The sequence below is a fragment of the Mauremys mutica genome, chromosome 1 (assembly GCF_020497125.1).
Source record: "Mauremys mutica isolate MM-2020 ecotype Southern chromosome 1, ASM2049712v1, whole genome shotgun sequence".
NCBI lineage: Eukaryota > Metazoa > Chordata > Testudines > Geoemydidae > Mauremys > Mauremys mutica.
Genome location: NC_059072.1, coordinates 369,381,060 through 369,453,148, shown reverse-complemented (window position 1 = coordinate 369,453,148; position 72,089 = coordinate 369,381,060). Strand labels below are relative to the sequence as shown.

Sequence of the window (72,089 nt, the reverse complement as noted above, 5' to 3'; positions counted from 1 at the left end):
ATCTCTAAAACCAATGTGTTCTCACATCTTATGGCAAGTCACTTAAGGACACTGGTTAGTGTTAATATTTTAATATTTATTCTTACTTTGTTACTAACTCTGTGGAGAGATTTCAGAGTAGCAGCCGTGTTAGTCTGTATCCGCAAAAAGAACAGGAGTACTTGTGGCACCTTAAAGACTAGCAAATTTATTTTAGCATGAGCTTTCGTGAGCTACATGTATAAATATCTGTATGTATAAATATCTCCTGTCTGTGTCTTCCATTCTATGCATCCGAAGAAGTGAGCTGTAGCTCACGAAAGCTCATGCTAAAATAAATTTGTTAGTCTTTAAGGTGCCACAAGTACTCCTGTTCTTTCTGTGGAGAGAGAGGCACTATCAGCTCTGAGAGGGGGGTGGGTTACAGCAGGAGGCAGATACATCTGGAGTCTAAAGAAGACGATCAGAATGGCCATACTGGGTAGAAGCCTCAGTCTTTAACGAGGCTAATGAGGAGCTTAGGGATAATGGTCGGATGACAAATGGGAATGAGGATATGGAGGTAGATATTACCACATCTGAGGTAGAAGCCAAACTTGAACAGCTTAATGGGACTAAATTGGGGGGCCCAGATAATCTTCATCCAAGAATATTAAAGGAACTGGCAAATGAAATTGCAAGCCCATTAGCAAGAATGTCTTCTGAGGGTGCCCAGTGCCAGGTGCTTCAGAAGGAAAGAACACAACATGGCAATCAGCATGTGGTGCATCTTGGCAGAAGCCCTGAATCCAGCCTGCTTAGCTTCAGCTAGCAGGAGTTCAAGCCTCCAACCCAGTAGGAGCTGCTGGGGAAGGGAAGACCCAAAGGTGAAATGGGAGAAGAAGCCCTGAGCTCAGGCTGCCCTGAGAACAAGCTGCAGGGGGAGAGAAGCCCTACTCACTTTTGTCCTCTCCATCTTCCATACTGTTCCCACCCAGGGTTTTTCTCATTTCCCCTGTTCTTGGACGAATCTCAGGGGGTCATTTTTTTGGTCTCCCCTTCCTGACCGTTTAGGGGCTGCTCTCCTCCCTTCAGCTCTCTTTCCCTTTCTGGAGCTAGAGACAGGCTGTGCATCACCATCAGTACAGACGAAGCACCGTGGGCTACAGGGTCGTAACGGGGCCCCAGTCTGAGGATTATTATAGTTCAACAACAACATCCTCCACTGTGCTGCAGGATGAGCTTCACCATTTTATGGTGGACACTTGCAATTTCAAGGGTAAGGTGAAGCTCCCGCTCCAGCACTGGGGAGACTTCCAGCAATTCTTCGGGGCCACAAGTGCTGTTTCAGAGGAGGGATAGCTCAGTGGTTTGAACATTGGTCTGCTAAATCTAGAGTTGTGAGTTCAATCCTTGAGAGGGCCACTTAGAGATCTGGAGCAAAATCAGTACTTGGCCCTGCTAGTGAAGGCAGGGGCTGGACTCAATGACTTTTCAGAGTCCCTTTCAGTTCTATGAGATAGGTATATCTCCATATATTACATTAATCTGGAGACAGAACATCCTGGTCTGCCAGTGGACATGTAACCTCTGTCACAAGCCCTTCAGGTTGGTCAGCGATTGTTGCAAGGCCAGCTGGGGATCCTCCTCAGCCTGCAGAATGAAGCTAACCATCTTTTCAACATTGAACATCAGAGGCTGTTGGGTGGGTCTCCACAGTTGCCAGGTGCTCTCCTTCCTTTATGATGTAGGGTACTCTGTGGTTTGCCTGCAGGAAACTCACAAGGATCCATCCACTAGTTGTCGACTGGAGTGGTATATTTTAGATACCTCAGCACTCATTTGGCTGGGGTGGCAACCCTGTTCTCCCCAACCTACAGCCTGAGATGCTGGGAGTTGCTGAGATCATCCCAGGTCACCTGCTGCACCTCCAGGCCTGTGTGGACGGGTTGACATTGCATCTGTTCAATGTCTACCCCACCCCCCTGGAATGCAGTTCAATTAAAAAAGTTCTAGCCTTCCAATTGGCTCTTTTGGTCAGGTGCCAACTCACTTCCTTTTCGATTTGCATCGCAGTGAGATTTTTTACCATTTACAGGTAAAGCAAGTATAGAACAGCTACTAAGAGGGGTATTATAGCCAACTGGCTGGCAGGGTCCATAAAAGGGAGCTTCCCCGCTTCAGTTATAATGAATATAATGCAAAGCAGTGAATATAATAAAGGCAAGCTAGCCCACTGGTCTACAATCTGGGGTCCAGGGCAGCCCGGGGGGGGTGCAAGTGAGGCAATTGGCCCAGGCTCCGGGCCCCATGGGAGCCCCACTAGCCCTGGGCTGGCAGCGGTCCAGGTCTTCGGCAACATTTTGGCGGCGGGGGGCCCTTCAATTGCTTCGGGTCTTCGGCAGCATTTCGGCGGCGGGGGGCCCTTCAGTGCTGCCAAAGATGGGGAGTGACCCAGGGCCGCCCAGAGGGGGGGGCAAGTGGGGCAGGGCCCCCCACAAGAGCTTTACGGGGGCCCTGGAGATATCTCGCCTGATGCATCCCAAGACTGCATTAGCTTTTTTCATGGCCATATCACATTGGCAGCTCATAGTCATCCTGTGATCAACCAATGCTCTGAGGTCCTTCTCCTCCTCTGTTACTTCCAACTGAAGCATCTCCAGTGTATAACAATAATTATTGTTTTTAATCCCTAAATGCATGACCTTGCACTTTTCACTATTAAATTTCATCCTATTACTATTACTTCAGTTTACAAGTTCATCTAGATTTCCCAGTCCTTCTCTGTACTGGCAATACCTCCCAGCTTTGTGTCATCCGCAAATTTTATTAGCACATGCCCACTTTTTGTGCCAAGATCAGGAATAAAAAGATTAAATAAGATTGGTCCCAATACTGATCCCCGAGGAACTCCACTAATAACCTCCCTCCAGCCTGACAGTTCACCTTTCAGTATGACTCGTTGTAGTCTCCCCTTTAACCAGTTCCTTATCCACCTTTCAATGTTCATATTGATCCCCATCTTTTCCAATTTAGCTAATAATTCCCCATGTGGAACCGAATCGAATGCCAAAGTAAATTAGACCCACTGCATTTCCTTTGTGTAAAAAATGTTACCTTCTCAAAGAAGGAGATCAGGTTGGTTTGGCATGAACTACCTTTTATAAAACCATGTTGTAATTTGTCCCAATGACCATTGACCTCAATGTCCTTAACTACTTTCACCTTCAAATTGTTTTCCAAGACCTTGCATACTACAAATGTCAAACTAATAGGCCTGTAGTTGCCTGGATGTTCAAGTTTGTCTTCTACCTCGTATGTGGTAATATCTACCTCCATATCCTCATTCCCATTCGTCATCCTGCCATTATCCCTAAGCTCCTCATTAGCCTCGTTAAAGACTGAGGCAAAGTATTTGTTTAGATATTGGGCCATGCCTAGATTATCCTTAACCTCCACTCCATCCTCAGTGTTTAGTGGTCCCACTTCTTCTTTCTTCGTTTTCTTGTTATTTACTATTGGTTTTAATTCCCTTTTCAAGGTCCAACTCCACATGGCTTTTGGCCTTTCTCACTTTATCCTACATGTTCTGACTTCAATAAAGTAGATTTCCTTGCTAATCCCTCCCATCTCCCATTCCTTGTAGGCTTTCTGCTTGTCTTAATCACCTCTATGAGATGCTTGCTCATCCAGCTTGGTCTACAACTCCTGCCTATGATTTTTTCCCCCTTTCTTGGGATTCAGGCTTCTGATAGTTTCTGCAACTTTGACTTGAAGTAATTTCAGGCCTTCTCCATCTTTAGATCCCCAAGTTCTTCAATCCAATCCAGTTCCCTAATTTCCTTATTTTTTTAAAGTTAGCCCTTTTGAAATCAAAACCCCTAGTCCCAGATTTATTTCTGTTTATCCTTCCATTTAGTTTAAATTGAATTAGTTCATGATTGCTCAAAACAAGGTTGTCCCCTACAACCATTTCTTCTATGAGGTCCTCACTACTCACCAAATCCAAATCTAAAATGTCATCCCCTCTTGTTGGTTCAGCAACTGCTTGGTGAAGGAATCCATCAGCTATTGCATCTAGGAAAATCTGAACTGACATAGACACAGGGAGGTAGGGTTAACCTCGCCCCCCCCCACCTTGAATTGAAGGAGTTGAGCAGGTATAAAATCTGCTCAAATGTTGAACAGCACTGCTCCCAGTACAGAACCCTGGGGGACACCACTGTTTACCTCTTTAAATTTTCAGCACAGAGCATCACAGAGCTCATCATATATGACACTCAAGCTGTGTTCCAGGTAACAGCTCCATCTGGGTCTAGGGCCTGCGCTGTGAACAGGACTCAGGCTCCTGACCTCCATAAATGGTGCCTCTTTCCAGCTGCTCAGGAGCTGGGAGGGAAGCGATTGCTGTCTGACAAGGAGAATGCCTGCAGGTACAAGGTGGCCACAGGTCTGTTTGCTTTAACCATTATGTGCGCGGAAAGAGAGAAACTGGAAACAGAGTGGGCCCAAGGGGGAGCTCTCGGAAGGGTGTGCTGAAAGAATTGGAGAGTCTGGGGGATCCAGGCCAAAATTAGTCTCGGGGACTTGGAGCTTGGTGCACAGTCTCTGCTCCCAGATGGAGGTGCTAAAATGGAAGCTGCATCCCGAGAGTGGGCCTCGAAACGCAAAACCAGAGAGAGCCTGAATATTGCTCCAAATCAAAAACACATGGGTCCAGTGAGTGGGACCCAAACACAGCCACTTGGCAGGAGTCCAGCCACAAGAGCTGGAGCGGGGCTGTGACAGCAAACGTGGAGCTGCTTCACAGATGCTAGTGGACTGTGAGTGGAAGGGGAGTGGATCTGGGCAGGGAGACGTCCACAAGACACTGTCTTCAACCAAATATGGCTCCTCTGCCCTCAGTGTTTTCCCAACTGCTCTGGTTCCAGGACTTATCCAGCTGGGCTCCCCTGAAGGAAATTTTTCCTGAACCAGGCAGTGCTGGTTTCGGGTCAGGGAGAGGATTTCTCTTCTCCCTTGGAAAGTGCTCCCTCGAATGGAAGAGGCAGGAAGTCCCTATTTTTGTGGGTTTCATCCCATCTCTCTCCATTCACTGAGGTCCATCTCTCCCTTTCCTTTGTAATTCAACCCCTCGCCTCGCCAGATGCCTCTCACTCTCTGCCAATTCTTTTCTACATCCCACGCTAGGTGCCAGTTACAAACACTCTAGCGGCTGGTATTCCATTGACTTCAGTGGCCATTTCAGGTGCAGCACTTGGAATCATTGCATCTGAGAGCTGATCTGGCTAAGCAAGAAGCCGGGCACATTAGTCTGGTTATTCATCCAGGTAAAACGAAGTCCCTGGTCATTACCATCAAGCAGCCTATAACTTGAAACTGTAGCCTGATTGGTATTAACCTGTCAGGAGAGATTTCTGAGCACGTGGAAGGCTGCTTGAGATGTGGCGCTTGGAGAGCAACAGCTGTTTCCCTGTTCCCTTCTGCAGCCTTTGTGGGGATGTCGTGGCATCAGGCTTGCTGTTAAGCTGCAAGTCTGTAGAGCTGAGGAAGGCTGAGCACTCGGGCCTGACATTTTCAATACTCCTGGTCTCCAGCAGCTGCTCCGAATCAAGGGACAAGATTAGGAGTGAGGATACATTGAACCCACAACTGCCCCCATCAGCTGTGTCAGTTTTGGCAGCTTTCTTGCTGGGGACACATTACCAGATTACATGATCAGCAAATTCTGAAGTGGACCTACCAAGGAATGCAGTTAAATGGCCAGCAATCACGTGGGAGCCAAAGGCTTTGGTAGCACAACAAGACAGACCCTGCGTGACTAGGCAACCAGACCCCCTTAAGCAACTTCCCAGTGGTCGATCGGGGCAGCACTCAATTTTCAAGGAGGCTACATTCCTTTGGGATTTCCCATGAAGATGATGATGACTGAGAGGACGAATGGCTCTCCATATACTCTGGGAAAAGGTCTGTTAATCCAGTAATGTGTGTGAGTCTGAGGTCTAACAAACAGAAAGTGCAGGTGACTGTCACTGAACAAGAATTATAAGGGACATTTTTAAGGGATCACCTATTACATGTGAGATGAGTAACGGGGAAAAAACTCTTTCATTTTCCTTTGCTCTGTACCTCTGATTTTTTTTTCTCCTTTATTACATACCAGAATGTAGTCTTTTTCAAGACATTGATGAATATCTTTGTAGCCTATAGGACTAACCTGCTTGCATATATATAGATACCTTTTTTATTTGATGTATTGTATTAGATTTATAGATTTGTATTAAAGTAAGTTTGGCTGTAATGCAAGAGACCTACAGGCCATATCCTGTATGTTAAGCTAAAGCAAAGTTAGCATATCTAGATTAAGACCTTTTATTGAGAAAGCAAAGCGGACCTATATCTTGTTACCTAAATAGATGAGTACCCACGCCTATGTCTATGACCTTTTATTTAGACCAATAGACAATGACAAATGGCATAGGGGGGTTTCCCACAGACTTAACAAGTACACCACAAAGACTGATGTGCGTACATACCTGTCATCAATACGCACATACGTACTAGCCTATGGGGTAAGTGTACCCTAACATTTCTGTGGTGAGGAATGAAATTTGGGCATAAGAGGAAGGAGGTCCGGCATTTGCCCTATAAAAGAGGCAACCACCTCAATAGAGGATCTCCATTTATCTCCATTTTCTTACTAGCTTTAGATCTCCATTTTTCTCTCTATCTCCATTTCTCACTTACTTCTTCCACTCTATCTAGCTATGATGACTGCTACTATTTGTAGACTAAACTTGTTCTTCTTAAACTTTAAGTTTCAAGGGAACTAGGCTAAGCTTGGTTTCCCTAATTTTTATTCTTTGTTTATTAGGTTTTGATTTAAGTTTAACATAGTCAAGTAAACCCTAGTCAGCTTTAAACAGCTCTTAGCATTTTCTAAGCACTGCATCCCTCACTCAAGAATTGAGAAACCCGAACCGCAAGGCTGGTCCTGTGTCTCTTACCACCAGGTTGTCAAGGAAGGGTGTGAGTATATTAACCAAAGCTTTGTTGCATATAATACTATATTCTCATATGTATCTTTTGAATAGCAGTAATGCAATTGTAACTTTGTAACTCTTCAGTATTTTACCGTTTACTTACTATTATTGATTTTAATAAAAAGTCTTTAAGGCTCTATCTGTCTCAGTGTGAGCTTCCTGTCATACCCCCGAGGGTCCTTTATAAGTTCTGTGGAGCCTGATTCAGGACAAGAACTTTTATCTTCTGATCAAACAGATTGGCGAGCCTAAACCCATATTAATTATTATTATTATTATGAACATCAAATAAAATTACATTAATAAACTAAATTCCCATATTATCTAAATTAATATTATCAGTACACCCTAAATCAGAATCTTATATAAAAATAGAAAATTGTATCTCAGAGAGATCCAGTTCAATAGACATATTGCTGTGACACTCTGTACCCAAAGCAAGACCCTGGCACCCCCATATTCCTCACTGTTATATTATTTCAATAAATCTTTTACAAAATATGTCACGTGAGGTGTCTATGGAAAAGTTGTGGTTGGCTGAACATGATTGTCTTATTTGTATGCATGTCTCATTTTTATACCTGAAATTATGAATATTGACTCAGTATCTGTATTTCAAATGTGTTTGCTCCTGTGGTAGCTCCCAAATGGTAGTTTACATCCAGTCTGCCTAGCACATTGTCAATGCACTATTCACGTTTGTGACCCATCAATGTACACAATGGATGATAGAAGAAGCTTGTCCCCACCTGATGGACTTTTCTGGGGTGATGCTTGCCAAGATATGGCTACTGGCTCCTTCTATTACCCATCAAAACATGCAAGGGCATGTGATTAGCTCCTGTGACGCTGGACTCCATCTTGTGTCTGTACTTTTCCACTCACTGTGCTTTGGGCTTCATTTGGAGGAATGAAGTTCCCTCCCCATGGCAGAAGCTGTTAAAAGGGGAAGTGACATCACCACTTCGTCTTACTCCTTACAACTCAACACCTGAAAACAGGGTTAGAGAAAGAAAACTTCGACGAAGGAGATGGTCCCAGGATGTAAAGTAGAATTAGCCATCTCTGTGTGGAAGATTGGTGAACAGTTTGTACCATCAGGTTGAGACACTGTTTGATTCGAATCCTGTCTAGTATATAGAACTCAGTTTATGATTTTGTTTTATTTCTTGGGTAATATGCTTTGTTATATACAGGTCTGTCGCATCTTACGCGCATTTAACATGCGCGATTTCAGCTTTACACGGTCGGCAAAAACAACAAAAAAAGAGAAAAATAACAATTTAAATACTGTTTCTGTAGTGCGGGTGATTCCGCCCACCATTCAACTCAATGTAATTTTGACTATACGCGGTTTTCACTTTACGCGCTAACCGCGGAACGGAACCCCCGCGTAAGATGAGACTCACCTGTACACTTATTGCTAATAATAACTTAAAATCTATATTTCTGAACTTAATACATCTGTTTTATATTTTTTTGCCTAAAACAATGTGTTTTTTAAAGTGTAAAGGGAAATCTGCTCAGGAACAGGGGCTGGTGCACAGCTCGTTGTTCTGAGTGAGACTTGCAGTTCATACGCTGGTATAGAGATTTTAATGAAACTTGAATGTAGAGGCTGGAGTGCCAGTTTGTTATTTTCTGTTTGCTTATTTCAGGAAAGGGAAGGAAGTACAGAAAAGCAGCACGATCAGTGAAAATAGGGAAACAATGGTGAAATTGGAGCTATTCAGATTGCAGGCAGTAGAAAAAGAAAAAGAACATAGGGGAATTTTGGAGCTGACACAGGCAGAGGCTGCCAGAGAGGAGGCTGAACACAGGAGGGCTATTGAACTAAAACAACAAGAAATTGAGAAGAAAGAGGGAGAGTCGAAACACCAATTGAATTTGCTGAAAAAGCAGAACCAGAATCTCTTTACTCCACTGATTTTCACCTCTCCAAAAATCCGCAAATGGGAACAGCTGTATCCTGCATACAATGAGGCAGGTGATATAGCTGAATACTTCAGCACCTTTGAGAGGCTTTGTGTGATTCATAAGATTCCTGATGACCAGAAGATGCCCACTTTAGTTGCAAAGTTAACTGGTAAAGCTGTGGCTATATTCAATAAAATGCCAATTGAGGATTCTTTAGATTATTGTAAATCCAGAAGAATGGTTTGGAAACAATTTCAGATTACCCCTGAAACGTATAGAGGGAAATGTAGGCATTTAGCGGAGACGGGGGGTCCTCACATGGAGCCAGAGGGGGAGATACACTCTGTGAACCCTAGTGGGTAGAGCCAGGACATGCTGACCCCTCCCACTGGAAGTCAGAGGGTGGGACAGGAATTATAAAGGGCAGGTCTGGGGGCTCTGTTAGGCTGAAGCCACTGAACGAGACAGACGCCTCCTGCCCTCTCCTGAGTGTGGATCCCCACTGAGCTGGCTACAGGACTGGCCAGAGCTGTGGAGCCACCCCCTGACCAAGGCTCCACTGGGACTGGCTCTGGCCTGCTACTCAGATGAACCAGAGAAACCCCTAGAGACCAAGGTACCAACCGACGGGAAAGTAGCAAGTGGCCTGGGGCAGCAAACTCTGTGGCCAGAGATCCAGTCAGCGAGTTTCGGGTGGATTCCCAGCCGACCCAGTGGGAATTCTACACCACTGTTAGAGCAAGGACGCATCCCCATACCCCTGCCACTACACACCTGGGGTAGCAGTCCCCCCTCTGCATGCTACTGAGCCTGCAATTGTCAACCATCCGATGGAGCTAGGATTCCCAACCGTCTTTCTGCTCAGCCCTGTATTTGTACAAACAGCAAAGAATCCTGTGGCACCTCATAGACTAACAGAAATTTTGCAGCATGAGCTTTCGTGGGTGAATACCCACTTCTTCGGATGCAAGCCTTGCATCCGAAGAATTGGGTATTCATCCACGAAAGCTCATGCTGCAAAACTTCTGTTAGTCTATAAGGTGCCACAGGATTCTTTGCTGCTTCTACAGAACCAGACTAACACGGCTACCCCTCTGATATTTGTACAAAGTGGAACAGCTCCAGAGGGAGAGCTTGTGAGCCCCAAGCAAAATAACCATTTTCCTGCTGCTCAGGGCACTCACGTGGGATTTGGGAAACCTGTTGTCAGGCTTCCTTCCCCATTCTGAACTCTGGGGTACAGCTGTGGGGACCCACATGAAAGCCCCCTAAGCTTATTTCTACCCGCTTAGGTTAAAACCTGGTACACTACCACCACCAAGTGATTTAACAAGGAACAGGGAAAGGACCACTTGGAGTTCCTCTTCCCCCAAAATATCCCCCCAAGCCCTTACACCCCCTTTCCTGCGGAGGCTAGAGAGTAATATCCTAACCAATTGGTTACAAAGTGATCAAAGACCCAAACCCCTGGGTCTTGGGACAACGGGAAAATCAGTCTGGTTCTTAAAAGAAGGATTTTATTAAAAAGAAAAAAAATCATCTCTGTAAAATCAGGATAGAAAGTAACTTTACAGGGGAATCAGATTCAAAGAGCACAAAGGAACCCCCTCTAGCCTTAGGCTCAAAGTTACAACAGAACAGGGACAAACCTCCCTCTAGCAAAGGGAAAATTCACAAGTTGAGAAAACAAAGATAAACTAACACTCCTTGCCTGGCTGTTACTTACAAGTTTGAAATATGAGAGACTTGTTCAGAAAGTTTTGGAGAACATGGATTGATGGCTGGTCCCTCTTAGTCCCAAGAGCGAACAACCCCCAAAACAAAGAGCACAAACACAAGCCTTCCCCCCACCAAGATTTGAAAGTAACTTGTCCCCTTATTGGTCCTTTGGGTCAGGTGTCAGCCAGGTTACCTGAGCTTCTTAACCCTTTACAGGTAAAAGGATTTTGGTGCCTCTGGCCAGGAGGGATTTTATAGTGTTGTACACAGGAGGGCTGTTCCCTTCCCTTTATAGTTATGACAAGGCCTGAACCATAGACTTTTTGCTGCCTACCCTGACTGAGGACTTGGGGAGCCATAGACCCCTTACTACCCGCCCTGACTGAGGGCCAGGGGCTCAGAACTGACTGTTTGCTGCTCAGCCCTGACTACAGGCCCAAGCCGTAGACTCTTTGCTGCCCTGCCCTGATGAAGGGTTTGGGCTCATAACTTTTTGCTCCTTTGCCCTGATTGCTGGCTAGAAACCCTGCCCGGCCTGCTGTCCAGAGACACGGGCTCTAGGTTGCCTGGGAAATTCCCTAACTGTGGGTGACACCAAGCGGTGTAATGAGGCAGAGTGGCCTTCCACTGCAAAGCTACTACAAGGAATCTTCTGAGGGGGGCCGGGATGAGTAATGTGGAACAAGTAAACAAACTGTAAGATCTGATGGGAAACTGTGTAAGGAGCAAAGGTGTTACCAGTTTGAAGGAATGTTTGACCATGTTGCTCAGGAGTGTTTCTTAAACGTATGTACAGATGCTGTAAAACAGTGTCTATGGGACAAAAAAGGTGAAAACCATGGATGAGATGGCTTCTCCAGAAGTTGATTCCGAGCAGACACGAGCATCTATTGTGAATAAACCACAGTTTAATTTTGTTGGAAAGCAGGGTTCTCTTTTACCCCATTCCTCTAATCCTCAACTCAAATCTCCTGTAAAATCAGAAGGGTCCAGCAGGTTCTACCATTGTAATTCCACTGACCACATGAGGAATAAATGCCCTGTGCTGGAAGGAAGCAGGCAGCATGGAAGCCATGTGAATGCTGCGACCCTGAGCACAGAAACTCCTCAGTCACGTGTCACTTATCATTCTGGGTTTGTAAAATTATCCTGTACACAAGTTTTGAGAGGGGACTGTGTCACTGGCCTCCTGGAGGGGATCAGTCACACAACTGACCTCTTGGCGATAGAGGGAGGGGTGACAGAGGGTACCCCAATCCAGCTCTATGTCGTGCTTGTGAAAATGAACTGTCTCTTTAGAATCACAGAAAATTCAAAGTGACCTCAGGAGGTATCTAGTCGACGTCAATACTTTGAACAGGACCAACACCAACTAAATCATCCCAGCCAGGGCTTTGCCAATCCAGGCCTTAAAAACATCCAAGAATGGTGATTACACCATCTCCCTAGGTAACCCATTCCAGTGCTTCACCGCCCACCTTGTGAAACAGTGTTTCCTAATATCCAACCTAAACCTTCCCCACCACAACTTGAGACCATTACTCCTTGTTCTGTCATCTGCCACCACTGAAAACAGCCAAGCTCCATCCTCTGTGGAACCCGCCTCCAAGTAATTGAAGGATGTTATCAAATCTCCCCTAACTCTTTTCTTCTGCAGACTAAACAAGCCAAGTTGTCTCAGCCTCTCCTCATAAGTCATGTGCCCCAACTCGCTGATCATTTTTGTTGCCCTCCGCTGGACTCTCTCCTATTTGTTCACACCTTTCTGTAGTGTGGAGGCTGAAAACTAGACACAATACTCCAGACGTTGCCTCACTAGTGACAACTGGCGAGGTATAGCTCAGTGGTTTGAGCATTAGCCTGCAAACCCAGGGTAAAAATCTGTCTGGGGGTTAATTGTCCTCTGAGCAGAGGGTTGGACTTGATGACCTCCTGAGGTCCCTTCCAACCCTGATATTCTATATTTAGAGGGGAATAATCACTTCCCGTGCTCTGCTGGCAATGCTCCAATTAATGCAGCCCAATATGCTGGTAGCCTTCTCAGTAACAAGGACACACTGCTGACTCCTATCCAGCTTCTCATATCTTGCAATCCCCAGACCCTTCTCTGCAGAAATACTGCTTAGCCACTCTGTCCCCAGCCTCGAGCAGTGCATGGGAATCTTCTATTCTAATTTCAGGATTCTGCACTTATCCTTGTTGAACCTCATCAGATTTCTTCTGGCCCAATCTTCCAATTAGTCTAGATCACTCTGGACTCTATCTCTACCCTTCCAGAATATTTACCTCTCCCCCCAGCTTTAAGAGAGGATGTAGATCTGACTGAATAAATTGTTGTCTGTGAAAATGCTAATGACCCACCTGACAGAGGGGAGGAGGAAATTCTCTGGGCTGGGAAGACACAGAAAGAGGCCATGAAAGAGCTGCTGGTAGAAGGCACAATACTTTGCCCAGAGAGCACAGATCACCATCACAACCCTCTAGGAAAAGTGTTTGGAGTGGGGATCACAGGGAAATCCCAAGAGTGGGGAGTGGACTTTTTCCATGGGCATAACCCTGGGGTGGGAAGCAGCTGCAGTGAGGGCTGGACAACATGCAAAGTGCTCTTACATCCTTAAATGATCAGAGCCTTGAATACCAAGTACTCATTGATGACCTTGAACTGAGATTCCTGAGATACTTGGTATCTAAGGTTCTGATGAGGTAAGGATGTAAGGGCACTTTGCATGTTGTCCCGCCCTCACTGAAGCTGCTTCCCAACCCAGGGTTATGCCCGGGGAAAAAGTCCACTATATATACAGTGATTTATATATCCGTTTAATATGTTATAGGTCATTGAGGCAGAAAAAGAAACAACACCAGCTGGACTGATATAAAATTGTGTAAGAATTGAAGGAAATGGCACCCCTTGGCCCCTGGATCGTGTCTTTGCAATTGTGTGGGTAGAAGTCCTAGGAAACAAAGGCAAAGAGCTGATGATGCGACGGAATGGACTATAAATGGTTGCCTATGATTTCCACAAACTCTCCTTCAGTGAACTAAGGGGGGAGGTGTGATATTCTGTCCCCAAACAACCCCCTGGCAGCCCCATATTTACCATGGGGATATGATTATGGTGTGATTTTTATAAAGTATATAAAATATGTGATGTATTTGTGTACGTGTATCATTTTTGTACCTGATGTTCTGAAAGCAGGAAGGGCATGTGACCAGCTCCTGTATTCTGGACTCCATCTTGCGGCTGTTCTTTTCCAGTAACTGTCCTGGGGGCTTTTGCTTGGGAAAATGAAGCTCCCTCTACATGGCAGAAACTATAAAATGTGGAAGTGACATCATCAATGGGCCTCACTCCCCAAACAACTAAACACGAAAGACCTTAGAACCTGGGACTGAACTGGGGCTGTGGTCCCAGGCTGAAGGGATTTCTAGCCTGTGCATGGAAGATTGGTGGATTGTTTGTACCATCAGGGTGAGACAGTGTTTGATTCAAAGTCTAAACGTAAAAGGGAAATCTGCTCAGGCTGATGTATTGTCCTCTCCACGTTCAGGGAGGGGCAGACTGGGAAATAAACATATAGCTATGTAAACACAAGACGTGAGAGGATTTCAGCTTGTCTCAGACTCACAGTGTGAGTGGGGGCCCAGATTGGTTTGCCCCAGGGAATTCCTTTCCCCTTCAGCCCAGTGAACAGGCCCTCCAAAACCGTAAGTCCATTTTCCTGTTGTCATGTGGTCACTTACTGACAGAGAGACCCTGGTTGTGGAAGGGAAGTCAGGACACTTGGGTTCTGTCAGTCCGTGTCAGAGTGGCCATGGACAGGTCATGTGTCCCCGTGCCTCAGTTTACCTATCAATGAAATGTGGATGGTTTATGGTGTCTTTTCTTTGCTAGGTGTTTTGAAGATCCATCAATGAAAGGTGCTGCACAGTATGATGATAGTTACTGATGAGAAGTATTGATCTCTGATCCCTTAGCAACAGCCCCATGTGTTTCCTGTAAGTGCTTGTGTCTCCTCTTAGTCAAGTTTCTCCAGATCTCTGTCTACTATCTACCCATCTATCCTGAGAATTAGGCATTATCCCTAATTTTCTTTATCATTAACTATAATTTTTAAATATATACACACAAACATACAGGGCAGCCAATTCCTCTCTGACTCAGCACAGAGCCCAGGAGTTTTCCACCACGATTTCAACAGCTTCCACCCCTCCATCAACCTCAGCCTGGAACAATCTACACGGGAGGTCCACTTCCTAGACACCACGGTGCAAATAAGTGATGGTCACATTAACACCACCCTATACCGAAAACCTACCGACCGCTATGCCTACCTTCATGCCTCCAGCTTCCATCCCGGACACACCACAAGATCCATTGTCTACAGCCAAGCACTGAGGTATAACCGTATCTGCTCTAACCCCACAGACAGAGACCAACACCTAGAAAATCTCCACCAAGCATTCTCAAGACTACAGTACCCACACGAGGAAATAAGGAAACAGGTCAACAGAGTCAGACGTGTACCCAGAAGCCGCCTACTGGAAGACAAACACAAGAAAGAAACCAACAGGAATCCACTGGCCATCACATACAGTCCCCAGCTAAAACCCCTACAACGCATCATCAGGGATCTACAACCCATCCTGGACAATGATCCCACACTTTCACAGGCCTTGGGTGGCAGACCAGTCCTCGCCCACAGACAACGTGCCAACCTGAAGCATATTCTCACCAGCAACTGCACACCGCACCATAGTAACTCTAGCTCAGGAACCAATCCATGCAACAAACCTCGATGCCAACTCTGCCCACATATCTACACCAGCAACACCATCACAGGACCTAACCAGATCAGCCACACCATCACCGGTTCATTCACCTGCACGTCCACCAATGTAATATATGCCATCATATGCCAGCAATGCCCCTCTGCTATGTACATCGGCCAAACTGGACAGTCTCTAAGGAAAAGGATAAATGGACACAAATCAGACATTAGGAATGGCAATATACAAAAACCTGTAGGAGAACACTTCAACCTCCCTGGCCACACAATAGCAGATCTTAAGGTGGCCATCCTTCAGCAAAAAAACTTTAGGACCAGACTTCAAAGAGAAACTGCTGAGCTCCAGTTCATCTGCAAATTTGACACCATCAGCTCAGGACTAAACAAAGACTGTGAATGGCTTGCCAATTACAGAACCAGTTTCTCCTCCCTTGGTTTTCACACTTCAACTGCTAGAACAGGGCCTCATCCTCCCTGATTCATCTAACCTCATTATCTCTAGCTTGCTTCTTGCTTGCTTATATATACCTGCCCCAGGAAATTTCCACTACTTGCATCCGAAGAAGTGGGTATTCACCCACGAAAGCTCATGCTGCAAAACGTCTGTTAGTCTATAAGGTGCCACAGGATTCTTTGCTGCTTTTACAGAACCAGACTAACACGGCTACCCCTCTGATACATCTCCCTTTGGGAAGGTTCCTTAATTGCTGTTTACTCCTAAAGCTGGATAATTAGCACAGAAGTGGAGACAGGCTTGTCTATAGCCTGTTTACACTCAGATCCTCCTTTCTCCTCTAGAGGCTGAGAGAACTCCATTGGGATTACACAGAGATATATTAATAACTGTGCACATTGTTTGTCGGCTGTCGGCATGGGATGCTGCTGTTGGGTTCAGAGAGGTGTGGGTCACGGATACCTGAGGTGGATTCCTAAGGAGGACACTTCGATCTCAGAATTCACAGGTACCCATCTCTTGCTGAGAACCTCACCTGATTGACAAACCCTGTTCAACATTGGTGTGGTGGGATAGAGAGTAAGTCTGTGGTGCTCTCTGCTCTGCATAACCATGACACATCCCGGGGCCCTTGCCATAAGTGATGAGTTTGATAAAGAACCACTGGCCAAAATGTCACTGATTTCTGGGCACCCCTGCTCATCCTGCCTGATGGACTCCAGCTCCATGGTGGTGCATTTCAGTGGCACAGTGAATCCTTCAGGCTGAAAGATGTTAATAGATGTTCAATACAAGGCCAAATTCTGAGACCATGGCACTTACTTTGCTCAGAACCCAGTGAGGCAAAACTCCCCTTGGAGCAAGAACTGAGTACAGACGTCAGGAGCCAACCCTGTGTTAATGCATAGACACTGTTGATTGCTCCTCTTGCATTTCAGGGCTCTGTCTATTTATGGGGCAGAGGGACAGGGGGTGTTACCTGACTTTTATCTGCTGCAAAGCTTGGAGTTGCTAGGGCTCCTCACTAGAACAATGAGAATTTTTCAACATGGATAACATATACTTTCTATTAGCTTCATTCAAGAAGTCAACTAACCTGTTATGTCTGAAACATTCAAAAAAAAATCTGCTCAAAGCAGACACCCAGAATGGGAAATTTCAGTGTAAACACGTGAAATTTGGCAAATTTATAAGCAACTGGAAATGAGGTCTTCTAATGGAAGATGTCAGAGAAACTTAGCTAAAGGTGATGCTACCAGCACCACATACAATGGACAATCCATTTGTGATTCCCATTCGTCTATGCTCTTCGCTCCAATAATGTCAGTAGCAAGGAGTTCTACAGGGCAAATATGAATTATTTTAGCAATTACCTTTTCTCAATTTTATATGTTCAGACTTTCAATTTAACTAAATGTTCTCTTGTTCATGTTATGAGACACATTAAATATAAATGCCTGATCTACTTTCTTTATCAATAGATCCATAGGGTTTAAGGTCAGAAGGGACCATTTGAGAATTCAGTCTTACCTGCTGTAAAACACAGGCCCTAGCTGTCCTTTGTGTTCACAGGTTTGTTTTGTCCTAGTCATCTAAGACTGGTGGCTATTCACATGTCTTTGGAAAACCTCCACAGAAGGAGCTCCCATGACTTCCCTGGGAGTCTGTTCCATTGGCCTCTTGTACTTAAAGTTAGGAAGATTTTCCTGAAATTTAATTTAAATCTGCTATGCTGGAATTTCAACCCATTGCCTCTTGTCCTGCTCTTTTGTGGTAAAACAGAAAAACTTTCCTCCACCTTTTTATGGCATGTTTGAATACCACTATCCTGTCCCCCTGTAATCTCCTCTTTTCCAAGTAAATATACTGGTTTCTTAGGTTTTCTCATAGAGTTTGCATTCCATCCCTTGCAAAACATTTGTTACTTGTCTATGGATCCTTTCTAGATTCTCTACATCCTTTCTATACCTTGGTGAGCAAAATTTGACACATTTCTCCAACTAACACCTAGCCCACACCTAGTAGAGGAATACTGTCTCGGACCATGACTTGCATGTTATAATTCTGCTAGTATAGCAAAACATAGTATTTGCCTTTTTTGAAATATTTTTCCTAATGTCCAACCTAAACCACTCTTGCTGGAGTTTAAGTCCATTGCTCCTTGTCTTCTCTTCAGAGCTTAAGGAGAACAGTTTTTGTCCAACCTTTTCGGTATTTGAAAATTATCATGTCCCCCCTCAGTCTTCGTTTATTCAGACTAAACAAACCTAGCTCTTTCAGTCTTCCCTCATAGGTCATGTTTTCAAAAACCCTAATCATCCCTTTCTCCAGTTTTTCCAGATCATTTTGAATGTTTATCCGATTCTGAAAAAGCTTGCAACCCCTCCCAACTTAGTATCATCTGCAAACTTAATAAGTGTATTCTCTATGCCATGTTCTAAATCGTTGATGAAGACATTAATATTTTTTCTGTCTAAATTACCCCCCACCCCTCCAATCAGTTCTGCTAACAATTTTCCTCAGCTTTGGGGAATTAGTCCCCTTGGAGCACTAAGTGTCTATCGATAGTACTGGTTGGGAACTGTCCATTTGAATGTCAATCAGTTTCATTTTTTATTTTCCTCTCCTATATCATATGTCCTCATCTTTGTCTCGTGTGTAAAGTAAAACATCCCATATCTTAGGGATCTGAACATTGTTGTGTTTTGTCCACTGCTGGGAATGAGCAGGTGTTTCTCTTGAGCTGTTATCAATGGTGTCCAGGTCTTTTCTCTGAGGTATGTTCTAGTTGGGATGTTTCTCTCAGCACATGCCTTCGAAAAAGGTTTTTGTTGCTTTTTGCCCTCTCTGATTTTGAGCAGCTGGATGAATGGGGAACTCCCATCAGTATGGACTCCCTATCCTGGCTCTCATTGCTTTAAGGAACAATGATGGATAACCAGTATCCACACTTGTGTTTCCCGATGGTGCCTCTTAAGGTTCCCCCACCACAAAGTGTAGGAATTATTAATGCTGGGAGCACAATACAAATAGGGAATTGGATTTAGTAGGGTCATTGTTCAAAGTTATTTTCTCTGAATAATGAAAATGTCATTTTTCAGTGTGTGAAGAGCACTCAATCTGCTTCTTCCATGAGAACAGCCTCCACTACTGTATGCAGTGTCTCATATTAACATTGTCCCTCCATGCAGGCATTTCTACTGCAACCATTACCGGAGATCCTGGGAACACACAGAAAGTCAGGGGAGCATATGGTAAATCCAGGAGACACCCTTATGCCTCAGAGTTGGAAATTTTCTCCCATACACTATGTCAGATACTAACACAACCGACTTCACCAACCCCTCCACCTTCATCCTACTGGGCATTCCTGGCCTAGAGGCAGCCCATATCTGGATCTCCATTCCCTTCTGTGCTATGTACGCCATAGCCGTGTTGGGGAACTTCACCATCCTGTTCATTGTGAAGAGGGAGCCGAGCCTCCATCGGCCTATGTTCTATTTCCTCTGCATGCTGGCTGTCACTGACCTGGTCATGTCCACCTCCACCCTACCGAAAATGCTGAGCATCTTCTGGTTCAATTCCACGGAGATCAGTTTCAGTGCCTGCCTCACCCAGATGTACTTCATTCACTCCTTCTCAAAGATGGAGTCTGGAATCCTCGTGGCCATGGCTTTTGATCGCTATGCGGCCATCTGCAATCCTCTGAGATATTCCATGATCCTGAAAAACTCTGTTGTGGCCAAGATAGGCCTGGTCGTGGTACTGCGTAGTGGAATAATCACATTACCCTATCCCTTTCTGGTGAGGCAGTGGCCATATTGCAGAACTAACATCATCCCCCACTTCTATTGTGGGTATATAGCTGTGCTGAAGCTGGCCTGCGCTGACATCCGCATCAATAGTTACTATGGGTTGTTTAATCTTATCTCGGTGAGTGGAATGGACATGTTTTTTATCGCCGTGTCCTATATTCTGATCCTCCGGGCCATCTTCCGCCTCCCCACAAAAGATGCCCGGCTCAAAACTTTTCGTACCTGCATCTCTCATCTTTGTGCCATCTCAGCTTTGTACATCCCAGATTTAGTCTCCTCTCTCATTCAACGGTTTGGCCAGAATATGCCACTTCATTTCCTCATTCTTATTACCAGTGTGTACCAGCTGGTGCCCCCCATGCTGCACCCCATCATTTACGGGATGAGGACCAAACAGATCCGGGGCAGGCTGATCCAGCTCTTTACTCATAAAGAGACCTAAATGTTTTCTCCTTGTGCTCTGGCTCTCAAATTTAGCTCCGTGCAGAGCTGGTTGGTGCATGGTGATGGGGCCTCTTCCCTGAATCACTTCCTGGACAGACAGAGACATTAAACCCTTCCCTGTCCTTACTGTGCTGTGTCAATGTGATGAACTGAGGTATCAGTCTATATACAGTACATTGGGTTGTAAACTTTCTGATTGATCTTAGCCGGGTACCTGAAATTGCAATCTTGCCTCATCTCTTCTGTCAAGCCTCAACGCTGCTGTGTGTCTTCTCCCCAGTGTGCTGCCCCTGTCACTTACTTCTGTCTTCCCATCCCCTTGTCAGCTGTGACCCAGTCATCTCTAAAATCAATGTGTTCTCACATCTTATGGCAAGTCACTTAACGGGCACGGATTCATGTTAAAATGTAAACGTTTATTCTTAATTTGTTACTAACCATGTGGAGAAAGAGCCAGTCAGGGTCATAACAGGGGCCCAGCCAGAGGATAATCATAAGTCCATGACACCGTCTGCCACTTTGCTGCTGGATGATCCTCATCATTTCTGTTGGACACCTGTGATTTCACGGGTAAGGTGAAGCTCCCTCTCCAGCATTGGGGAGATTTCTAGCTTGTCCTCTGGGCCACGAGAGCTGTTTTGGAGGAGTGGAGGGGAACAGGGAGGGAGGGCATCCTGGTCTACCAGTGGGCCCACAATTTCTGTGACAAGCCTTTCAGGTTGGCCAGTGATTGTTTTAAGGCTGGCTGGGGATTCTCCTGCCCATGAGGATCCTCCTCAGCCCTCAGAATGAAGCCAACCATCTTTAAACATTGAACACCAGAGGCTCTAGGGTGGTTCTCCATGTTGCCAGGTCCTCTCCTTTCTTTCTGATGTAGGGTACTATCAGGGTTCCCTCCCCACTCTGAACTCTGGGGTACAGATGTCGGGACCCACATAAAAGACCCCCTGAGCTTATAACTACCAGCTTAGGTTAAACACTTCTCCAAGGCGCAAATTCCTTTCACTGTCCTTGGATGGTATTGTTGCCACCACCAAGTGATTTAAACAAACATTCAGGGAGGGGCCACTTGGTGCCCTACCCACCCCAAAATATCCCTCCAAGCGCCTTCATCCCCTTTCCTGGGAAGGGTTGAGAATAATATTCCCCTCTAGGCTCAACTTTAAAGTTACAAAAGCAGGAATATACCCCCCTCGTAGAATAAGGAAAATTCGCAAGATAAACGAAAAGATAATCTAATGTATTTCCTTGCTATTACTTACCATTTCTGCAATTTTATATGTGTCATTTCAGTAGAAGCTGGGTTATGTGCTTGGTCTCTCTCTTTGTCCTGAGAGGGGACAAAACAAAGAGAACAAAGAACAACCCCCCCCTCCCACCGCCCGATTTGAAAGTACCGGTAAAGGAGGGATTTTATGCTACTCTTAGCTGTATGTTTATGACAGGTACTCTGTGGTTTGCCTGCAGAAAACCCACATGGATCTAGCTGCCATGATTAGTTGGTGGCTGGAGTGGGAAGACCAGGTATATTGTAGCCACCTCAGCATTAATTCAGCTGGGGTGGCCACCCTGTTCTCCCCCTACCTACAGCCTGAGATGTTGGGAGTTCCCAAGGCCGTCCCAGGTCACCCGCTGCACCTCCAGGCCAGTGTGGAGGGGCTGACATTGAATCTGTCCAATGTCTACCCACCGAATGCAGACCCAGAGTGGGTGTGTTTCTATCAACAGGTGTCTGCCATCCTTGGCACCTTGAATCCCCACTAGTGCCTGGTCCTCGGTGGGGATTTTAATACCATCTCTGGGGACCAGAATACTTAAGGATAGTGAGCAGCCAGGCTGCTGCAGGCATCCTCAGAGAGATCGTCGATCATCACTTCCTGGTGGACATCTGCAAGACCAACACACACATGACAATTCCTCCTTTACCTATGTAGAGTGTGCCCTTGTTGCTGAGAAGGCTAATAGCATTTTGGGCTGCATAAGAAGGAACATTGCCAGTAGATAGAGGGACGTGTCATTCCCCTCTATTTGACATTGGTGAGGCCTCATCTGGAGTACTGTGTCATGTTTTCGGCTCCACACTACAAGAAGGATGTGGAAAAACTGGAAAGAGTCCAGCGGAGGGCAACAAAAATGATTAGGGGGCTGGAGCACATGCCTCATGAGAAAAGGCTGAGGGAACTGGGGTTGTTTAGTCTGCAGAAGAAAAGAATGAGGAGGGATTTGATAGCTGCTTTCATCTACCTGAAAGGGGGTTCCAAAGAGGATGGATCTAGACTGTTCTCAGTGGTAGAAGATGACAGAACATGGAGTAATGGTCTCAAGTTGCAGTGTGGGAGGTTTAGGTTGGGTATTAGGAAAAACTTTATCACTAGGAGGGTGGTGAAACACTGGAATCGGCTACCTAGAGAGATGGTGGAATCTCCTTCGTTAGAGGTTTCTAAGGTCAGGCTTGACAAAGCCCGGCTGGGATGATTTAGTTGGGAATTAGTCCTGCTTTGAGCAGGGGGTTGGACTAGATGACCTCCTGAGGTCCCTTCCAACCCTGATATTCTTTGATTCTCTGTCCAGTTGGAGGTTGATTGGTTGAGCAACTTGTGGTTGACTGCATGTATATATTTTTTTCTGTCTTGCCTGGGCCCACTCCTCCAGCATTCAACCGGCACAGTTGTCAGCCCATCATTTAGTGACTATGATGGCCTCTTTCATCTTGGAGCTCACCTAGGGCTCTTCATCCTTCAGATCGCTCCACACATACTCCAGTAGGTGTGGGTCACCTTACTGCCTACTGCTCAGGTTTTCCATGAGCGGTCCTACAAGAGGGTGATTCCACACCCACACCCTCACTGCAGGACCTCTGGAATTCTTGATTGGGCTCCTGTCCTCCGGCCCCCCTCACTATCACAACCCAAGCCAGCTGAACAACCTGCATCCATTTCATTTCTGAATTCCAGCAAGGACACAACTTTACATGCTCATGCTCCACACGCTTCACTTCATCTGTTACCCTGATACCAAGTGGAGAAACCTAGTCCCATCTGCAGAGGGTGAGGAATCCGGTGTTCCAGAAAGTACTCCATCCTGGTCCCACAGACCACTGGGGATATTGGTTGGTGGCTCCTTCATGGAGCCATGAGCACAGGCATGTACGTGGCACAGTTCACCCCCATTCCAGATGCCTGCCCATTTTGTGGCATGAGGCAAACCCTGGCGCATGCCTGTCTAGAATGTGCAAGGTTGCAGCCCCTATTCCAACTCCTCCACAACTTCAACAGGAGGTTCTGGCTGCACTTTCCCCCAAACCTTTTCATATCTGCTCACTGCTTTAGCTCAACATACAGGATATGGCCTGCAGGTTGCTTTTGTTACAGGTGAAATATACTATAATATTAATCTGTAAACTTATTAATAAAACAAATAATCAAACCCATTAGAAATGGCCAGGGACTTGGGAATTAGAAGTGACAGAGAGAGGGAGGCATGTGTGTGTGTGGGGGGCGGGGGGGGGTGAGTTACAAAGGAAGGAGAGACCTGGACCTAAATATACCACAAGAAAGAAGAAAGAGAGAGAGAGAGAGAGAGAGAGAAAGAAAGAGAGAGAGAGAGAGATGTTACAAAACCCACTGGAACAGGGACTCCTTGTCTCTGCCGTTCTGGGGAGCACTTTCCAAGGTACACAAAAACTCTCTCCGTGACCCCAGACAGGCACCGTGTGTTCCAGAGCCCAGCTCAATCAGCACTTGGGGAAACACAGATGTCAGAGGAGTCACATATGGGTGAAGAAAATATCTTGTGGACACCTCCCTGGCCAGGGCCACTCCCCATCCACATCTGTGTAGCAGCTCCAGGTTTTGTGTCACAGCCCCACTCAACCTTGTGAAGCTGAACAGTCACCAGCCAAGGGTGTTTGGGCGGATAATTCAGACCCTGGGTCTGTGTTGGAGCAGATGGGCATGTCTGGCTCAGCAAGACAGGGTGCTGGAGTCCCGAGCTGCCAGGGCAGGAAAGCAGGGGCAGAGGTAGTCTTGGCACATCAGGTGGCCGCTCCCAAGGGGGGTTCTGTGATTCAACCCATCACATCTTCAAAAACACAGGGACTGGATGAGTCAGAAGAAGCTGGGGCAGGTGAGAGGGACAAACATGGCAGTGGGGACTCTTTGGTTTCAGGGCTCTGGCTGCAGCAGAGAGAGATTCCAGCTGGAGGAGAAGCCAGGAGAGCCAGGAAGTGGCCCCTGAATGCCCAGGAGGGCTCTGATGAAATCCCAAAGATGCTCCAGCATGGTGAGGACACAGAGGCAGGGAGTGGCGTCCAGGTGTCGTATAGTGATTACGTGGATCTGGGTATCCTTTGTGCTCTCTCAAGTAGAGTAATTGTTTTAGGAACCTCGTTTGCAAGACCTGGGTCTGTTTCCTTTAACAGTCATGTGCCCCGAAAGAGAGAAACTGGAAACAGAGTGGGCCCAAGGGGAGCCCTGGGAAAGGTGGGCTGAAGCAATGGGAGAGTCTGGGGCATCCAGGCCAAAACTGCCCTCAGAGTCTCTGCTCCCAGATGGAGGTGCGAGAATGGAAGCCGCCCCACGAGAGTGAGCCTAGAAACCCAGAACCAGCGAACACCTGAATCCTGCTCTGACTCAAAATCACGTGTCCAGTGTGTGGGACCCAAACAGAGCCACCTACCGGGTGTCCAGCCACAAGAGCTTGAGCAGGGCTGTGACAGCAAACGTGGAGCTGCTACACAGATCCTAGTGGACTGTGAGTGGAAGGGGAGTGGGTCTGGGCAGGGAGGTGTCCCAAGATGTTCTCTTCACCCAGATATGACTCCTCTGCCCTCAGTGTTTCCCCAAGTGCTCTGGTTCCAGAACTGATCCAGCCGGGCTCCCTTGGAGGAAATGTTTCTGCAATACACGGTGCCTGTTTGGGGTGAGAGAGAGAATTTGTTTCTTCCTTGGAAAGTGCTGCCCAGAACGGCAGAGACAGGAAGTCCCTGTTCCAGTGGGTTTCATCCCGTCTCTCTCTCTCTCTCTCTTTCTGGAAGTACCGTTTTGGGGTCAGGGAGTGGATTTCTCTTCTCCCTTTGAACTTGCTCCCCAGGATGGAAAATACAGGCAGTCCCTGTTTTAGTAGGTTTTATCCCATCTCTCTCTCTCTCTCTCTCGGTGCATTTAAGTCCATTTCTCTGTAACTAACCTCACATGCCTCCCTCACTCTGCCAATTCTAACGTGCATCCCACATTAGGTGCCAGTTACAAATGCTGAAGGGGCTGTTATTGGCTTGATTTCAGTGTCAACTGCAGGTGTAGCCCTGGGAATCGCTCCAGCTCAGAGCTGATCTGGCTGGGTGTAGCCATGCCTCAGTTTACAGATTGGTGAAATGGGGAATGTTCATAGTGACTTTTCTTTGCTAGGTGTTTCGAAGATACATCAATGAAAGGTACTGATCTCTGATCCCTCAGTGACATCCCCGTGTGTTTGCTGCAAGCACTTGTGTCTCTTCTTAGTCAACTTTCTCCAGGTCTCTCTGAATCCTGACAATTTACAGGACATCAGATCCTCTGGAGAGTTGGGCATTATCCCTAGTTTTCTTACTCATCAACTATAATTTTTAAATATATGCACACAAATGTACAGAGCAGCCAATTACTCTCTGACTCAGCACAGAGCCCAAGAGTTTTCATCTCCCTTTGGGAAGGTTCCTTAATTACTATTTACTCCTAAAGCTGGATAATTAGCTTAGAAGTGGAGACATGCTCCTCTACAGTCTGTTTACATTCAGATGTTCCCTTCTCCTCTAGAGGCTGAGCGAACTCCACAGGGAATACACAGAGCTATATTAGAAACTGTGCACTTGCCTGTGTCGGCTCTTGGCATGGGATGCTGCTGATGAAGCTGGGTTGAGAGAGGTGTGGGTCACGGATACCTGAGGGGGATTCCCAGGGAAGACGCTTCCATCTCAGAATTCACAGGTACCATCTCTTGCTGAGGAGCTCACCTGATTGACAAGCCCTGTGCAACATTGATGAGGTAGAACAGAGAGTAAGTCTGTGGTTCTTTCCGCTCTGCACTACTATGACACATCCCAGTGCCCTTGCCATAAGTGATGAGTTTGCTAAAGAATCACTGGCCAAAATGTCACTGATTTCTGTGCACCCCTCCTCATCCTGCCTGATGGCCTCCAGCCCCAAGGTGGTGCATTTCAGTGGCACAGTGAATCCTTCAGTATGAAAAATGTTAGTAGATGTGCAATACAAGACCATAGTTTGCTCAGGCCCCAGTGAGGCAAAATTCCCCTTGGAGCAAGAACTGAGTACAGATGTCAGAAACCAACTGTGTGTTAATGCACAGACAATGTCACACTTTCCTCTTGCATTTCAGGGCTCTGTCTGTTAATGGGGCAGAGAGACGGGGGTTTTTACCTGACTTTTATCTGCTAGAAAGCTGGGAGGTGCTAGGGCTCTCACTAGAACAATAATGAGATTTTTTAAAAACATGGTTAACACATACTTTCTCCTAACTTCATTCGAAAAGTTGGCTGAACTGTTATGCCTGAAACTTTCAAAAAAACAAATTATGATTGGAGCAGACCCCAGCAAAGGAAATTTCAGTCTAAATACCTTAAATTTGGGAAACGTATAAGCAACTTAAAAAGAGGTCTTCTATTTAAAGGTGTCAGACAGCCTTAACCACATGTGATGCCACCAGCACCACCTACAGTAGCCAATCCATTTGTGAATCCCATTCTTCTATGCTCTTCACTCCAATAACGTTGGTAGGAAGGAGTTCTACAGGCCAAATAGGAATTATGGTAGCAATTACCTTTTCTCAATGTTATATGTTCAGACTTTCAATTTATCTAAATGTTCTCTTGTTCATGTTATGAGACGCATTAAATATAAATGCCTGGTCTACTTTTTTTAGCAATAGATTCATGAGATTTAAGGTCAGAAGGGACCATTTGATCATCCAGTCTGACCTCCTGTAAAACACAAGCCTGTTAAATTTCACTCAGTTACCTCTGGATTGAGCCAAAAGACGTGTGCGTGACTAAAGCTGGGTCTACACTAGGATTTTACATCATAGAGTGATATAGCCATAGAGTTATAAAGGAACAGAAAGGACAGCTAGTCTATCCCCTGACAAGATGCAGAATTTGTTTTGTCCTAGTCATCTAAGACTGGTGGCTATTCACACGTCTGTGAAAAACCTCCACAGATGGAGCATCCATGACTTCCCTGGAAGTCTGTTCCATTGGCCTCTTGTAGTTAAAGTTAGGAAGATTTTCCTGAAATTTAATTTAAATCTGCTAGGCTGGAATTTGAACCCATTGCCTCTTGTCCTGCCCCTCTGTGGTAAGAAAGAAAAACTTTCCTCCACCTTTTTATGGCAGCCTTTCAGGTATTTGAAGAGCACTATCATGTCCCCCAGTAATCTCCTCTTTTCTAAGTAAACATATTGGTTCCTTTGGTTTGCTCATACAGTTTGCATTCCATCCCTTGTATAACATTTGTCACTTGCCTATGGATCCTTTCCAGTTTCTCTACATCCTTTCTATACATTGGTGAGCAAAACTGGACACATTACTCCAATTGAGACCTAACCCGCACAGAGTAGAGAAATACTATCACATGCCGTGATTTACATGTTGTATTTATGCTGATATAACTTAACATTGCATTTCCATTTTTTGAAACAGCAAAAAAAAAAATCCACACCCCAGAGAGATATAACTATACGATAGAATCCTAGGATCATAGAACTGGAAAGGACCTCAAGAGGTTATCAAGTCCATTCCCTGCACTCATGGAGGGATCAGCCCCATCTATAACATCCCTGACAGGTGTTTGTCTCACCTGCTCTTAAAAATCTCCAATGATGGAGATTCCACAACATCCCTAGGCAATTTATTCCAGTGTTTAACCACCCTGACAGTTAGGAAATTTTTCCTAATGTCCAACCTAAACCTCCCTTGCTGCAATTTAAGTACATCGCTCCTTGTCTTCTTTCAGAGGTTAAGGAGAACAGCTTTTCTCCCTCCTTGTAACAACCTTGTAGGTATTTGAGAACAGTTATCATGTCCCCCCTCAGACTTTTCTTTTTCCAGCTATACAAACACATTTCTTTCAGTCTTCCCTCATAGGTCATTTTTTCAAGACCCCTAATCATCCTTTTCTCCAGTTTTTCCAGATTATTTTGAATGTTTATCCGATTCTCAAGCAGACTTGCAATCCCTCCCAACTTGGTATCATCTGAAAACTTAATGTGTACTCTCCATGCCATGATCTAAACCGTTGATGAAGACATTGAAAAGAACCGGAGCCAGAACTGATCCCTGGGGAACCCCACTTGTTATGTCCTTCCAGCATCACTGTGAACTATTGATAACTACTCTCTGGGAGCGGTTATCCAACCAGTTATGCACCCACCTTATAGTAGCTCAACCTAAGTTGTATTTCCCTCGTGTCTTAATGAGAAGATCATGAGAGACTGTATCAGAAGCCATACTAATGTCTACATATACCACATCTACTGCTTGCCCCAATCCACAAGGCTTGTTACCCTGTCGAAGAAAGCAATCTGGTTGTTTTGACACGATTTGTTCTTGACAAATCCATGCTGACTGTCATTTATCACCTTATTGTCTTCTAGATGTTTACAAACTGATTCCTTAATTATTTGTTCCATTATATTACCTAGTACAGAAGTTAAGTTGACTGGTCTGTAATTGCATGGGTTTCCCTTATTTGCCTTTTTTATAGATAGGCACTATTTGTGTTCTTTTCCAGTCTTCTGGAATCTCTCCTGTCTACCATGACTTTTCAAATCTAATGGCTCAGATACCTCCTCAGTCAGTTCCTTCAGATTACTGTAGGATGCATTTTGTCAGGCCCTGGTGACTTGAAGACATCTAACTTGTTCAAGTAACCTTTATCTTGTTCTTTCCCTATTTTAGCATTTGAACCTACCCCATTTTTACTGGCATTCTCTATGTTAGGTGTTATATCCTTGGGGCAGACGGTGTAGGAAGCAATCACTTGAGGCCAGAGAGCAGACAGCTAACCAAAACCTCCATTTTATTTACAGATACAGAGAGCTCACTCAGCCGGTTGAAACCGGCTGAGCTATCCCTTAATAGTCTAACTCAGTTGCCATAGTAACAAAACCCATGACAACCAAATACACAACATATTCCTCCCCCCCTAATAAGAACATCCCCTAAATAAAACACACACTAAACTAGAGAAGGAGGGTAGACTGCCTCCATTCCCGGCTAAACCCTGGGGATTATTTTGCCCCATAACCGTGGGTTCGCCCTAACTAAAGATCCAGCCGATGAGGAGGCCTTCTGTCTCTAGGTGGATTACAGCGAACTTCTGGTGTTGTTGCACCCGAAAGTACTAGGGGCTCAGGGTCCGCAGCACGAATAGGTGAGGAGGTGGTATCAGCTCGTGCTGGGCAAAGGGGTATCTCAGCTGCCGGCAGTAATGGAGGAGAACAGTCAGGAACAGGTGACTCATGATTCGGTGTCTCACCAGGAGGGTTGAAGTCAGACCCCTCAACTGCAGATGTGTCCTGAGGACTGGCATGACCTGGCAACAGCTGATCTACATGTCGCCGCCAAGTAAGATTCTCTGCAGTCCGGACTGTATAGGAAACAGGTCCTGTTTGAGTGATGACTGTGGCCGGGACCCATTTAGCTCTGGAAGTATAATTCCGAGCTAAAACTGGCTGTCCTGGGCTAAAGGTTCGGTCTTTTGCTCTGGGTGCCCGTCTGATGACTTGATATTGCTGCTGATGTTGCACAGTTTGTCTGGGTTCAGAAGGTTTCAGCAGATCAAAGCAAGTGCGCAGCTGTCGTCCCATCATTAGAAAGGCTGGGGAAGCCTGGGTCGTAGCATGAGGTGTGTTTCTAAAGGAAAGTAAGAAGGTATCCAGACGCTTTTGAATGGAGTGTTGTCCCTTTGCTGATTTCAAAGCGTTTTTCATTGTCTGCACAAATCTTTCAGCTAATCCGTTGGTGGACGGATGATATGGTGCTGACGTGATGTGGTGTATCCCATTTGCCTTCATAAAATTTTGAAACTCCTGAGAGACGAACTGCGGTCCGTTGTCGCTCACAAGTTGTTCTGGCAGACCAAAACGACTAAAGAGTACTTGTAGTTTTTGGATAGTACTCTTTGCAGTAGTGGACTGCATTATAGAGACTACTGGCCATTTAGAATGGGCATCTACTGCCACCAAGAACATGCTTCCTTCAAGGGGGCCAGCAAAGTCAACATGAATACGTTACCACGGGTTTTCAGGCCAGTCCCATGGGTGTAGGGGTGCCCACTGGGGTGCATTTCTTACACCCTGACATGACATACAAGCTTTTGCCTTCTCTTCAATAGCACTGTCCAATCTAGGCCACCAAAAATAGCTTCGTGCAATTTCCTTCATGCGCACTATTCCACAGTGACCGGAATGTAGCTGTTCTAACATCTGTGATCTCAGGGGTGGTGGAATAATGACACGTCTCCCCACAACAAACAATCAGATTGGACCGATAACTCTGTCCGCCTGGACATGTAGGGAACAAGGTCGGGTGAGACCGGAGAGGTTTGTCGAGTTTTTCCATGCATCACCAGGTCCATAACTTGGGACAATACTGGGTCAACACGGGTTGCCTTCTTTATCTGAGTAGCAGTGATGGGTGTATTCTCTACCTGTTCAAAGTAGAAGATTTCCTTTTGGGCACTATCTTGATGTCTGACTGGCAAAGGCAACCTTGAGAGGCCATCTGCATTGGCGTGCAGAGTGGATTTCCGATATTTGATTTCATATGTGTGTGTAGAAAGTATCAATGCCCAACATTGCATACGACTAGCAGCTAATGGGGGAATGCCTGTGTAGGGTCCAAAAATTGATGTCAGAGGTCGATGGTCTGTAAGAAGAGTAAACTTTCGCCCAAACAGGTACTGATGAAACTTCCTAATTCCAAAAACAATTCCTAATGCCTCACGTTCGATTTGGGCGTAGTTAGTTTCTGCTTTGCTTAGAGTGTGTGAAGCAAAAGCAATAGGTCTTTCTTCTCCCGAAGGCATAATGTGTGACATGACCGCTCCCACTCCATAAGGGGAAGCATCGCAGGCCAATTGCAGGGGTAAGGATGGATCAAAGTGCGTTAGAACTTCAGAATTTAACAATGCATCCTTAGCTTTGTTAAATGCAACATCACAGGCTTCAGTCCACTTCCAGGCCTTGTTCTGCCCAAGGAGCTCATGAAGTGGTTTTAGCAGTGTGGCGAACTGTGAGATGAACTTTCCATAATAGTTCAGTAGTCCTAGAAATGAGCGCAGCTGGCTTACATTTCGAGGTGGGGGAGCCTCCACAATAGCTTTAACTTTTGCAGGGGCCTTATGAAGACCTGCAGAATCGATGATGTGTCCCAAATATTCAACAGAGGGCTTGAAGAATTCCCACTTGTCTTTGCGAACTCGTAGGCCATACTCTTCCAGTCTTTGTAGGGTAGCCTCTAAATTCTTTAAGTGATCCTCTTCATTTCTTCCAGTGATCAGGATATCATCCAGATAGCACTGAACTCCTGACAAGCCACACAAGATCTGGTCCATAGCCCTCTGGAACAGGGCGGGAGCCGATGTGATTCCGAAGGGTAGGCGACAGTATCGATAAAGCCCCTTATGAGTCACAATAGTCAACAGATCTTGGGACTTTTCATCGACGTGCATCTGTAAATATGCTTGACTCAGATCAATCTTACTGAACTTTTGTCCCCCAGCCAGGCCTGCGAAGAGGTCATCGATGCGGGGAAGCGGGTATTGCTCTGCACACAACACTGGGTTGACAGTGACTTTAAAATCACCGCAAATCGAGAGAGAGCCATCTTTCTTCACGATTGGAACGATAGGAGTGGCCCATGAGCTATGAGTAACTGGTATTAGGACTCCATTGGTGACCAGGCGCTCCAGGTCTGCTTCAACTTTTGGCCTGATGGCATATGGCACAGTTCAGGCTTTCAGATATTTTGGTGGACTGCCAGGTTTAATGTTCAATGTCACAGTGATTCCCTTCATACTTCCTAAATCATCTCCAAAAACAGCAGCATGTTTCCTTAGTATAGGGGTTAGACTGGCTTCTTCTTTAGTCATCTGGTGCACTTCTGCCCAGTTCAGCTGAATCTTCCCAAGCCAAGACCTACCCATTAAGGCTGGGTAGTTACCTCTCACCACAAACAGTGGCAATTTAGCTGCCTGTCCATTGAGCTCCACCTTAACATCAATAGTGCCCAACATGGGCACAGCTTCACCTGTATACGTCTTCAGAACAGTTTTTGTTGCCTTAAGCGGAAGATGCTGTAGCTTTTCCTTATACACTGTCTCAGGAACCAGCGAGATAGCTGCACCGGTGTCTAGTTCCATGCGTATAGGTTTGCCCTCCAATAAGGGGGTTACCCAGTATTAATGTGAGCCCGCTGCCAAAGACAAAACATGCAGTGGCACTTCCTCTTGTGAGGAGGTGTCACCTTGATCATCCTGGGTCTGCTCTAGGGTATGCAAGGTTCCTCTTTTTGTCGGCCAGACCACAGGCCTCTTTTTCTTTTGTTTACAGGCATACTCAATGTGTCCCTTTTTGCCACAGTGTCGACACACCAGGTCCTTACACCAGCATTCTGATGCCTGGTGACCCAGCTTACCACAGCGGTAACATTCTTGACTCTGCACTGTTTTGTGGGTCAGTTCTTGTGACACTTTTTGCACCCTAGGGGATGCACCGATGTATTGTGCCTCCCTTGTAGCCAGTTCCATGGAGACAGCAATATCAACAGCCTTCTGTAATGTAAGCTGAGCCTCTGTCAGTAGGCGCTTCCGTATAGCTTCACTGCAGAGGCCACACACTAACCTGTCACGCAGGGCATCATTTAACATCTCTTTAAATTCACAGTGTTCTGCTAGCTTTTTTTAAATGGCTACAAATTGTACAACTGTTTCATCTTCCTTTTGGTCTCTTTTGTGGAACCTATATCTTTCAGCAATTATCAGTGGTTTTGGGGAGAAATGAGACCCCAGGATTTCCACAATGTCACTGTAAGATTTAGTCTCAGGCTTAACAGGGTGTAGCAAGCTGCGTAGCAGAGAGTAGGTTTTAGCCCCTACAACAGTTAAGAATATTGGCACCTTCTTCGCTTCTGTAATGTCATTTGCAATACCAAAAAGCTCAAAACGCTCCGTATACACATGCCACTGCTCTGTATTCTCATCAAAAGGCTCCAGAGGCCTGGTCAGAGTAGCCATGATTTTTAGTTTCACTTTCACAGTCAGTGCAAACAAGCAGCTTTTTTTCTTTGTTTGGTCTTTACCTTGACTTCTACTTCCTTCTGTTACTGGAGCAGCACCAGGATCCCACCCTCGTCACCAGTGTTATATCCTTGGGGCAGCCGGTGTAGGAAGCAATCACTTGAGGCCAGAGAGCAGACAGCTAACCAAAACCTCCAATTTATTTACAGATACAGAGAGCTCACTCAGCCGGTTGAAACCGGCTGAGCTATCCCTTAATAGTCTAACTCAGTTGCCATAGTAACAAAACCCATGGCAACCAAATACACAACATTAGGCGTCCAAACACCACTAACTCTCTTGGTGAAAACCAAAACAAAGAAGTCATTAAACACCTCTGCTATTTCCACATTTTTTATTGTTTTTTCCTCTTCGTTTAGTATCAAACCTACCCTGTCCTTGGTCTTCTGCTTGATTCTAAGGAATTTGTAGAATGTTTTATTGTTACCCTCTATGTCTCCACCTAGTTTGATCTAGTCTTGTGCCCTGGCCTTTCTCATTTTGCTCCTACATACATGTGTTATTTGTTTATATTCCTCCTTTGTTATTTGACCTTGTTTCCACTTTTTGTTGGATCCTTTTTTGTTTTTTAGATCATTCAAGATCTCCTGGATAAGCCACTGTGGTCCCATGCCATACTTCCTCTCTTTCCTACACAGTGAGATAGTTTGCTCTTGTGCCATTACTAATGTCTCTCTGAAAAAATACCTGTCTTCTATTGTTTTTCCCCTTAGACTTCATTCCTTAGACTCATGAACTCTATCATTTCACAATCACTTTCCCCCAAGTTGCCTTCCACTTTCAAATTCTCAACCAGTTCCTCCTTATATGTCAAAATCAGGTATACAACAGCATCTGTCCTAGTTGCTTTCTCCAGCTTCTGCAACAAAAAATTGTCTCCAATACATTCCAAGAACTTGTTGGATAATCTGTGCCCTGGTGTAGACAGCATGAGATGAATTCTTCCATCAACCTAGCTACCACCTCTCGGGGATTTCCTGTGCTCAGGGAGAACCCCTTTCCATCCCTGTAATTAGTGTCTATATTGAAGTACTATGGCAGCACATCTGTGGCATTTTAAGTGTAAACAACCCTTCAAGCAGATCTTCCAGAAAATCATCCAGTCTGGATCTGCCAACATGGGGAATTGGAGAATCCAACACGTCCCTTCTCAGTGTGTCCCAATGTTCAGGGCCGGCTCTGGCTTTTTTGCCGCCCCAAGCAAACAAACCTGCGGGCTGGCCGGAGTGGCGAAGGGAGCGGGGGGACAAAATAACCTGCGGGGCAGATGGAGCGCAGGTGCCGGGAACTCCCAGCCCTGCAGATGTGCCCTGGGCAGCGGGGGGCAGAGAGAGCAGGGGGGCGGCCAGGGCTTCTTTCAGCAGGGCACCCGCCATGCCGCCTGCCAGGAGGGCTCTGCGGTGTTCCGGTCGGCGGGCAGGGAAGGACGCGGGCTGCCCTGCAGAGCTTGCTACAGACCTGGCACCGCTCCCAGCAGGGCGCGCCTCTCCTCTGCGCTGCCGCCCCCTACAGGGCGGCTGGAGCAGCGAAGCAAAAAAAAAAAAAAAAAGATTGGGAGGAAGCTGCCCCTTGGAATCTGCCGCCCCAAGCATGAGCTTGCTTGGCTGGTGCCTGGAGCCGGCCCTGACAATGTTTAATCACCCTCAGTGCTAAATATTTGGCCCTAATTTCTAGCTGGAATTTGCCCTGTTTCAGTTTCCAGCCCTTTGGTCTCGCTCAGCCTTTCTCCAGTAGATTACAGAGCCCGTTATTACCCATGATTTTCTCCCCATGAAAGTCTCCTCTTTATCATCTTTTTGATAAGTTAAAGAGATACACACCTTCAAGTTGAACAATCCGGCTTTATCTGTATCCTCCAATCATTTTTGTGGCTCTTTCCTGCACCATCTCCAAGTTTTCAACATCTTTTTTTCAAATGTAGACCCCAGAACTGGATGCAGTTTGTTTCACCAATCCCATGTGCAGAAGAAAAACCCTTCCCCTGCTCCAACTCACCACACCGAGGACCATATCATCTCTTTATGCTACAGTGTCACACTGGGAGCTCACAAAGAGCTGGTTGTCCACAATGTGCCCTAAATCCTTTTCAGGATCCTTGGGTTCCATTATTCAGTGCCCTAGCCTGTGGGTCGGGCCTGCGTTGCCTGTTCTGGGAGGATCATTTCACATTTGCCTGTATTAAAACATTTTGTTTACATGGGGCCCACTTTCCAAATGCTCCAATCTTTGGGTTCAATCTTTGGGTCATCTGCACATTTTATCTGCAGTGATTTTCTATTTCTTTACAGATCATTGATGAAAATATTGAATAGCATCCGGCCTAGAACTGATCCCTACAGAACCCCACTACAAACAGCCACATTTACGAACAAAGGCCTATTGACTACAGCTTTCTGAGATCCATCAGTTAACCAGCCTTCAGTCCATGTTTTACATGATATTGCAGAGTGTTAATATTATTAACTCAATATTTTCCCCTAGTAAATGAAATGCCTCTGAGAAATCAAGGTGTGCTGCATCTGCGTTGTTCCCTTGATCAATCAATGTGTACTCTCATTAAAGGATGAAATCAAGTTTATTTGACAAAACCTGTTTTGCAAAACTCTGTTGGTGACTGGCATTACTTGCATTTCTAGATTTTTTTTAACTAATCCCATACCAGCTTTTCCATTGTTTCTTAATCTTGTAAATTCTTTTATAAAAGAAAACTTTCTCTTTTTTTTTTTTAATACTTTACATTTAACACAGGAATTGACATAAAACTTTTCTAGGATTTCTCTTGTTGTTAACATACTTAATAACCTCCTTTTTGTGATCTAGAGCCCTGCCAAACATGGAGTTTTCCCTGATGTCTTAACGTCCCTTATCAATTTTCATACTTTACGAACTCTATTCTTAGCTGTCTATTTCCCTTTCTCCACTTTGTTACATATTGTTTCCCCCCTCCCAACTGCTGCCTTCACTTTCCCACTGAACTGGGTTTTAGCCAAAATTGATCACTTTGTTGACTTTGGAATCATGAGTTTTCCATTATCTAATAAACTGTTATCAAAGAATCATCAATTTTCTTTCATATTTTTCTGTCTAAATTTTTCCTCCCAGTCAATTTTGTTGACAATTTTCCTCAGCTTTGGGGAATTAGTCCTCTTGGAGCACTAAGTGTCTATCGATAGTATTGGTTGGGAACTGTCCATCTGAACATAAATCAGTTTCGATTTTTATTTCCCTCTCCTATAGCATATGCTCTCATCTTTGTCTCTTGTGTAAACTAAAGAGTCCCAGACTTTTCTATCTGTTTGCATATGGCAGCCTTCTCCATTCTCAAAGCCTGTCTTGGAAATCCCTTTTTTATATGCTATATCCTTAATAGAGCCTGGGTGACTAAAACTAAGCACATTCCCAAATATGTTATGCTCCATCCCATATCTTACGGGTCTGAACATTCTTTTGTTTTGTCCACTGCTGCGAATGAGCAGGTGTTTCTGTTGAGCTGCTATCAATGGGGCCCAGGTCTTTTCCCTGAGGTATGTTCTAGTTGGGATGTTTCTCTCAGCACCTCATCCCAAAAGTTTGGTTTTTTCCACTCTTAGATTTCGAACAACTGGATGAATGGAGAACTCACTACAGCATGGACTCACTATCCTGGCTCTCATTGCATAAAGGAGCAATGATAGATAACCAGTATCCACACTTGTGTTTCCTGTTGGTCCCTCTTCAGTTTCCCCCACCACAAAGTGTAGGATCTATTAACTCAGGAAGCACCATAAAATATGGAATTAGATTGAGTAGGGTCATTGTTCAAAGTTATTTTCTCTGCATAATAAAAATGTAATTTTTCAGTGTGTGAAAAGTGATCAATCTGCTTCTCCCATGAGAATAGTCTCCACTACTGCATGCAGTGTCTCATATTAACATTCTCTCCATTCAGGCATTTCTACTGTGACCATCACCCAAGACCCTGGGAACACACAGAAAGTCAGGGAAACATACAGTACATACAGGAGACACCCTTATGCCTCAGAGTTGAACACCTTCTCCCTTACGCCATGTCAGATTCTAACATAACTGATTTCACCAACCCCTCCACCTTCATCCTTCTTGGCATTCCTGGCCTAGAGGCAGCCTATATCTGGATCTCCATTCCCTTCTGTGCCATGTACACCATAGCCGTGTTGGGGAACTTCACCATCGTGTTCATTGTGAAGAGGGAGCCCAGCCTCCATGAGCCCATGTACTATTTCCTCTGCATGCTGGCTGTCACAGACCTGGTCGTGTCCACATCCACCCTACCAAAAATGCTGAACATCTTCTGGTTCAATTCCAGGGAGATCAGTTTCAGTGCCTGCCTCACCCAGATGTACTTTGTTCACTCCTTCTCAGCGATGGAGTCTGGAATCCTCGTGGCCATGGCTTTTGACCGCTATGTGGCCATCTGCCATCCCCTGAGACATTCCATGATCCTGAAAAACTCTGTTGTGGCCAAGATAGGCCTGGTCTTGGTGCTGCGCTGTGGCATACTCGCATTACCCTATCCCTTCTTGGCGAGGCAGTGGCCATACTGCAGAACCAACATCATCCCCCACTCCTACTGTGGACATATAGCCGTGGTGAATCTGGCTTGCGCTGACATCACCATCAGTAGTTACTATGGACTGTTTGATCTTTTCTCTGAGATTGGAATGGACGTGGTATTTATCACCGTGTCCTATACTCTGATCCTCCGGGCCATCTTCCGCCTCCCCACAAAGGATGCTTGGCTCAAAACTTTTGGGACCTGCATCTCTCATCTTTGTGCCATCTCAGCTTTGCACATCCCAGTTTTCTTCTCCTCCCTCACGCAGCGGTTTGGGCAGAATGTGCCCCGGCACTTCCTCGTTCTCATTGTCAATGTTTACCTGCTGGTGCCCCCTGTGCTCCACCCCATCATTTACGGGGCGAGGACCAAACAGATCCGGGGCAGGCTGCGCCAGCTCTTTACTCATAAAGAGACGTAAATGTTTCATCCTTGTGCTCTTGCTCTCAGATTGAGCTCTGTGCAGAGCTGGCTGGTGCATGGTGATGAGGTCTCTTCCCTGAATCTCTTACTGGACAGACAGCTGCGACCCAGTCATCTCTAAAACCAATGTGTTCTCACATCTTATGGCAAGTCACTTAAAGACACTGGTTAGTGTTAATATTTTAATGTTTATTCTTACTTTGTTACTAACTCTGTGGAGAGAGAGACCCCATCAGGATTCCTGGGATCTATCTCAGCTCTGAGAGGGGGGTGGGGTATAGTGGGTTACAGCAGGAGGCAGATACATCTGGAGTCTAAAGAAGACGATCAGAATGGCCATACTGGGTAAAAGCCTCAGTCTTTAACGAGGCTAATGAGGAGCTTAGGGATAATGGCAGGATGACAAATGGGAATGAGGATATGGAGGTAGACATTACCACATCCGAGGTAGAAGCCAAACTCGAATAGCTTAATGGGACTAAATTGGGGGGCCCATATAATCTTCATCCAAGAATATTAAAGGAACTGGCACATGAAATTGCAAGCCCATTAGCAAGAATTTTTAATGAATCTGTAAACTCAGGGTTGTACTGTACGACTGGAGAATTGCTAATACAGTTCCTATCTTTAAGAAAGGGGGATAAAGTGATCCAGGCAACTTCAGGCCTACACACTGGGTAAAACCAATGGTCCATGTAGCCCAGTAGCCTGTCTTCTGAAAGAGCTCAGTGCCAGGTGCTTCAGAGGGAATGAACAGAACATGGCAATCAGCTTGTGATTCATGTGGTGCATCTCAGCAGAAGCCCTGAATCCAGATTGCTTAGCTTCAGCTAGCAGGAGTTCAAGCCTCCAGCCCAGTAGGAGCTGCCGGGGAAGGGAAGACCCCAAGGTGGAACGGGAGAAGAAGCCCTGAGCTCAGGCTGCCCTGAGACCAAGCTGCAGGGGGAGAGAAGCCCTACTCATTTGTGTCCTCTCCATCTTCCATACTGTTCCCACCCAGGGTTTTTCTCATTTCCCCTGTTCTTGGACGAATCTCAGGGGGTCATTTTTTTTGTCTCCCCTCCCTGACCGTTTAGGGGCTGCTCTTCTCCCTTCAGCTCCCTTTCCCTTTCTGGAGATAGAGACAGGCTGTGCATCACCATCAGTACAGACGAAGCACCGTGGGCTACAGGGTCGTAACGGGGCCCCAGTCTGAGGATTATTATAGGTCCACAACAACATCCCCCACTGTGCTGCGGGATGAGCTTCACCATTTTATGGTGGACACTTGCAATTTCAAGGGTAAGGTGAAGCTCCCGCTCCAGCACTGGGGAGACTTCCAGCTCATCTTCGGGGCCACAAGTGCTGTTTCAGAGGAGGGATAGCTCAGTGGTCTGAGCATTGGTCTGCTAAATCTAGAGTTGTGAGTTCAATCCTTGAGGGGGCCACTTAGAGATTTGGAGCAAAATCAGTACTTGGTCCTGCTAGTGAAGGCAGGGGGCTGGACTCAATGACCTTTCAGGGTCCATTCCAGTTCTATGAGATGTGTATGTCTCCATATATTAAATTAATCTGGAGGCAGGACATCCTGGTCTGCTAGTGGACCTGTAACCTCTGTCACAAGCCCTTCAGGTTGGTCAGTGATTGTTGCAAGGCCAGCTGGGGATCCTCCACAGAATGAAGCCAACCATCTTTTCAACATTGAACATCAGAGGCCGTTGGGTGGGTCTCCACAGTTGCCAGGTGCTCTCCTTCCTTTATGATGTAGGGTACTCTGTGGTTTGCCTGCAGGAAACTCACAAGGATCCATCCACTAGTTGTCGACTGGAGTGGTATATTTTAGATACCTCAGCACTCATTTGGCTGGGGTGGTAACCCTGTTCTCCCCAACCTACAGCCTGAGATGCTGGGAGTTGCTGAGATCGTCCCAGGTCACCTGCTGCACCTCACATTGCATCTGTTCAATGTCTACACTCCCCCCCCCCGGAATGCAGTTCAATTAAAAGAGTTCTAGACTTCCAATTGGCTCTTTTGGTCAGGTGCCAACTCACTTCCTTTTCGATTTGCATCGCAGTGAGATTTTTTATCATTTACAGGTAAAGCAAGTACAGAACAGCTACTAAGAGGGATATTATAGCCAACTGGCTGGCAGGGTCCATAAAAGGGAGCTATCCCCCTTCAGTTATAATGAATATAATGCAAATCAGTGAATATAATAAAGGCCAAGCTAGACCACTGGGCTACAATCTGGGGTCCAGGGCAGCCCGGGGGGCGGCAAGAGAGGCAATTGGGGCCCCCACAAGAGTTTTTCGGGAGCCCTGGAAATATCTCGCCTGATGCATCCCAAGACTGCATTAGCTTTTTTAACGGCCATATCACATTGGAAGCTCATAGTCATCCTGTGATCAACCAATGCTCCGAGGTCCTTCTCCTCCTCTGTTACTTCCAACTGATGCATCTCCAACTTATAACAATAATTCTTGTTTTTAATCCCTAAATGCATGACCTTGCACTTTTCACTATTAAATTTCATCCTATTACTATTACTCCAGTTTACAAGTTCATCCAGATTTCCCGGTCCTTCTCTGTACTGGCAATATCTCCCAGCTTTGTGTCATCCGCAAATTTTATTAGCACATGCCCACTTTTTGTACCAAGATCAGTAATAAAAAGATTAAATGAGATTGGTCCCAAAACTGATCCCCGAGGAACTCCACTAATAACATCCCTCCAGCCTGACAGTTCACCTTTCAGTATGACTCGTTGTAGTCTCCCCTTTAACCAGTTCCTTATCCACCTTTCAATGTTCATATTGATCCCCATCTTTTCCAATTTAGCTAATAATTCCCCATGTGGAACCGAATCGAATGCCAAAGTAAATTAGATCCACTGCATTTCCTTTGTCTAAAAAATATGTTACCTTCTCAAAGAAGGAGATCAGGTTGGTTTGGCACGATCTACCTTTTATAAAACCATGTTGTAATTTGTCCCAATGACCATTGACCTCAATGTCCTTAACTACTTTCACCTTCAAATTGTTTTCCAAGACCTTGCATACTAAAATGTCAAACTAATAGGCCTGTAGTTACCTGGATGTTCGAGTTTGGCTTCTACCTCGGATGTGGTAATATCTACCTCCATATCCTCATTCCCATTTGTCATCCTACCATTATCCCTAAGCTCCTCATTAGCCTCGTTAAAGACTGAGGCAAAGTATTTGTTTAGATATTGGGCCATGCCTAGATTATCGTTAACCTCCACTCCATCCTCAGTGTTTAGTGGTCCCACTTCTTTCTTCGTTTTCTTGTTATTTACTATTGGTTTTAATTCCCTTTTCAAGGTCCAACTCCACATGGCTTTTGGCCTTTCTCACTTTATCCTACATGTTCTGACTTCAATAAGGTAGCTTTCCTTGCTAATCCCTCCCATCTTCCATTCCTTGTAGGCTTTCTGCTTGTCTTAATCACCTCTATGAGATGCTTGCTCATCCAGCTTGGTCTACAACTCCTGCCTATGATTTTTCCCCCTTTCTTGGGATTCAGGCTTCTGATAGTTTCTGCAACTTTGACTTGAAGTAATTTCAGGCCTTCTCCATCTTTAGATCCCCAAGTTCTTCAATCCAATCCAGTTCCCTAATTTCCTTAATTTTTTTAAAGTTAGCCCTTTTGAAATGAAAACCCCTAGTCCCAGATCTATTTCTGTTTATCCTTCCATTTAGTTTAAATTGAATTAGTTCATGATTGCTCAAAGAAGGTTGTCCCCTACAACCATTTCTTCTATGAGGTCCTCACTACTCACCAAAACCAAATCTAAAATGTCATCCCTCTTGTTGGTTCAGCAACTACTTGGTGAAGGAATCCATCAGCTATTGCATCTAGGAAAATCTGAACTGACATAGACACAGGGAGGTAGGGTTAACCTCGCCCCCCGCCCACCTTGAATTGAAGGAGTTGAGCAGGTATAAAATCTGCTACAATGCTGAACAGCAGTGGTCCCAGTACAGAACCCTGGGGGACACCACTGTTTACCTCTTTAAATTTTCAGCACCGAGCTCATCATATATGACACTCAAGCTGTGTTGCAGGTAACAGCTCCATCTGGGTCTAGGGCTTGCGCTGTGAACAGGACTCAGGCTCCTGACCTCCATAAATGGTGCCTCTTTCCAGCTGCTCAGGAGCTGGGATGGAAGCGATTGCTGTCTGACAAGGAGAATGCCTGCAGGTACAAGGTGGCCACAGGTCTGTTTGCTTTAACCATTATGTGCGCGGAAAGAGAGAAACTGGAAACAGAGTGGGTCCAAGGGGGAGCTCTCGGAAGGGTGTGCTGAAGCAATTGGAGAGTCTGGGGGATCCAGGCCAAAATTAGTCTCAGGGACTTGGAGCTTGGTGCACAGTCTCTGCTCCCAGATGGAGGTGCTAGAATGGAAGCTGCATCCCGAGAGTGGGCCTCGAAACGCAAAACCAGAGAGAGCCTGAATATTGCTCCAAATCAAAATCACATGGGTCCAGTGAGTGGGACCCAAACACAGCCACTTGGCAGGTTTCCAGCCACAAGAGCTGGAGCAGGGCTGTGACAGCAAACGTGGAGCTGCTTCACAGATTCTAGTGGACTGTGAGTGGAAAGGGAGTGGATCTGGGCAGGGAGACGTCCACAAGACATTGTCTTCAACCAAATATGGCTCCTCTGCCCTCAGTGTTTTCCCAACTGCTCTGGTTCCAGGACTTATCCAGCTGGGCTCCCCTGAAGGAAATTTTTCCTGAACCAGGCAGTGCTGGTTTCGGGTCAGGGAGAGGATTTCTCTTCTCCCTTGGAAAGTGCTCCCTGGAATGGAAGAGGCAGGAAGTCCCTGTTTTAGTGGGTTTCATCCCATCTCTCTCCATTCACTGAGGTCCATCTCTCCCTTTCCTTTGTAATTCAACCCCTCGCCTCGCCAGATGCCTCTCACTCTCTGCCAATTCTTTTCTACATCCCACGCTAGGTGCCAGTTACAAACACTCTAGGGGCTGGTATTCCATTGACTTCAGTGGCCATTGCAGGTGCAGCACTGGGAATCATTGCATCTGAGAGTTGATCTGGCTGAGCAAGAAGCCATGCACATTAGTCTGGTTATTCATCCAGGTAAAATGAAGTTCCTGGTCATTACCATCAAGCAGCCTATAACTTGAAACTGTAACCTGATTGGTATTAACCTGTCAGGAGGGATTTCTGAGCACGTGGAAGGCTGCTCGAGATGTGGCGCTTGGAGATCAACAGCTGTTTCCCTGTTCCCTTCTGCAGCCTTTGTGGGGATGTCGTGGCATCAGGCTTGCTGTTAAGCTGCAAGTCTATAGAGCTGAGGAAGGCTGCGCACTCGGGCCTGACATTTTCAATACTCCTGGTCTCCAGCAGCTGCTCCAAATCAAGGGGCAGCACAAGATTAGGAGTGAGGATACATTGAACCTACAACTGCCCCCATCAGCTGTGTCAGTTTTGGCAGCTTTCTTGCTGGGGACACATTACTAGATTAAATGATCAGCAAATTCTGAAGTGGACCTACCAAGGGATGCAGTTAAATGGCCAGCAATCACGTGGGAGCCAAAAGCTTCGGTAGCACAACAAGAAAGACCCTACGTGACTATGCAACCAGACCCCCTTAAGCAACTTCCCAGTGGTCGATCGGGGCAGCACTCAATTTTCAAGGAGGCTACATTCCTTTGGGATTTCCCATGAAGATGATGATGACTGAGAGGACGAATGGCTCTCCATATACTCTGGGAAAAGGTCTGTTAATCCAGTAATGTGTGTGAGTCTGAGGTCTGACAAACAGAAAGTGCAGGTGACTGTCACTGAACAAGAATTATAAGGGACATTTTAAAGGGATCACCTATTACATGTGAGATGAGTAACGGGGAAAACACTCTTTCATTTTCCTTTGCTCTGTACCTCTGATTGTTTTTCTCCTGTATTACATACCAGAATGCAGTCTTTTTCAAGACATTGATGAATATCTTTGTAGCCTATAGGACTAACCTGCTTGCATATATATAGATATCTTTTTTATTTGATGTATTGTATTAGGTTTATAGATTTGTATTAAAGTAAGTTTGGCTGTAATGCAAGAGACCTACAGGCCATATCCTGTATGTTAAGCTAAAGCAAAGTTAGCATATCTAGATTAAGACCTTTTATTGAGAAAGCAAAGCGGACCTATATCTTGTTACCTAAATAGATGAGTACCCACGTCTATGTCTATGACCTTTTATTTATACCAATAGACAATGACAGACTTAACAAGTACACCACAAAGACTGATGTGCGTACATACCTGTCATGAATACGCACATACATACTAGCCTATGGGGTAAGTGTACCCTAACATTTCTGTGGTGAGGAATGAAATTTGGGCATAAGAGGAAGGAGGTCCGGCATTTGCCCTATAAAAGAGGCAACCACCTCAATAGAGGATCTCCATTTATCTCCATTTTCTTACTAGCTTTAGATCTCCATTTTTCTCTCTATCTCCATTTCTCACTTACTCCTTCCACTCTATCTAGCTACGATGACTGCTACTATTTGTAGGCTAAACTTGTTCTTCTTAAACTTTAAGTTTCAAGGGAACTAGGCTAAGCTTGGTTTCCCTAATTTTTATTCTTTGTTTATTAGGTTTTGATTTAAGTTTAAGATAGTCAAGTAAACCCTAGTCAGTTTTAACAGCTCTTAGCATTTTCTAAGCACTGCATCCCTCACTCAAGAATTGACAAACCTGAACCGCAAGGCTGGTCCTGTGTCTCTTACCACCAGGTTGTCAAGGAATGGTGTGAGTATATTAACCAAAGCTTTGTTGCATATAATACTATATTCTCATATGTATCTTTTGAACAGCAGTAATGCAATTGTAACTCTTCAGTATTTTACCGTTTACTTACTGTTATTGATTTTAATAAAAAGTCTTTAAGGCTCTATCTGTCTCAGTGTGAGCTTCCTGTCATACCCCCGAGGGTCCTTTATAAGTTCTGTGGAGCCTGATTCAGGACAAGAACTTTTATCTTCTGATCAAACAGATTGGCGAGCCTAAACCCATATTAATTATTATTATTATTATGAACATCAAATAAAATTACATTAATAAACTAAATTCCCATATTATCTAAATTAATATTATCAGTACACCCTAAATCAGAATCTTATATAAAAATAGAAAATTGTATCTCAGAGAGATCCAGTTCAATAGACATATTGCTGTGACACTCTGTACCCAAAGCAAGACCCTGGCACCCCCATATTCCTCACTGTTATATTATTTCAATAAATCTTTTACAAAATATGTCACGTGAGGTGTCTATGGAAAAGTTGTGGTTGGCTGAACATGATTGTCTTATTTGTATGCATGTCTCATTTTTATACCTGAAATTATGAATATTGACTCAGTATCTGTATTTCAAATGTGTTTGCTCCTGTGGTAGCTCCCAAATGGTAGTTTACATCCAGTCTGCCTAGCACATTGTCAATGCACTATTCACGTTTGTGACCCATCAATGTACACAATGGATGATAGAAGAAGCTTGTCCCCACCTGATGGACTTTTCTGGGGTGATGCTTGCCAAGATATGGCTACTGGCTCCTTCTATGACCCATCAAAACATGCAAGGGCATGTGATTAGCTCCTGTGACGCTGGACTCCATCTTGTGTCTGTACTTTTCCACTCACTGTGCTTTGGGCTTCATTTGGAGGAATGAAGTTCCCTCCCCATGGCAGAAGCTGTTAAAAGGGGAAGTGACATCACCACTTCGTCTTACTCCTTACAACTCAACACCTGAAAACAGGGTTAGAGAAAGAAAACTTCGACGAAGGAGATGGTCCCAGGATGTAAAGTAGAATTAGCCATCTCTGTGTGGAAGATTGGTGAACAGTTTGTACCATCAGGTTGAGACACTGTTTGATTCGAATCCTGTCTAGTATATAGAACTCAGTTTATGATTTTGTTTTATTTCTTGGGTAATATGGTTTGCTATATACAGGTGTGTCGCATCTTATGCGCATTTAACATGCGTGATTTCAGCTTTACGCGGTCGGCAAAAACAACAAAAAAAGAGAAAAATAACAATTTAAATACTGTTTCTGTAGTGCGGGTGATTCCGCCCACCATTCAACTCAATGTAATTTTGACTATACGCGGTTTTCGCTTTATGCGCTAACTGCGGAACGGAACCGCCGCATAAGATGAGACTCACCTGTACACTTATTGCTAATAATAACTTAAAATCTATATTTCTGTACTTAATACATCTGTTTTATATTTTCTTACCTAAAACAATGTGTTTTTTAAAGTGTAAAGGGAAATCTGCTCAGGAACAGGGGCTGGTGCACAGCTCGTTGTTCTGAGTGAGACTTGCAGTTCATACGCTGGTGTAGAGATTTTAATTAAACTTGAATGTAGAGGCTGGAGTGCCAGTTTGTTATTTTCTGTTTGCTTATTTCAGGAAAGGGAAGGAAGTACAGAAAAGCAGCACGATCAGTGAAAATAGGGAAACAATGGTGAAATTGGAGCTATTCAGATTGCAGGCAGTAGAAAAAGAAAAAGAACATAGGGGAATTTTGGAGCTGACACAGGCAGAGGCTGCCAGAGAGGAGGCTGAACACAGGAGGGCTATTGAACTAAAACAACAAGAAATTGAGAAGAAAGAGGGAGAGTCGAAACACCAATTGAATTTGCTGAAAAAGCAGAACCAGAATCTCTTTACTCCACTGATTTTCACCTCTCCAAAAATCCGCAAATGGGAACAGCTGTATCCTGCATACAATGAGGCAGGTGATATAGCTGAATACTTCAGCACCTTTGAGAGGCTTTGTGTGATTCATAAGATTCCTGATGACCAGAAGATGCCCACTTTAGTTGCAAAGTTAACTGGTAAAGCTGTGGCTATATTCAATAAAATGCCAATTGAGGATTCTTTAGATTATTGTAAATCCAGAAGAATGGTTTGGAAACAATTTCAGATTACCCCTGAAACGTATAGAGGGAAATGTAGGCATTTAGCGGAGACGGGGGGTCCTCACATGGAGCCAGAGGGGGAGATACACTCTGTGAACCCTAGTGGGTAGAGCCAGGACATGCTGACCCCTCCCACTGGAAGTCAGAGGGTGGGACAGGAATTATAAAGGGCGGGTCTGGGGGCTCTGTTAGGCTGAAGCCACCGAACGAGACAGACGCCTCCTGCCCTCTCCTGAGTGTGGATCCCCACTGAGCTGGCTACAGGACTGGCCAGAGCTGTGGAGCCACCCCCTGACCAAGGCTCCACTGGGACTGGCTCTGGCCTGCTACTCAGATGAACCAGAGAAACCCCTAGAGACCAAGGTACCAACCGACGGGAAAGTAGCAAGTGGCCTGGGGCAGCAAACTCTGTGGCCAGAGATCCAGTCAGCGAGTTTCGGGTGGATTCCCAGCCGACCCAGTGGGAATTCTACACCACTGTTAGAGCAGGGACGCATCCCCATACCCCTGCCACTACACACCTGGGGTAGCAGTCCCCCCTCTGCATGCTACTGAGCCTGCAATTGTCAACCATCCGATGGAGCTAGGATTCCCAACCCTCTTTCTGCTCAGCCCTGTATTTGTACAAACAGCAAAGAATCCTGTGGCACTTCATAGACTAACAGAAATTTTGCAGCATGAGCTTTCGTGGGTGAATACCCACTTCTTCGGATGCAAGCCTTGCATCCGAAGAATTGGGTATTCATCCACGAAAGCTCATGCTGCAAAACTTCTGTTAGTCTATAAGGTGCCACAGGATTCTTTGCTGCTTCTACAGAACCAGACTAACACGGCTACCCCTCTGATATTTGTACAAAGTGGAACAGCTCCAGAGGGAGAGCTTGTGAGCCCCAAGCAAAATAACCATTTTCCTGCTGCTCAGGGCACTCACGTGGGATTTGGGAAACCTGTTGTCAGGCTTCCTTCCCCATTCTGAACTCTGGGGTACAGCTGTGGGGACCCACATGAAAGCCCCCTAAGCTTATTTCTACCCGCTTAGGTTAAAACCTGGTACACTACCACCACCAAGTGATTTAACAAGGAACAGGGAAAGGACCACTTGGAGTTCCTCTTCCCCCAAAATATCCCCCCAAGCCCTTACACCCCCTTTCCTGCGGAGGCTAGAGAGTAATATCCTAACCAATTGGTTACAAAGTGATCAAAGACCCAAACCCCTGGGTCTTGGGACAACGGGAAAATCAGTCTGGTTCTTAAAAGAAGGATTTTATTAAAAAGAAAAAAAATCATCTCTGTAAAATCAGGATAGAAAGTAACTTTACAGGGGAATCAGATTCAAAGAGCACAAAGGAACCCCCTCTAGCCTTAGGCTCAAAGTTACAACAAAACAGGGACAAACCTCCCTCTAGCAAAGGGAAAATTCACAAGTTGAGAAAACAAAGATAAACTAACACTCCTTTCCTGGCTGTTACTATACCCTGCTAACCTCAAAAACTTCTGCCCCTGTATCTTCCCACCTAAAGTTTTCCCTGCAATTAATGCTAACATCCTTGTGGTGCCTCATATGTGATTGTGTACAGGATAATTTTACAAACCCAGAATGATAAGTGACAGGTGACTGAGGAGCTTCTGTGCTCGGGAACGGAGCATTCACATGGCTTCCATGCTGCCTGCTTCCTTCCAGCACAGGGCATTTATTCCTCATGTGGTCAGTGGAATTACAATGGTAGAACCTGCTGGACCCTTCTGATTTTACAGGAGATTTGAGTGGAGGATTAGAGGAATGGGGTCAAAAAATCCTTGTGCCTTCGGCTCAAGTGCACATACAAAATGTGTGTTGGGAAGCTGCATTATCAGTGTGGGTAGTACAGGAGTGGCCAACCTGAGCCTGAGAAGGAGCCAGAATTTACCAACGTACCTTGCCAAAGAACCACAATAATACATCAACAGCTCCCCCATCATCCCTGTCTCTGTTCCCAGCTGTTTTGTGGGGTGCAGGAAGCTCTGGGGAGGGGGAGGAGCGAGGGCATGGCAGGCTCAGGCGGGGCGGGAAGGGGGAAGTGGGGGCAGAGCCTGTGGCAGAGTCAGGGGTTGAGCAGTGAGCACCCCCCCGGCACATTGGAAAGTTGATGCCTGTAGCTCCAGCCCAGGAGTTGGTGCCTCTACAATTAACCGCATATTAACTCCTGAAGAGCCACATGTGGCTCCGGAGCCAGAGTTGGCCACCTCTGGGGAGGTAGACGATAACCCTATTGAAATGCTAATTGGTAATGACATTTTTCATGTCGCTTAGGCTGTTAAAGTGTCTGCCTACAAGAAGGATCGTTCTGCTGGAACCTCAGAGGGAAAGAGGGAATGTCCCAGGAGCTGCTGAAGGAATGAGACTGAGTCTGCTTGATTCCTCTGCAGCAGGGGGAAGCTGCATGGTCCCAAGAGCTGGGGTGGTTGAGACCAGCTCCTGCACTGCAGCTGAAGGCAGAGTCTCCTCAGGGAGGGAGAAGTGTGTATTACCTGTCAGGGAGAAAATGTCCAGATTACAGCTATACGAGGGAGATACCCATTGCTAGGAAGCATGGGAAGATGTGTCCCAGAGGGGAGCACAGAGAAGGGTGATGGACTCCTAGAAATCGCTGGGGAGGTGGGTGAGACTTCCTTTAACACTGCAGCAGGAGGCAACAGCACCTCAGGAAGGGAGGGGAGAGTAGCGCCTCTTGTGAGACAGCTGTCCAGTCTGTTAGCTGTGAGCCCTTCACAACTGAACAAGGGACAGATCCCACCCTAGAGAGCCAAGGGGTATGTGTCTTGGGGAGGGGGGCAGAGGGGGAATCTGGGAAAGGAATAGTGGGATTACAGGAATGTCTCCTCACTGGTCACTTGGGAGAGGATGCTCAGGACAGAATGGCTGATTCAGCATCTGTGCATCCAGGCACTCAGCCTCTGGCTCAAGTTTTGAGAGGGGACAGTGTCACTGGCTTCCTGGAGGGGATCAGTCACACAACTGACCTCTCGGGGATGGAGAGAGGGGTGACAGAGGGTACCCCAATCCAGCTCTATGGCGTGCTTGTGAAAATGAACTGTCTCTTTAGAATCATAGAATCACAGAAAATTCATAGTGACCTCAGGAGGTATCTAGTCAACTTCAATGCTCAAAATAGGACCAACACCAACTAAATCATCCCAGCCAGAGGTTTGTCAATCCAGGCCTTAAAAACATCCAAGAATGGTGATTCCACCATCTCCCTAGGTAACCCATTCCAGTGCTTCAGCACCCTCCTAGTGAAATAGTGTTTCCTAATATCCAACCTACCCAGGGTTGTGAATTCAATCCTTGAGGGGGCTATTTAGGGAACATGGGTAAAAATCTGTCTGGGGGTTAATTGTCCTCTGAGCAGAGGGTTGGATTAGATGACCTTCTGAGGTCTCTTCCACCCCTGATATTCTATATTTAGAGGGGAATAATCACTTCCCTTGCTCTGTTGTCAATGCTCCAACTAATGCAGCCCAATATGCCGGTAGCCTTCTCAGTAACAAGGACACACTGCTGACTCATATCCAGCTTCTCATATCCTGTAATCCCCACCTCCTTTTCTGCAGAAATACTGCTTAGCAACTCTGTCCCCAGCCTCGAGCAGTGCTTGGGAGTCTTCTATTCTAATTTCAGGATTCTGCACTTGTCCTCATCAGATTTCTTCTGGCTCAATCTTCCAATTAGTCTAGGTCACTCTGGACTCTATCTCTACCCTTCCAGAATATCTACCTCTCCCCACAGCTTTAAAAGAGGATGTAGACTGAATAAATTGTTGTCTGTGAAAATGCTAATGACCCACCTGACAGAGGGGAGGAGGAAATTCTCTGGGCTGGTAAGACACAGAAAGAGGCCATGAAAGAGCTGCTGGGAGAAGGCACAACGCTTTGCCCAGAGAGCGCAGATCACCATCACAACCCTCTAGGAAAGGTGTTTGGAGTGGGGATCACAGGGAAACCCCAGGACGGGGGAGTGGACTTTTTCCATGGGCATAACCCTGGGGCGGGAAGCAGCTTCAGTGAGGGCTGGACAACATGCAAAGTGCTCTTACATCTTTAAATGATCAGAGCCTTGAATACCAAGTACTCAGTGATGACCTTGCACTGAGATTCCTGAGATACTTGGTATCGAAGGTTCTGATGAGGTAAGGATGTAAGGGCACTTTGCATGTTGTCCCGCCCTCACTGAAGCTGCTTCCCAACCCAGGGCTATGCCCGTAGAAAAAGTCCACTATATATACAGTGATTTATATATCCGTTTAATATGTTATAGGTCATTGAGGCAGAAAAAGAAACAACACCAGCTGGACTGATATAAAATTGTGTAACAAAGGCAAAGAACTGATGATGCGACGGAATGGACTATAAATGGTTGCCTATGATTTCCACAAACTCTCCTTCAGTGAACTAAGGTGGGAGGTGTGATATTCTGTCCCCAAAGCAACACCCTGGCAGCCCCATATTTACCATGGTGATATGATTATAGTGTGATTTTTATAAAGTATATAAAATATGTTATGTATTTGTATACATGTATCATTTTTGTACTTAATGTTCTGAAAGCAGGAAGGGCATGTGACCAGCTCCTGTACTCTGGACTCCATCTTGTGTCTGTTCTTTTCCAGTAACTGTCCTGGGGAAATCTGCTCAGGCTGATGTATTATCCTCTCCACGTTCAGGGAGGGGCAGACTGGGAAATGAACATATAGCTATGTAAACACAAGACGTGAGAGGATTTCAGCTTGTCTCAGACTCACAGTGTGAGTGGGGGCCCAGATTGGTTTGCCAGAGGGAATTCCTTTCGCCTTCAGCCCAGTGAACAGGTCCTGCAAGACCGTAAGTCCATTTCCCTGTTGTCATGTGGTCACTTACTGACAGAGAGACCATGGTTGTGGAAGAGAAGTCAGGACACTTGGGTTCTGTCAGTCAGTGTCTGTGTGGCCATGGACAGGTCATGTCTCCCCGTGCCTCAGTTTACCTATCAATGAAATGTGGATGTTTTATAGAGTCTTTCTCTTGCTTGGTGTTTTGAAGATCCATCAATGAAAGGTGCTGCACAGTATGATGATAGTTACTGATGAGAAGTATTGATCTCTGATCCCTTAGCAACAGCCCCATGTGTTTCCTGTAAGTGCTTGTGTCTCCTCTTAGTCAAGTTTCTCCAGATCTCTGTCTACTATCTACCCATCTATCCTGAGAGTTAGGCATTATCCCTAATTTTCTTTATCATCAACTATAATTTTTAAATACATACACACAAACGTACAGAGCAGCCAATTCCTCTCTGACTCAGCGCGAAACCCACGAGTTTTCATTTCCCTTTGGGAAGGTTCCTTAATTGCTGTTTACTCCTAAAGCTGGATAATTAGCACAGAAGTGGAGACGTGCTTGTCTACAGACTGTTTACACTCAGATCCTCCCTTTTCCTCTAGAGGCTGAGAGAACTCCATTGGGATTACATAGAGCAATATTAGAAACTGTGCACACCGTTTGTCGGCTGTCGGCGTGGGATGCTGCTGTTGGGTTCAGAGAGGTGTGGGTAACGGATACCTGAGGTGGATTCCTAAGGAGGACACTTCGATCGCAGAATTCACAGGTACCCATCTCTTGCTGAGAACCCTCACCTGATTGACAAACCCTGTCCAACATGGGTGTGGTGGGATAGAGAGTAAGTCTGTGGTACTCTCTGCTCTGCACAACCATGAAACATGCCAAGGACCTTGCCCTAAGTGATGAGTTTGATAAAGAATCACTGGCCAAAATGTCACTGATTTCTGTGCACCCCTGCTCATCCCAACTGATGGACTCCATCCCCATGGTGGTGCATTTCAGTGGCACAGTGAATCCTTCAGGCTGAAAGATGTTAGTAGATGTGTAATACAAGGCCAAATTCTGAGACCATGGCATATACTTTGCTCAGGACCCAGTGAGGCAAAGCTCCTCCTGAGTACAGACGTCAGGATCCAGCTGTGTGTTAATGCACAGACACTCCTCTTGCATTTCAGGGCTCTGTCTATTTATGGGGCAGAGGGACAGGAGGTGTTACCTGACTCTTATCTGCTGCAAAGCTTGGAGTTGCTAGGGCTCCTCACTAGAACAATGAGAATTTTTCAACATGGGTAACATATACTTTCTATTAGCTTCATTCAAGAAGTCAGCTAACCTGTTATGTCTGAAACTTTCAAAAAAAATCTGCTCAAAGCAGACACCCAAATGGGAAATTTCATTGCAAACACCTGAAATTTGGCAAATTTATAAGCAACAGGAAATGAGGTCTTCTAATGGAAGGTGTCAGAGAAACTTAGCTAAAGGTGATGCTACCACATACAATGGACAATCTATTTGTGATTCCCATTCTTCTATGCTCTTCACTCCAATAATGTCGGTAGCAAGGAGTTCTACAGGGCAAATATGAATTATGTTAGCAATTACCTTTTCTCAATTTTATATGTTCAGACTTTCAATTTAACTAAATGTTCCCTTGTTCATGTTATGAGACACATTAAATATAAATGCCTGGTCTACTTTATTTATCAATAGATCCATAGGGTTTAAGGTCAGAAGGGACCATTTGAGAATTCAGTCTGACCTGCTGTAAAACACAGGCCCATTAAATTTCACTCAGTTACCTCTGGATTGAGCCAAAAGACTTGTGCGTGACTAAGGCCGGGTCTACACTAGGATTTTACTTCATAGAATGATAGAGCCATAGAATTATAAGGGAACACTATCCCCTGACAAGATGCAGGTTTGTTTTGTCCTAGTCATCTAACACTGGTGGCTATTCACACGACTTTGGAAAACCTCCACAGAAGGAGCTCCCATGACTTCCCTGGGAGACTATTCCACTGGCCTCCTGTACTTAAAGTTAGGAAGATTTTCCTGAAATTTAATTTAAATCTGCTATGCTGCAATTTCAACCCATTGCCTCTTGTCCTGCTCTTTTATGGTAAGACAGAAAAACTTTCCTCCTCCTTTTTATGGCAGCATTTCAAGTGTTTGAATACCACTATCCTGTCCCCAAGTAATCTCCTCTTTTCCAAGTAAATATACTGGTTTCTTAGGTTTTCTCATACAGTTTGCATTCCTTCCCTTGCATAACATTTGTTACTTGTCTATGGATCCTTTCTAGATTCTCTACATCCTTTCTATACCTTGGTGAGCAAAATTTGACACATTTCTCCAACTAACACCTAGCCCACACCTAGTAGAGGAATACTGTCTCGGACCATGACTTACATGTTATAAATCTGCTAGTATAACAAAACATAGTATTTGCCTTTTTTGAAATATTTTTCCTAATGTCCAACCTAAACCACTCTTGCTGGAGTTTAAGTCCATTGCTCCTTGTCTTCTCTTCAGAGCTTAAGGAGAACAGTTTTTGTCCCTCCTTGTAACAACCTTTTCGGTATTTGAAAATTATCATGTCCCCCCTCAGTCTTCGTTTATTCAGACTAAACAAACCTAGCTCTTTCAGTCTTCCCTCATAGGTCATGTTTTCAAAAACCCTAATCATCCCTTTCTCCAGTTTTTCCAGATCATTTTGAATGTGTATCCGATTCTGAAAAAGCTTGCAACCCCTCCAAACTTAGTATCATCTGCAAACTTAATAAGTGTTTTCTCTAGGCCATGTTCTAAATCGTTGATGAAGACATTAATATTTTTCTGTCTAAATTACCCCCCACCCCTCCAATCAGTTCTGCTAACAATTTTCCTCAGCTTTGGGGAATTAGTCCTCTTGGAGCACTAAGTGTCTATCGATAGTACTGGGTGGGAACTGTCCATTTGAATGTCAATCGGTTTCATTTTTTATTTTCCTCTCCTATGTCATATGTCCTCATCTTTGTCTCGTGTGTAAACTAAAACATCCCATATCTTAGGCATCTGAAAATTGTTGTGTTTTGTCCACTGCTGGGAATGAGCAGGTGTTTCTCTTGAGCTGTTATCAATGGTGCCCAGGTCTTTTCTCTGAGGTATGTTCTAGTTGGCATGTTTCTCTCAGCACATATCTTCGAAAAAGGTTTTTGTTTCTTTTTTGCCCTCTCTGATTTCGAGCAGCTGGATGAATGGGGAACTCCTGTCAGTATGGACTCCCTATCCTGGCTCTCATTGCTTTAAGGAACAATGATGGATAACCAGTATCCACACATGTGTTTTCTGATGGTGCCTCTTAAGGTTCCCCCACCACAAAGTGTAGGAATTATTAATGCAGGGAACACAATACAAATATGGAATTGGATTTAGTAGGGTCATTGTTCAAAGTTATTTTCTCTGAATAATGAAAATGTCATTTTTCAGTGTGTGAAGAGCGCTCAATCTGCTTCTCCCATGAGAACACCCTCCACTACTGTATGCAGTGTCTCATATTAACATTGTCTCTCCAGTCAGGCATTTCTACTGCGACCATTACCGGAGATCTTGGGAACACACAGAAAGTCAGGGGAGCATATGGTAAATCCAGGAGACTCCCTTATGCCTCAGAGTTGGAAATTTTCTCCCATACACCATGTCAGATACTAACGTAAGTAATTTCATCAACCCCTCCACCTTCATCCTGCTGGGCATTCCTGGCCTAGAGGCAGCCCATATCTGGATCTCCATTCCCTTCTGTGCTATGTACGCCATAGCCGTGTTGGGGAACTTCAGCATCCTGTTCATTGTGAAGAGAGAGCCGAGCCTCCATGGACCTATGTTCTATTTCCTCTGCATGCTGGCCGTCACCGACCTGGTCATGTCCACCTCCACCCTACCGAAAATGCTGAGCATCTTCTGGTTCAATTCCAGGGAGATCAGTTTCAGTGCCTGCCTCACCCAGATGTACTTCGTTCACTCCTTCTCAAAGATGGAGTCTGGAATCCTCGTGGCCATGGCTTTTGATCGCTATGCGGCCATCTGCAATCCTCTGAGATATTCCATGATCCTGAAAAACTCTGTTGTGGCCAAGATAGGCCTGGCCGTGGTGCTGCGTAGTGGAATAATCATATTACCCTATCCCTTCCTGGTGAGGCGGTGGCCATATTGCAGAACCAACATCATCCCCCACTTCTATTGTGGGCATATAGCTGTGGTGAAGCTGGCCTGCGCCGACATCAGCATCAGTAGTTACTATGGGTTGTTTACTCTTATCTCGGTGAGTGGAATGGACATGTTTTTTATCGCCGTGTCCTATACTTTGATCCTCCGGGCCATCTTCCGCCTCCCCACAAAGGATGCCCGGCTCAATACTTTTCGTACCTGCATCTCTCATCTTTGTGCCATCTCAGCTTTGTACATCCCAGATTTAGTCTCCTCTCTCATTCAACGGTTTGGCCAGAATGTGCCACTTCATTTCCTCATTCTTATTACCAGTGTGTACCAGCTGGTGCCCCCCATGCTGCACCCCATCATTTACGGGGTGAGGACCAAACAGATCCGGGGCAGGCTGATCCAACTCTTTACTCATAAAGAGACCTAAATGTTTTCTCCTTGTGCTCTGGCTCTCAGATTGAGCTCTGTGCAGAGCTGGTTGGTGCATGGTGATGAGGCCTCTTCCCTGAATCACTTCCTGGACAGACAGAGAGACATTAAACCCTTCCCTGTCCTTACTGTGCTGTGTCAATGTGATGAACTGAGGTATCAGTCTATGTACAGTACACTGGTTTGTAAACTGTCTGATTGATCTTAGCTGGGTACCTGAAATTGCAATCTTGCCTCATCTCTTCTGTCAAGCCTCAACGCTGCTGTGTGTCTTCTCCCCAGTGTGCTGCCCCTGTCATTTACGCCTGTCTTCCCGTCCCCTTGTCAGCTGTGACCCAGTCATCCCTAAAACCAATGTGTGCTCACATCTTATGGCAAGTCACTTAACGAGCACTGATTTGTGTTAAAATGTAAAAGTTTATTCTTAATTTGTTACTAACCCTATGGAGAAAGAGCAAGTCAGGGTCATAACAGGGTCCCAGCCAGAGGATAATCATAAGTCCATGACACCATCTGCCACTTTGCTGCTGGATGATCTTCATCGTTTCTGTTGGACACCTGTGATTTCACGGGTAAGGTGAAGCTCCCTCTCCAGCAATGGGGAGATTTCTAGCTTGTCCTCTGGGCCACGCGAGCTATTTTGGAGGAATGGAGGGTAACAGGGAGGGAGAGCATCCTGGTCTACCAGTGGGCCCACAATTTCTGTGACAAGCCTTTCAGGTTGGCCAATGATTGTTTTAAGGCTGGCTGGGGATTCTCCTGCCCATGAGGATCCTCCTCAGCCCTCAGAATGAAGCCAACCGTCTTTAAACATTGAACACCAGAGGCTCTAGGGTGGTTCTCCATGTTGCCAGGTCCTCTCCTTTCTTTGTGATGTAGGGTACTATCAGGGTTCCCTCCCCACTCTGAACTCTGGGGTACAGATGTTGGGACCCACATAAAAGACCCCCTGAGCTTATAACTACCAGCTTAGGTTAAACACTTCTCCAAGGTGCAAATTCCTTTCCCTGTCCTTGGATGGTATTGTTGCCACCACCAAGTGATTTAAACAAACATTCAGGGAGGGGCCACTTGGAGCCCTACCCACCCCAAAATATCCCTCCAAGCGCCTTCATCCCTTTCCTGGGAAGGGTTGAGAATAATATTCCCCTCTAGGCTCAACTTTAAAGTTACAAAAGCAGGAATATACCCCCCTCGTAGAATAAGGAAAATTCGCAAGCTAAACGAAAAGATAATCGAATGCATTTCCTTGCTATTACTTACCATTTCTGCAATTTTATGTGTCATTTCAGAAGAATCTGGGTTATGTGCTTGGTCTCTCTCTTTGTCCTGAGAGGGGACAAAACAAAGAGAACAAAGAACAACCCCCCCTCCCACCGCCCGATTTGAAAGTACCGGTAACGGAGGGATTTTTTGCTACTCTTAGCTGTATGTTTATGACAGGTACTCTGTGGTTTGCCTGCAGGAAACCCACATGGATCTAGATGCCAAGACTAGTTGGTGGCTGGAGTGGTATATTGTAGACACCTCATCATTCATTCGGCTGGGGTGGCCACCCTGTTCTCCCCCTACCCACAGCCTGAGATGTTGGGAGTTCCCAAGGCTGTCACAGGTCACCTGCTGCACCTCCAGGCCAGTGTGGAGGGGCTGACATTGAATCTGTCCAATATCTACCCACCGAATGCAGACCCAGAGTGGGTGTGTTTCTATCATAGAATCATAGAATCATAGAATCTCAGAGTTGGAAGGGACCTCAGGAGGTCATCTAGTCCAACCCCCTGCTCAAAGCAGGACCAAACCCAACTAAATCATCCCAGCCAGGGCTTTGTCAAGCCTGACCTTAAAAACCTCTAAGGAAGGAGATTCCACCACCTCCCTAGGTAACCCATTCCAGTGCTTCACCACCCTACTAGTGAAAAAGTTTTTCCTAATGTCCAACCTAAACCTCCCCCTCTGCAACTTGAGACCATTACTCCTTGTTCTGTCATCTTCTACCACCAAGAACAGTCTAGATCCATCCTTTTTGGAACCCCCTTTCTAGGATGGATCTAGACTGTTCTCAGTGATACCAGGTGACAGAACAAGGAGTAATGGTCTCAAGTTGCAGTGGGGGAGGTTTAGGTTGGGTATTAGGAAAAACTTTATCACTAGGAGGGTAGTGAAACACTGGAATCGGCTACCTAGAGAGATGGTGGAATCTCCTTCCTTAGAGGTTTTTAAGGTCAGGCTTGACAAAGCCCTGGCTGGTATGATTTAGTTGGGTTTGGTCCTGCTTTGAACAGGGGGTTGGACTAGATGACCTCCTGAGGTCCCTTCCAACCCTGATATTCTGTGATTCTCTGTCCAGTTGGAGATTGATTGGTTGAGCAACTTGTGGTCAACCACATGTATGTATTTTTTTCTGTATTGCCTGGGCCCACTCCTCCAGCATTCAACCAGCACAGTTGTCAGCCCACCATTTAGTGGCCATGATGGCCTCTTTCATCTCGGAGCTCACCTGGGTCTCTTCATCCTTCAGATCACTCTACACATACTCCAGCAGGTGTGGGTCACCTTACTGCCTACTGCTCAGGTTTTCCATGGGCGGTCCTACAAGAGGGTGATCCCCACCCACCCCCTCACTGCAGGACCTCTGGAATTCTTGATTGGGCTCCTGTCCTATGAGTCCCTCCAGCCACCCTCACTATTACAACCCAAGCCAGCTGAACAACCTGCATCCATTTCATTTCTGAATTCCATCAAGGACACAACTTTACATGCTCATGCTCCACACGGTTCACTTCCTCAGATACCCTGATACCAAGTGGAGAAACCTAGTCCCACCTGCAGAGGGTGAGGAATCCGGTGTTCCAGAAAGTACTCCATCCTGGTCCCACGGTCCACTGGGGATATTGGTTGGTGGCTCCTTCATGGAGCCATGAGCACAGGCATGTACGTGGCACAGTTCACCCCCAGTCCAGATGCCTGCCCATTTTGTGGCATGAGGCAGACCCTGGCACATGCCTGTCTAGAATATGCAAGGTTGCAGCCCCTGTTCCAACTCCTCCACAACTTCAACAGGAGGTTCTGGCTGCACTTTTCCCCACACCTTTTCATATCTGTTACCTGCTTTAGCTCAACATACAGGATGTGGCCTGCAGGTCCCTTTTGTTGCAGGTGAAATATACTCTAATATTAATCTGTAAACTTATTAATAAAACAAATAATCAAACCCATTAGAAATGGCCAGGGACTTGGGAATTAGAAGTGACAGAGAGAAGGAGGCATGTGTGTGTGTCTGTGGGCGGGGGGGTGAGTTACAAAGGAAGGAGAGACCTGGACCTAAATACACCAGAAGAAAAGAGAAAGAGAGAGAGAGAGAGAGAGAGAGAGAGAGAGAGAGAGATTTTACAAAACCCACTAGAACAGGGATTCCTTGTCTCTGCCGTTCTGGGGAGCACTTTCCAAGGGACACAAAAACTGTCTCCTTGACCCCAGACAGGCACCGTGTATTCCAGAGCCCAGCTCAATCAGTTCTGGAACGAGAGCACTTGGGGAAACACAGACGGCAGAGGAGCCACATATGGGTGAAGAAAATATCTTGTGGACACCTCCCTGGCCAGGGCCACTCCCCGTCCACATCTGTGCAGCAGCTCCAGGTTTTCTGTCACAAGCCCACTCAACCTTGTGAAGCTGAACAGTCACCAGCCGAGGGTGTTTGGGATCCACAAACAAGACCCCTGTGATTTGGAGTCCCAGCACTGTTCGGGCCCTGCCTCTGGCTCTGGGTTTCCAGGCCCACTCTCGCAGTGCAGCTTCTGTTCTAGTGCCTCCCTCTGGGAGCCGAAACCTGCCCGCCAAGCACCAAGGCCCTGAGACTAGTTTCGGCTCGGCTCCCCCAGACTCTCCAATTGCTTCAGCCCACCCTTCCCAGGGCTCCCCTTGGGCGCACGCTGGTTCCAGTTTCTCCTTGTTGAGTCACACGATCGCTAAACCAAACAGTCCCAGGGCTTGCGAAAGGGGTTGTGTGACACATGGCCAGAAAGACTTAAGCAACTTGCAGGCTATCGACCCAGATTCACCCTTTAGAGACAGGTTAGAAAAGTATGTAGATGGTAATTAGGACCATTCCATCTTAGAGAGACTAGAGCTTTGAAATGTAGACTTGTATTATGAAAGAACTGGAGGAAGTTTGTGACTCTAGTAGTCTCTGTTTACCGACAGCTTCTTAGAGGGTAGCAGTGTAACCAAATGATTCCTGACTAGAGCTGTATTCGGTTAATTCAGAGATGAAAAGGAAATATTATTAGATGGAACTTGCATGGAATATCATTTTCTATATGTCTCTTTATAGTTTCTTGTGAACATTCTATAAACTGCTTAATGGATAACAACCTTATGTTAATCCAGGTAGTTTAATTACCAGTGATGTTTAGGAAATAGAAGGTTACTTCAAAATTCTATTGTTCACCCTAGTACTGCCGTGCTGCCCAGAAATTGTATAAAGGGCTGTTCGAACCTGATTGTTTAATCTCAGCCCTGCTTAAGCATCATCAGGGGAACCTTGAGTCACAAGACTCTGGTCTCCAGTTACACCCTGGACTGCCCTGATAATGAATATTTCAACATTGGACTATATTCTCTTGACTAATTCTGAAAGAACTCGGTGGAACTCTGAGGCCAGCCGTCGCTACTATGAAACTGACTTAAATACTTTGACTTAAACCTCTAATCATGTCTCTATGTGTAATTATCTTTTAATAAATCTTAGTTTAGTTAATAAGAATTGATTCTGAGTATTTCAGTAATACCTTAAATATTCATTCACGTGGGAAGTGGTGTGTCAATTTATTTTTTTATTTTATATTTTATTATTTATCTTTTGGGATTAGTAGAACTTTTTTACATGTTGAACAAGATTTTCAATAACTATCATCTTATGTAACTTGGCTGTCTGTGAAAGAAACATATTGAAACATCTCTGAGGGTGAGCTCTTATCTGTATTCAGTTTCTTACTGTATTAGACAGAGACGTGTGTGTTTTATTTTATTTTGCTTGGTAATTCACTTCGTTCTGACTGTTACTACTTGGAACGACATAAATCCTACTTTCTGTATTTAATAAAATCACTTTTTACTGATGAATTAATGCAGAGTCTGTATTAATACCTGGGGGGGAGGGGGGCAAACAGCCGTGCATCTCTCTCTATCGGTGTTATAGACAGCAAACAATTTATGAGTTTATCCTGTGTAAGCTTTATACAGGGTAAAATGGATTTATTTGGGGTTTGGACCCCATTGGGAGTTGGGCATCTGAGTGTTAAAGACAAGAACACTTTTGTTAGCTGCTTTCAGTCAAGCCTACAGCTGTTAGGGGACGTGTTTCAGACCTGGGTCTGGGTCTGCAGCTGTCTAGTGGTGTCTGGCTCAAACCATGCAGGGCTCTGAAGTCCTAAGCTGCCAGGGCAGAGAAGACAGGGGCAGAAGTAGTCTTGGCACGTCACTTGGCAGCTCCCAAGGGGGGTTCTGTGATTGAACCCGTCACGGTGGCGTAGTCGAGCAAGGTCTGGGCACAGCTGGTGACTTTGAGACACCGGTAGTGATTTTAAGTGACTTTTAAGTGTGGTGGCCGGAGAACAGACAAAGTGGTTACTGGTTTGTTATTTTCTGTTTGTTTATTTTGGGTAAGGGAAGAAGGGACGGAAAAGGAAGCGAAATAAGTAAGAGAGGAGATCTGAACAAGCTGGAACTGCACAGGGTGCAAATTGCCCAGAAAGGCTGAACTCTGGGCGCTGGCAAAGTCCCAGGTTAACTAAGAATCCCCTGCAGAAGGGTCAAGGCCCAGCGCAAGAAAGCAGGATAATGACTCCCAGGAAAGCAGCTAATAAAGTGGAGCTGGCCAGACAGGAAGCACAAGAGAAAGAAAACGAACAGAAAAGACAGATGGAATTAAGACAACTAGAAATTAATTGCTGTGGAGACAGAACCAACCAGAGAGGAAGCCGCTCACAAGAGAGCTATGGAGGCAGAAGAGACTGCCCACGAGAGAGCTATGGAGACCCCACCATTTTGTCTTCCGCTAGCTCAAGAGAGATCCTCTCCACCCCCAAAGACACCTGAAAGAACCTGGAACAAAGGACAGTGACTGCAAGGACTGCGAGTGATTGCTGGACACAGACTAACAGATTAGTCTGTAAAAGGGAGGATTCTGGAACTGGTGAAGATCTTATCTGGATTCAATTTCTTACTCTCTTAGACATAGACGTGTGTGTTTTATTTTATTTTCCTTGGTAATTCACTTTGTTCTGCCTGTTACTATTTGGAACCACTTAAATCCTACTTTCTGTATTTAATAAAATCACTTTTTACCTATTAATTAACCCAGAGTCTGTATTAATACTTGGGGGAGTGGGGCAAACAGCTGTGCATATCTCTGTCAGTGTTATAGCGGGCGAACAATTTATGAGTTTACCCTGTATAAGCTTTATACAGGGTAAAACAGATTTATTTGGGTTTAGACCCCATTGGGAGTTGGGCATCTGAGTGTTAAAGACAGGAACACTTCTGTGAGCTGCTTTCAGTTAAGTCTGTAGCTGTGGGGCTAGTAATTCAGACCCTGGGTCTGCGTTGGAGCAGACGGGCATGTCTGACTCAGCAAGACAGGGTGCTGGAGTCCCGAGCTGCCAGGGCAGGAAAGCAGGAGCAGAGGTAGTCTTGGCACATCAGGTGGCTGCTCCCAAGGGGGATTCTGTGATTCAACCCATCACAACCCATCACACCTTCAAAAACACAGAGACTGGATGAGTCAGAAGAAGCTGGGGCAGGAGAGAGGCACAAACATGGCAGTGGGGACTCTTTGGTTGCAGGGCTCTGGCTGCAGCAGAGACAGGTTCCAGCTGGAGGAGAAGCCAGGAGATCCAGGAAGTGGCCCCTGAACGCCCTGGAGGGCTCTGACGAAATCCCAAAGATGCTTCAGCATGGTGAGGACACAGAGGCAAGGAGTGGCGTGCAGGTGTCGTATAGTGATTACCTGGATCTGGGTATCATTTGTGCTCTCTCAAGTAGAGTACTTGTTTTAGGAACCTCGTTTGCAAGACCTGGGTCTGTTTCCTTTAACAGTCATGTGCCCCGAAAGAGAGAAACTGGAAGCAGAGTGGGCCCAAGGGGAGCCCGGGGAAGGGTGTGCTGAAGCAATGGGAGAGTCTGGGGCATCCAGGCCAAAACTGCCCTCAGAGTCTCTGCTCCCAGATGGAGGTGTGAGAATGGAAGCCGCCCCACAAGAGTGAGCCTAGAAACCCAGAACCAGCGAACACCTGAATCCTGCTCTGACTCAAAATCACATGTCCAGTGTGTGGGACCCAAACAGAGCCACCTACCGGGTGTCCAGCCACAAGAGCTTGAGCAGGGCTGTGACAGCAAACGTGGAGCTGCTACACAGATGCTCGTGGACTGTGAGTGGAAGGGGAGTGGGTCTGAACAGGGAGGTATCACAAGATGTTCTCTTCACCCAAATATGACTCCTCTGTCCTCAGTGTTTCCCCAAGTGCTCTGGTTCCAGAACTGATCCAGCCGGGCTCCCTTGGAGGAAATGTTCTTGGAACACACGGTGCATATTTGGGGTACAAGAGAGAGTTTGTGTCTCCCTTGGAAAGTGCTCCCCAGAACGGCAGAGACAGGGAGTCCCTGTTCCTGTGGGTTTCATCCCGTCTCTCTCTCTCTTTCAGGGAGTACCATTTTGGGGTCAGGGAGTGGATTTCTCTTCTCCCTTGGAACTCCCCAGGATGGAAAATACAGGCAGTCCCTGTTTTAGTAGGTTTCATCCCATCTCTCTCTCTTTCTCTCTCCATGCATTTAAATCCATTTCTCTCTTTCCTATGTAACTAACCTCACACGCCTCCCTCACTCTGCCAATTCTAACGTGCATCCCACATTAGGTGCCAGTTACAAACGCTCAAGGGGCTGTTATTGGCTTGACTTCAGTGTCAACTGCAGGTGCAGCTCTGGGAATCGCTCCAGCTCAAAGCTGATCTGGCTGGGTGTAGCGGGGTGGTCCCCCTGCTCCTTCCCTTCAGGGCTTGGAACAGCTCAGGAGGGGGCTGGAGCTGGGGCAAGAAGCCTGGGTTGATTGGGGGAAGCAGGCTCAGCTGTGGCCATGCCCCAATCAGACCCAGTTGGCCCCTATAAGAGTCTGTGAGCCAGAGGCCCAGGGACAGTCTCTCTCTAGCTGTAAAGGGAGAAGGGCCTGGCTGCAGGGAGCTGGACACAGGGTACCTGAGTGGAGCATGGCTGTGGAAAGGCAGAGGAGCTGGGGAGCTCCAGCCTGGAAAGCCCCAGGCTGCGGCCTAGCACAAGGCCAGTAGGTACTGGGGGTTGCAGAGGGCAGCCCCGGGGTAGGCCAAGGCAGCAGTTCTACAGAAAAGGACCTAGTATGATAAGTGACAGGTGACTAAGGAGTTTCTGTGCTCAGGGTCGAAGCATTCACATGGCTTCCATGCTGCCTGCATCCTTCCAGCACAGGCATTTATTCCTCATGTTGTCAGTGGAATTACAATGATAGCACCTTCGAGATTCTTCTGATTTTACAGGAGATTTGACTCAAGGATTAGAGGAATGGGGTAAAAGAGAGCCCTGCTTTCCAACAAAATTATACCCCTTTCCCTGTGGTTTATTTACAATAGATGTTCGTATCTGCTTGAAATCAACTACTAGAGAAGCCATCTCATCCATATTTTTCACCTTTTTGTCCCATAGACACTGTTTTACAGCATCTGTACATATGTTTAAGAAACACTCCTGAGCAACAAGGTTAAACATTCAGTCAAACCTGTAACATCTTTGCTTCTTACACAGTTTTCCATCAGATCTTTCAGTTTGTTTACTTGTTCCACATTACTCATACCAGCCCCCCGCTTAAGATTCCTTGTAGCGGCTTTGCAGTGGTTCCTCGCCCTCTGGGTCAGTGGAAGGCCACTCTGCCTCTCTACACCGCTTGGTGTCACCCACAGTTAGGGAATTTTCCAGGCAACCCACAGCCTGTGTCTCTGGCCAGCAGTCCGGGCAGAGCGGTTGTCAGTTAGGGTCTGTAACCTGCAATCGGAGCAAAGGAGAAAACAATGTTTTGAGTCCAAGCCCTTCATCAGGGCAGGGCAGCAAAGAGTCTACGGCTTGGGCCTGTAGCCAGGGCTGAGCGGCAAACAGTCAGTTCTGAGCCCCTGGCCCTCAGTCAGGGTGGGTGGTAAAGGGTCTATGGCTTGGGCCTGTACCCAGGACTGAGCAGAAAGAGGGTTGGGCCTCCTAGTTCCACGACATCCCACAAAGGCTGTGGAAGGGAGCAGGGCAGCAGCTGCTGCTCTCCAAGTGCCACATCTTTTGAGCCACCTCCAGCTCTGTCTATGAATCTGCCACATGCTCAGCTACCCCCCAGAGAGGTTAACACCAATCCGGATACAGTTTGAAGTTGCAGGTTGCTTGATGACGGTAATGGCCAGAGACTTTCTTTTACCTGGATGAATAACCAGAGTAATGGACACGGCTCCTTGCCCAGTGTAGACGTGCGGTCTCACCCCCGTGGCGCCTCCTGCTGGCCTCTCAGGGAATTAGCTCCTTTTCCAGCCAGGAGCGCCCTCTGCAGGGCAGTGACCCGCCTGTCCTCTGCCCCCCGTGTCCCTCCCTGGACCCCGGTGCCCTTTTAACTGGGATGCTGCCCCCGGCAGTACCCCACCAATCTGGGTCTCCCCTCCCTAGGGAACCCCCAACCACTATCCCATATCGCCTCAGTTTTTGGCTACTGCCCAGTCTCCATCTAGCCCCCGTTCACTGGGGCAGACTGTGGTATCAGCCACTCATCACTGGCAAGGAGGGTTCAGAGAATCATAGAATCATAGAATCTCAGGGTTGGAAGGGACCTCAGGAGGTCATCTAGTCCAACCCCCTGCTCAAAGAAGGACCAAACCCAACTAAATCATCCCAGCCAGGGCTTTGTCAAGCCTGACCTTAAAAACCTCTAAGGAAGGAGATTCCACCACCTCCCTAGGTAACCCATTCCAGTTCTTCACCACCCTACTAGTGAAAAAGTTTTTCCTAATGTCCAACCTAAACCTCCCCCTCTGCAACTTAAGACCATTACTCCTTGTTCTGTCATCTTCTACCACTGAGAAAGTCTAGATCCATCCTCTTTGGAACCCCCTTTCAGGTAGTAGAAAACAGCTATCAAATCCCCCCTCATTCTTCTCTTCTGCAGGCTAAACAATCTCAGTTCCCTCAGGCTCTCCTCATAAGCCATGTGCTCCAGCCCCCTAATCATTTTTGTTGCCCTCCGCTGGACTCTCTCCAATTTATCCACATCCTTCTTGTAGTGTGGGGCCCAAGACTAGACACAGTACTCCAAATTAGGCCTCACCAGTGCTGAATAGAGGGGAATGATCACATCCCTCGATCTGCTGGAAATGCCCCTACTTATACAACCCAAACTGCCATTAGCCTTCTTGGCAACAAGGGCACACTGTTGACTCATATTCAGCTTTTCGTCCACCGTAACCCCTAGGTCCTTTTCTGCAGAACTGCTGCCCAGCCATTCGGTCCCTAGTCTGTAGCAGTGCATGGGATTCTTCCGTCCTAAGTGCTGGACTCTGCACTTGTCCTTGTTGAACCTCATCATATTTTTTTGGCCCAATCCTCTAATTTGTCTAGGTCCCTCTGGATCCTATCCCTACCCTCCAGCATATCAACCACTCCTCCCAGTTTAGTGTCATCTGCAAACTTGCTAAGGGTGCAGTCCACACCATCCTCCAGATCGTTAATGAAGATCTTGAACAAAACAGGCCCCAGCACCGACCCTTGCTGCACTCCACTTGATACCGGCTGCCAACTAGACATGGAAACAATGATCACTACCCATTGAGCCTGACCATCTAGCCAGTTTTCTATCCACCTTACCGTCCATTCATCCAGCCCATACTTCTTTAACTTGCTGGCAAGAATGCTGTGGGAGACTGTATCAAAAGCTTTGCTAAAGTCCAGTAATAGCACATCCACTGCTTTCCCCTCATCCACAGAGCCAGTTATCTCATCATAGAAGGCAATTAGGTTAGTCAGGCATGACTTCACCATTGGTGAATCCATGCTGACTGTTCCTTACCACTTTCCCCTCCTTTAAGTGGTTCAGAATTGATTCTTTGAGGACCTGTTCCATGATTTCTCCAGGGACTGAGGTGAGACTGACTGGCCTGTAGTTCCCTGGATCTTCCTTCTTCCCTTTTTTAAAGATGGGCACTAAATAAGCTTTTTTCCAGTCATCCGGGACTTCCCCCGATCGCCATGATTTTTCAAAGATAATGGCCAATGGCTCTTCAATCTCATCGGCCAACTCTTTTAGCACCCTTGGATGCAGTGCATCCGGTCCCATGGACTTGTGCTCGTCCAGTTTTTCTAAATAGTCCCGAACTACTTCTTTCTCCACAGAGAGCTGGTCAACTCCTCCCCTTACCGTGCTGCAGAGTGCAGCTGTCTGGGAGCTGACCTTGTCTGTGAAGACAGAGGCAAAAAAAGCATTGAGTACACTAGCTTTCTCCACATCCTCTGTCACTAGGTTCCCTCCCTCATTCAGCAAAGGGCCCACACTTTCCTTGACTTTCTTCTTGTTGCTAACATACCTAAAGAAACCCTTCTTGTTACTCCTAACATCTCCGGCTAGCTGCAACTCCAAGTGTGATTTGGCCTTCCTAATTTCACTCCTGCATGCCTGAGCAATACTTTTACACTCCTCCCTGGTTATTAGTCCAATCTTCCACTTCTTGTAAGCTGTTTTTTTGTGTTTAAGACAAGCAAGGATTTCACTGTTAAGCCAATCTGGTCGCTTGCCATATTTACTTTTCTTCCTACACATCGGGATGGTTTGTTCCTGCAACCTCAATAAGGATTCTTTAAAATACAGCCAGCTTTCCTCAACTCCTTTCCCCGTCATGTTATTCTCCCAGGGGACCATGCCCATCAGTTCCCTGAGGGAGTCGAAGTCTGCTTTTCTGAAGTCCAGAGTCTCTGTTATACTGCTCTCCTTTCTTCCTTGTGTCAGGATCCTGAACTCGACCATCTCATGGTCACTGCCTCCCAGGTTCCCATCCACTATTGCTTCCTCTATTTCTTCCCTGTTTGTGAGCAGCAGGTCAAGAAGAGCTTTTCCCCTAGTTGGTTCCTCCAGCACTTGCACCAGGAAATTGTCCCCTACACTTTACAGAAACTTCCTGGATTGTCTGTGCACCGCTGTATTGCTCTCCCAGCAGATATCGGGGTGATTAAAGTCACCCATGAGAACCAGGGCCTGTGATCTAGCAACTTCTGTTAGTTGCTGGAAGAAAGCCTCGTCCACCTCATCCCCCTGGTCTGGTGGTCTGTAGCAGACTCCCACCATGACATTACCCTTGTTGTTCATACTTCTAAATTTAATCCAGAGACTCTGAGGTTTTTCTGCAGTTTCATACTGGAGCTCTGAGCAGTCATACTGCTCTCTTACGTACAACGCAACTCCTCCACCTTTTCTGCCCTGCCTATACTTCCTGAACAGTTTATATCCATTCATGACAGTACTCCAGTCATGTGAGTTATCCCACCAAGTCTCTCTTATTCCAATTACATCATAATTCCTTGACTGTGCCAGGACTTCTAGTTCTCCCTGCTTGTTCCCCAGGCTTCTTGCATTTGTGTATAGGCATGTAAGATAACTGACTGATCGTCCTGGTGTCCCAGTATGGGGCAGGAGCCCTCCCCTCTTGCACTCACCTACTTGTGCTTCCTCCCGGTATCCCACTTCCCCACTTACCTCGGGGCTTTGGTCTCCTTCCCCCGGTGAACCTAGTTTAAAGCCCTCCTCACTAGGTTAGCCAGCCTGCTTGCAAAGATGCTCTTCCCTCTCTTCGTGAGGTGGAGCCCGTCTCTGCCTAGCAATCCTTCTTCTTGGAAGACCATCCCATGGTCAAAGAATCCAAACCCTTCTCTCCGACACCATCTGTGTAGCCATTCGTTGATTTCCACGATTCGATGGTCTCTACCCTGGCCTTTTCCTGCCACAGGGAGGATAGACGAGAACACCACTTGCGCCTCAAACTCCTTTATCCTTCTTCCCAGAGCCATGTAGTCTGCAGTGATACGCTCAAGGTCATTCTTGGCAGTATCATTGGTGCCCACGTGGAGAAGCAGGAAGGGATAGCGATCCGAGGGCTTGATGAGTCTCGGCAGTCTCTCCGTCACATCGTGAATCCTAGCCCCTGGCAAGGAGCACACCTCTCGGTTTTCCTGGTCAGGGCGGCAGATAGATGACTCAGTCCCCCTGAGGAGAGAGTCCCCGACCACCACAACCCTCCTCCTCCTCCTCTTGGGAGTGGTGGTCGTGGAACCCCCATCCCTAGGATGGTGCATCTCATGCCTTCCAATCAGTGAAGTCTCCTTCTGCTCTGTTCCCTCAGATGTATCCTCCACTCCACTCTCGACACTAGTACCTGCAGAGAGGACATGAAAACGGTTGCTCACCTGCGTCTGTGTTTCTGGTACATGGATGTTTCTGGTACTCTTTCCTCTTCTGGAAGTCACATGCCGCCATGATGACTTGATTGTCCACAATGACTCCAAAATCCTTTTCAGGGTCCCTGAGTTCCATAATACACTGCTGTAGTCTATGGGTCGGTCCTTTATTCCCTGTTCCAAGAGGATCACTTTGCATGTGACTGTATTAAAATATTTTGTTTGCATGGGCCATGCTTACCAAATGCTCCTGATAAATCTGTCTGCCTGCCCTGGCCTCCTCATTGCACACACTCTGCCAATCTTTGAGTCATCCACAAATGTTACCTGCAGTGATTTTATATTTGCTTCCATATCGTTCATGAAAATATTGAACAGCATCAGGCCTAAAACTGACCCCTGTAGAACTCCACTAGAAACAGCCACATTAGCTGACAATGGCCTATTGACATCTGCTTCCTGAGATTTGTCAGTTAGACTATTTTTAGTCCATTTTATGTACGCCCTACTGATATTGTGCAGTGTTCAGTTTTTATCTAAATATTTTCCACTACTAAATCAAATGCATGAGAGAAATTGAAGTTTCTTGCATCTACATTGTTCCCTTGATCTACCAAACATACACTCTCATTAAAGGACAAAATCAAGTTTTTTTGACAAGAGAAGTTTTTCATAAACCATGTTGTTGACTGGCATTAATCATATTCCTAGACTTTTTTTAACAAATCCCCTAAAAGCTTTTCCATTGTTTACTAAGCTTCTCATTTTTTTAAAATTGACCTTAAATTTAAAGTATTAAAAAAAAAATTAACACAGAACTGTCCTGAGGTTGCCTTTTTTTTGGGGGGGGGGAGGGGGGCTCTGCTGCTGCCTGATCGCGTACCTCTGGTTCCGATTGAGATGTGTGGTTGTTCGGTCAGCGCATAACTCTGGTGTTCGTCTCTCTAAGGTTCTACTGTAGATGATGTTAAACAACCTCCCTGACAGCTGATAGACTGGAAAGTATTACATCCCTCATGCCACCTGTGATTCTCTGTAGTCCTTTCACCCCACCCCCTCCAGGGAAGAGCTGAGAAAGAAAACCAAAGGAAATCAGCTGTTGCTACCAGCTAATTAAACAACATGTTCACAAACCTCTTAGGACACAAAAATCCAATCCTGTTTTTAAAACAGATAAATTTTATTAAAAGCAAAAAGAAAGACATTATATCTGAAAACTCAGGCTATTGCTAAATTAAAAAAAACACTTACAAGGATTAAGCATCAAGAATAACGTTCTTGAGGTCCAGCTTAAAGGATACAAGCAAAACAAAAGCACTTGGAGTCAGCACAGAGGAGTCCACAAGCCATAAAGAAATAAAAGCGACCAGGGAGCTTTGCGAACAGGGGCTGCTAACAGGGAGTTTCGCAAGGGAGTTCTCCAGGTGAAGGAGGAGCTAATACAGCATCTGTGGGGTAAGTGACTGTCTGTAATGTGTGTTTGTTTGTGTTTGGGGGTTACTTGCTGTGTGCTGAGCTTGTGTTTGTCAGTCTGTTTGTTTGGTTGGTTGTGTGAGGGACCGTGTGCTCTGGCTGGCAGTTGGAGGCAGGTTTGAAAGCTCGAAGCCTCTGGTAATTGGCTGAGCCTTAATCAGTGGGCGGGGCATTCACTCAGGCCAGGGCTTTATAAAGCCGCGTACAAGCAACCA

The 72,089-nt window shown here is 46.0% G+C and overlaps 2 protein-coding genes across 2 annotated transcripts; both read left to right on the top strand.

Moving 5' to 3' along the window:
• Positions 1-37,532: 37,532 nt before the first annotated feature.
• Positions 37,533-38,480, top strand: LOC123373576 (olfactory receptor 52E4-like). The gene has a single exon (XM_045022558.1). It carries the CDS (start codon positions 37,533-37,535, stop codon positions 38,478-38,480), a length of 948 nt encoding a protein of 315 aa, XP_044878493.1.
• Positions 38,481-55,960: 17,480 nt separating this feature from the next.
• Positions 55,961-56,908, top strand: LOC123363036 (olfactory receptor 52E4-like). The gene has a single exon (XM_045003704.1). The coding sequence runs from the start codon at positions 55,961-55,963 to the stop codon at positions 56,906-56,908; it is 948 nt and encodes a 315-aa protein (XP_044859639.1).
• The last annotated feature ends 15,181 nt before the right edge of the window (positions 56,909-72,089 follow it).

Excerpts from the sequence above, each read along its gene's own strand:
- LOC123373576 (XM_045022558.1), top strand. The coding sequence starts at position 37,533 with ATGTCAGATTCTAACATAACTGATTTCACCAACCCCTCCACCTTCATC.
- LOC123363036 (XM_045003704.1), top strand. The coding sequence starts at position 55,961 with ATGTCAGATACTAACGTAAGTAATTTCATCAACCCCTCCACCTTCATC.